The sequence below is a fragment of the Dermacentor silvarum genome, chromosome 9, assembly GCF_013339745.2.
Source record: "Dermacentor silvarum isolate Dsil-2018 chromosome 9, BIME_Dsil_1.4, whole genome shotgun sequence".
Taxonomy (NCBI): domain Eukaryota; kingdom Metazoa; phylum Arthropoda; class Arachnida; order Ixodida; family Ixodidae; genus Dermacentor; species Dermacentor silvarum.
The window spans coordinates 82101537-82173625 of NC_051162.1; the positions used below are offsets into that span (position 1 = coordinate 82101537).

At 44.8% G+C, this 72089-nt stretch overlaps 1 long non-coding RNA gene across 1 annotated transcript; it reads right to left on the reverse strand.

Annotated features, from left to right (window-relative positions):
• Positions 1 to 29989: 29989 nt before the first annotated feature.
• LOC125940222 (uncharacterized) lies at positions 29990 to 42918 on the reverse strand. Its single transcript, XR_007463448.1, has 3 exons — positions 42836 to 42918; positions 42431 to 42490; positions 29990 to 30333 (listed from the first exon to the last, which is right to left on the reverse strand). It is a non-coding gene; the product is annotated as an uncharacterized LOC125940222 (long non-coding RNA).
• Positions 42919 to 72089: the final 29171 nt, after the last annotated feature.

A 72089-nucleotide genomic window follows, 5' to 3' on the forward strand; every position in this document is an offset into this window, starting at 1 on the left:
ATACAAGATTTTCAGAAAGGCCGAAACGACAACATGATATACGGAAATTAGAGAGGACTTCCAGTGAAGCAGATGTGTCTACAATAGCGAAAGTAGCGTCCGTCTGCGAGTTCTTCCAGTCATACAATCGTTCAAGGGCAATCTGACGTGTCGCATGAGCCTGCGCTGACAAGCATAATTTGTACGCGTAGAAGGTTTTACGCTAGGAGGTAGCAAGGTATGTAACTGTATATGTAACCGTGGGTGAATCAGTAGGTAAAATGGCAACAAACAAGCGGTGTTATGAGCGGAAGTGTTGTTGGGTAAGGTGACCTAACGCAGGATTCTCTCAAGGCCGCATTGATTGGCGGAGACGTACATCGACAGTACTTCCGTCAATATGCTGTTCAGCCATTCACTGAGCCAAAGTGTCGATTGCAGTGGGCAATGACAACTGTGAACACTTTTGCAGGAGTTTTTATTATATTTTTATAGAGTAGCAGGCCAGAGCAAGTTACAGCTCAGGCCTGCCTCTCTGCCTTTCTGTAAGTATTTTTTTCTCTCTATTATCGACGGGAAGATGCGTACGGGAGGCAAGTGGAATCTTCTCAAACACTTGCTCGACGACTCCGGCACGAAGTCAAACCAGAGAAGAGTCCTCGCTTACGCGCTCCACGAAGCCAAGAAGTCATCTTCGGAAGAGGAAGTGCTAGAGAGGCTAGCTAAGAAGTACCTGCCGCTCAAAACTGTGGCAGATGAGGCGGCATACCCGGTATACAAAGGGAAGCCGAACTCCGCGCTGGACGAGCCTTTCCAGGTCAGTGAAATCCGCCGCGCCCTACACGACCTCAATGGTAGGTCGGCACCCGGCCCGGATCACATTAGCAACAAGGCTCTCAGAAACCTAGAGAACGAATCGGTTGAGTTTTTCACAAATGAGATAAATCGCATGTGGGAGGAGGGAATTGTACCGGTACAATGGAAGGTGGCGAAGGTCATACTCATCCCAAAGCCAGGTAAACCGCCGAGCTTGGACAACCTCCGCCCCATCTCACTGACGTCATGTGTAGGGATGGTGGCCGAGCACGCCATCCATATCAGAATTGCCGAGTGTATCGAGACCCACGAACCTTTCCCTCACAACATGACAGGTTTCAGGCCAGGCTTTTCCATCCAGGACGCCATGAAGCTTATCAAGATCAAAATACTGGAACGTTGCACTCGGGACCCGAGAGCCATCCTTCGTTTGGAGCTGGAGAAGGCCTTTCATAACATCCGTCACGAGTTCGTTCTCGACGCCATCTACAAACTCGACCTGGGCTCGTCCTTCCATGCCTTCGTCAGGTCTTTCTTGAGCAGTCGATGCGCCATCGTCGAGGCTGGAGATTTGGAATCAGAGAAAATGGAGCTGAGCGGAAGAGGCACCCACCAGGGGTCAGTCATCTCACCGCTCCTCTTCAACATCGCAATGGTCGACCTATCGAGATACCTAGGCAAGATTCAGGGCATCGGTCACACTATCTGCGCGCACGACATCACTGTCTGGTGCGCGGGAGGCAGTGACGGACAAGTCGAAGCCGCTCTCCAGGAAGCGATCGACACTACAGAGCGCTTTCAAACGGACACGCGAGTCCGGTGCTCCCCAAAGAAATCAGAACTCCTTGTCTACAGCCCAACTAGAAAGGGCCGCAAGCCACAGAACTGAAGACCCCCCACCGAAATCGACATTAATCTCCACATCAAGTGCGGAGATCCGATTCCTAAAGTCGCGTTCATTCGAATCTTGGGAATGAGACTCGAAGGGGCGGGCACAAATAGCATCACCATTCACAAACTAGCAAAGAAGACGGATAGCGTCATCGGTCTAATCAAGCGAGTAGCTAACAGAAGGAGAGGCCTGAGCGAAGAGAATCTGATAAGGCTACTTCACGCTTTCTTGTTACGCCATTTCTCGTACATAGCGGCCATGCACGTCTGGAAGAGGGCCGAGCGAGACAAGCTAAATGCCATGATATGGAAGGGGGTCAAGAGCGCGCTCGGACTACCAAACTACACATGCACCGACCGACTTCTGCAGTTGGGCATTCATAATACACTGGAAGAAATTTCAGAAGCACAAGAAAGGGCACAGATTCTCAGACTATCTTGCAGCACGGCGGGCAGACGGCTTCTAACAGAGATGGGCGTCCCCCCGGCTAAGGTCGAAGACTCCTACCAGGGCCTTCCGAAAGAGCAGAAAGACCGCATCACCATATCCCCCGCCCCGCGCAATATGCATCCCGAGTGCAACGTGGATAGAAGGAAGGCCAGAACCGTGGCGTTCCTACGCCGGGCGACAGAACTCCCTGGCGGCAGCTGCTTCGTTGATGCGGCGCAATATGGCCACAGCGAAAATTTCACAGCAGTGTCGATCAACCCCAGAGGTTCGACCGTTAACGCAGCTTCGGTTCGAAACACGTCGTCATGTGCGGCCGAGCAAGTGGCCATAGCCTTGGCCCTCCCTGACGACAAACATGCCAAGATCTTCAGTGACTCCAGGGCAGCCATCCGCGCCTTCAGGGTTGGCGCCGTGTGTAAGGAAGCCTGTCGCATCCTCGACGGCAAAAGCATCGCCACCCTCACTCTCACGTGGTTCCCCGCTCACATGGGATCCATCATGAGAGGCCCCACAAACCTCAACGAGCTGGCCCACAGCAAGTTGCGAGGTCTCGCTTTCCGCGACCATGGAGAACTCCCCGGCCGGCCCGCAGTGGGGCAGAACAGATATCAACCGACCACATATAACGAAATTACGCAGCACTTTGATCTCGGGAGGAGTGACTTTCCCCTTCCTCACAAGAAATTAAATAGAGCACAGGAATTGACCCTCAGATTATTGCAAACAGGCTCTTATCCCAGCCCGGCTTTATTAAAGGAGCTTTATCCCCAAACGTATGCCAGTAGGTCTTGCAGGCACTGCAATGACTTCGCTAGCCTAGACCATATAGATCAGGCGTTGCCCCTCGTTGCGGGGCACGGAACAAATCAATGAGGACAAGTGGCTCTCCGCAATCAAGAGCCCCGATGCCGGTGCGCTACTATGGGCTGTCCAGAGGGCCTACGATGCGGTGGTCGGGCATGGCCTGACTGTCCCACCGTGGGAGCGGCCCGCTGCGCGCTGATTCGCGTACCTCAGGACTTTCATTAAAGTTTTACATCCATCCATCCATCTCTCTTATTATGTTCAGCTTTCACGTAATATCTTCGCTTCCTTTGGCCTTGAAGGCTTCCGGGACCATGAAGATTAACTTTAGGGTTAAAAGACAACAGTGAAGCTGTGCTTGCCTACGCTACTCGGAGTGTAGGATCTTGCAGACCCTAGCTCTTTTCATGCCCTGCGGACGGGGTAAGACCGCTAAAAAAATTCGTGGGCCCTTCCTTTACCGGGAAGAGGGCGGCACGCGAAGCTTGTCGTACCATCAAAATTGGGTGTCATTTTCCTTGGCCTCGGGGTTCGCTGCCCTTCGTTGACGCTGGGCTTCGGTAAGACGTGATTTTAGCGTGGTATCCGCTGCTTGCCGCTGTAACCGAGCCTGGGCTTGGGCTGCCTCGAACGCAGGACCCGCACGGTGAGCGCGAGCCTGCTCCTGGCGACGTTGACGGCATTTCTGGTCGAAAGCAGCCTGTTCCACCACTGACCGAACAACTCAAGGCCTTCCCATCCGTTTCCCGAGCGCGCACTGTAAAGGAAGCCCGATGCAGCGCGCGCGATGATCTTCCCTTGCCCTTCCCCCGGCGTGCGCCCGCTCCTGATTTGGTGCTCCCGTCACGTGTTACGGGCGCGCGCCTTACGTGTTTCACCAGCGGTCTATTCTTAGCCTTTCCCGTCGTTTTCTTTGACTTGCGCGAGACGGATATTTTGCGGTCACATCTACAACGGCACCGGCACTTGTGAGGTAATACAAGCTTCGCTTGAAAAAAGATTGAACCAGTTCCACGCTTGTGAAATCTGATGAAGCAGTGAAGCTTTGCAAGCGAGGGTGTATAGCGTACTGGGCATGATGCTCGCTTTCGGAGCGTGAGTACCCGGCTTCTAATCCCGGCTTGCCAAGGAAGTTTAGGCTGTTTTTTTTCTTCCTTTTCTCTCTCTTTCTTTCTCTCTCTCCTGCTTTCTCTCCCTTTCTGTGTCTCTCTTTCTCTCTCTCTCTCTCGCACCCATTTTCTCTTTTTCTCGCCAAAAGCAAGTTGTGTTACAATCATCGTTAGAATGCAACCATATGGTTCCATTAAATGCATGTTCTGCAATTGCGCAGGGTCCCATACAACCGCGAATCAAATGTCCCAGGCTTGCATGGCCCGTATCAATACAGCCATTGGATGTCTTGTATGAGCACATTTGCCTGAGTGAATTCAAGGCAAGGATTATGCTCTATACCAATAAATGAAAGATAATGCCAATTTCACCGCGCCAATTAAGAATGCCAAGCGTATACGTAACAGTATCCTCGCTTTCCCTCGTATCCAGCGCCGTTTCTCCCCCTCACGCTGCCCCGCGGAGTCACGCTTCAGGGAGTACCAGAACGAGCCACAACACGGGAGGGGTGCACGGCGATAGTCGCTATTATTATGTTTACCCGCCCTTTCTGGATTAAGAGGGATGGGCGCTTTGTCCCCCCCCCCCCCCTTAACTGTGGCCGGATGAAATTGATTGCAGTGGTTATGACACTGGCCTTCGGACCGTAAGTACCCGGGTTCGAATCCCGCCTCGCCAAGAAAGTTCGTTTTATTTTATTTATTTATTTCTCTCGCTCTCTGTCTGTCTCTCTTTCTTCCTCTCCTCCTATGCTCTGCTTTCACTCTCTTCCAGCTCCGCGATGCTGCGCACGACACCGAGATAAACCTAGCGAGGCTTTAACAGCTACGCTGTAAAAGTAACCAGGTTCGCAAAAAAAAAAAGCGTGAAGGCGAAAGCCTGCCAGCTGTGGAAGAAGGCGACGACGAACGCGCGAGCAGTGGCACGAGCTGGAGGGGCAGTATGGGAAAGCTGGCATGACCAGAGGCATCAGAGCCAGCCGTAGAAGAAAACGACGACGATGAACGCTCGAGCAGTGGCACGTGCGCGTCTCTGTGACAACGTGACATGGCCAATCCGGCACGCACTAGACACATCTTTAGTAAGCCACAACTGTGGAGCAACCGTGGCTCCAGGGAAGCGTGCTCGGCTAGCACCGCAGAGGCACGGGTCGATTCCCATCCAGACCAAAATTTACCGCATCCTTTAACGCGCAAGTCATTAAGGCCCTTGCCGCCGAAAATCTGGCGTCGGTGTCGGCGTGGGCGCGGGATCGCCGGTGTCGGTGGAAATGATAACCCTCCCCCTCCCCCCCCCCCCCCCGCGCGCAGGCTCTCCGCGTGGCGCAAGACGTTAGTGAACAAAATCGAATTTCTCAAAGTAAAATACGTGGGAAGAATCGTAAAATACGGCTTAACCACAACCTACAGACGTGATAGCATCGCATTGTAATTCCACTTTAGGAGAATAAACAATTCTCCTGCGCCGAAACTCAAACATAAGCCCATTTTCCACCATTTATACAATTCATGCAGTGGCGTGCCGCGGTTTCTTCCTTGCTAAAACACCATCGAGATGGAGCTCGCCTCCTCGAGAGCCGCGCGACGACTCGAAGTTGGAGAAAAAAAACTACATTTGCGGGGAAGCCTGATAAGCAGCCAGGGATCTTTGAATGCTAGCGCGTTCCACTCTTAAAGGCGAAGCTTACGCGTCCTCCAACTTTCTTTGAAAGCCCCTCTTTGCAGCGTGGGCCATTTTTTCGTCAAGACACTGTTTCGCCAAGGTCTCTGCCAGGTCGTCCCTACAAGGTAAGGGAAATTTCACTGAAAAGGTGATGAAAACTTCACCGCAAGGTCACCGCCAAGGGCACCGCCAACAAAACAACAAGGGCGTTCGCCCTAAAATTCTGCGCTGTGTTCTCGCCGCTTACTTAGCGTTGGAGAGAAACGCGCCTGCCTGTATCTTGAAAGCGATCTGCGAAACAGGCAGAGTGCGGCGTGTGCTGAGAGCTCCGTGAGTGCTGTGTTCTAGCCGCTTAGTTCTCGTTCAAGCGACAGGCACCAAACAGGTTAAGTCACTCGCTGCAGCGAGGTCTATCTTGAAAGCGACCGTCTTACATGACGGACGGACGGACGGAACGTTTTCTCGTTGGGTAAGCATAGAAACGCTTCAGTGTAGGAACCAGAAAATTCGTACACTCCGCATGGCTCAGGCAAGCACGGCTTTACCGGTAGTCTTTTCATGTTCAGCATCATTGCGGTCCCGCAATTATTCAAGCCCAAACGAGAACGAGAGGTGATCGGGGCTAATGGGTGAGTCTCCCTGTTACACGGATGTATCGCAGAACTTCCAAGAGAGAAGGCAAGGTGTTGCTTTGAGACGAAAGTATTTGATGGATATAAGCAAGGTAGTGGTGTAGAAAAATAGTTTGTCATTGCAAATAGATGTTAACGTTAGAATGTGATAAGAAAGCGGAAGGAAAAAAAAAGAAGCGTATAACGACCCTGGATGGGTAAATACGTACAAGCCAGAAAGAAGAAACTACGCGAGCTGGTACAAGTGGCACAAACACACTAATTTGGTATTAGTGTGTTTTGTGACGGATTTCTTTAGCCTCACAGAAGAACATTTTAGGACGTTAGCAATCACTGTGTTATAAAATGTACTATAGATTGTTCCTAGTGCATATTATGAGATGGTAGGTCTACGCGTCCTTTTTTCGGAAGGAAGGTACATCAAAGATTATTCGCAGTTCAAATGTTTTATGAATATAAAAATAGGATGACGATAAGAAAGTTATGTATCCGGTTTCCCGTTTTTGAACATATTGTTCAGCAAGCATCCATTGCTTTAAATAATAAACCAAGCAGACGCGCCATGGACACCATGACAGTAAAGGCGTTCACCCGTGCCCAGCGCATGCGCTGTGCAGCTATGTCGAACACTTCCTCCACGTGTACCGCAATTTCTGGCCTTAGGACAGATTTAAAAGGCACCCAGCGTCGGGCCTTCATTAACCTTGCAGCAGTTGTTGGGTTGACTACTTGGTCTGCGCATTGCACTTGGTCTCACCAGGTAGGTTCCTCATATCTTTGCGGGCCGGCAAAGAATTCTCTCCTGCATTCGCCATTATTAGCTCCACAGCAGCCACAACGGGGGGGGGGGGGGGGGGGTGGAATGGGAAGCCACCCTGAAACCGTGCATTGGGCGCCTCAGATAGCCGAAATTAATTTGGATTCTGCCACTATGGAGTGTCTGATCATCGTATTGTGGTTTCACCACGTAAAACCTGATCCTTTGTTGAATAATGAAGGATTGTTCGCTACTGCGCACGCCCCTAAAGTACATCATAGTGTTTATACTGTGAATTTTCAGTTCGCTGCAAGGATTTGATTACATAAGCGCCACAAGTTGACATAGCTTGAAAACGAATATGAGGTAACATTTGAAAAGAAAGTTCTCATTTTCAAAATTGCATAGGTTTCGTGCTTATGCTACTTTAAGTGGGTCTATTCATCAGCTTAGCACGAAATGTGCGAAAAAGTCCTCCTCCAAAACAATAATCAGACCGAACTGCTTCTTAAGTTACAAACGTTTTCCTTTAGGGATAGGAGGATTCTTACATGCCATCTTAAGCCAGAACTGCAATATAAATGTTTTATATATGCAGCCAAATGCATAAAAGTAATCACCATTCGGTGCACTTGAATTCGTGTTGTAGGCCTCTCTTCACTCATTGTCGTGAGCAACACAAGATGTATGTTTCCTTTTGCCCTTGCAGGCAAGGAACTCAGACTCATTGCAAAGATGAAGTTCACCTCTGCCATCTTGCCCCTTGCATTACTTTCAGGTAAGCGAGTCTTCTCAAACGCCATGGTATTTTATATTACACAGCGATAGTACAGAAAACCGAACCCTTTTGCAAATGCGCCTGAAGGTCTTCCCTGAGCCCGCAACAGTGGACACATACTACAGCAGCCGCGCAGAATTTTATGCGGTACATTGCATATACAAACATTGCAGATGTGTGATTGCATCAATGTCGACACGAAAGGATACGCTCTCGTCTTCACTCACTGAAAGCGATGTTGCTGGCTGCGAATTCTATGTTAGTAATCGATGAAGCTACGGTTTTGTAAAAAAACGTTCATCTTCGCTTGGATTTTCTCTTGTTGATATGTTTTCTGCCCATGTGTGTGCAGCCTTGATGGCGATCACCACTGCAACGGAAGAGACAAACGAAGAGGCACGTTTTGGAGGCGGTACGTATAACTACGTGCCGTGTACATGTTGCCTTGACATGGGACGTTAAGGAGAGGGAAGGACATGGCCACTGGATAAAAAGCCTTTTTTATATATGAGCCTTTTTTATCCAGCGGCGGTGGGATGGAGAGTATGCGCACGGAGCGCTATGCTCGGTAGAAAGAAATTGGCGGTAGAAAGTGGCGTTTCTGTTTTCGTTGTAACATATTTGCTAATAAATTTATTCCTGCAGAGAACGAAGCCGGCTTCGTTCTTCGTAACATACAGCATTAAATATGCAGCAGTAAAGGCGTGTCATTGCTCCCATTTCGAGCTTTATTTGACTGTTTGTGTTTAATTTATATGAATGCATTTAAACGCGCACACACACACGCACACACACACACACACACAAACACACACACACACACATATATATATATACATATATATATATATATATATATGTCTGTGGGCGTGGGCGTATATATATATATATATATGGACATTCAGTATCATAATAAGCATTTTCACAACATAAAATATTTGTATTTGACGCTTAAAAGACAGCAACTGAACGCTTTATGTTAGACACAGCTGTAGGCGCCCTTCAGATTGTTCTTACTGTACGGATGACTTGTCAAGTTATCCATTCCCGAACGAATTCTCCAGGAGAACGTAAGTTCTACTCGCCGTAACTAGCCGTCGCTGATGTCATTGGAGACACGACAACATTCTAAATATCCTAAAAGTTATTTTCTTGCTCAATTATATGCTGTATATTCGCAACTTCATAGATTCTGTAGTAAGATGTCGAACACTAGCGCGAAAGACTTCTTGACACTTACAGTGAGTTCCGCTCATTGTGTCACGTCCTCACACCGCCTTAAAATTGGAACTGACTTTGAAGTATATGGAGGCATCTATATGTGAAGAAATGTGCAGGCATACATGTGGCTCTGCTTATCTTCTTTATGGAATATAATAAATGGTGTAAATTTGTAAGCTTGGTATAACATATGAGCTGACAGCTAGAGCAATCGTGAATACTCTGATTTTATTTAATGCGTTAAGTGTGTCGCAGCATTGCATTTTTCATATTAGCAAATTGTATATACCAAGATCTTGTGAACCCAGTTGCTTTACCAAACAGCAATATAATCTCCGAGGGTGTTAGTTTATGCGCCTACAAACCGTATCATCTCTGTGTTGCAGTTTTTGGAACCGGATGCCCCGACGCCGCTGCCTGCACCACAAGTTGCATAGGCCGGGGTTTACGCGTAGGCGTATGCGTTACAATTCTTTTGAATGTATGTTTGTGCCTGTAATTTTTGTTGTAGTCCGCCAACAGCTGGAAATAAACATCGCATTCAAGCGCGCTTGTTAAATGTGTCCTGTTACTGTCTCAGAATCAGACCTGGGGTGCTATGCAGGATGCGCCGAGTTTCTCGTTCGGACGAGTTTTACCCTAGTTTGCTCGATGGTAGTCAGTGAACGGAGATAGCAAGGAACGTGCAAAAACAGGAGGCAAAAAGAAATGTCGAGATAAAGCCGCGTATGACAACATCAGCGCACCCTGTGCGGCACAGCGCTTCCGCGCTTCAAGCACAGAAGACTGCGCAACAAAATGTGCCAGCGCCGCGTATTGTTATCAACGTATTATCGCAACTTAGCAATACCGTCACTGTCCCGCTGTCCATCTGCACACTTGCTGTGAGCCGCTTGCCACGCCTTTCTCGGGGGCGTAAAGGGCGTGCCTCCTCTTTCGGGCATTATCTTACTATCCTCCGTCGAATGCGAACAGGGCATGTGCGGTGCATTCTTGCACCTACACTTTCCCTCAATCCGATACTTTAAAATATAACAAATAAAATAACGAGCATTTGATTTCTTAAAGTATTCGTTTTTCGTTTTGAATGCTATAAATTTGTGATGACAAACAGAGATCGAGCGAATGATTAAATTTTGCGCTTTTTTGCCTCGAGTGGCGACAGTGAGGTGAAAGCTTACAAGGGGATACATTCTAGAGGGTTGCACGCACGAGGGAGTTCATACGGTGGGAAGTCGCCAGGGGCGCTGCAGCGCTATGTTCGATTAAGTCAGTCATGACAATGATCGGTCCATTCCCTGTCTATTAGGGGAATGGCAACGCAGCGCTGCGGCATGACTGTTCACCGCTGCTGCTTCACTGAGGCGGCTATTAAGGCCGCCGCTTCTCCAACTGAAACGACACTCTAGCCATAGAGACGGGAGCAATGGCTGTAGCCTGACGCTTCAAAATGGCTGTGCGGTATTCTAGGGTCCGTACTGACGCAGCACAGTGAAAATGCGGCAGTTTATCTGCGTGCGCGTACCCCAGTAACACAATTCAACGCTTGTCATCACTTGCCCAGTGAAGGTGCCTGCGTGCGCATGCACGCAGAATTTGAGTGTGTTGTTCACTCCAATGTGCTTGCCGATTGCATCTGCTGCTGAGCTAACAGCGATTGCAGATGCATATCGTAACAACAGCGCGGCAATCGCATTTTGGCGAGTGAGGGCTCTTGTGTGCAGTTAGAAAATTAGACTTTGAATGCAGGAAGGTGTTGCAACTGTTTAGTGTGCTGTGCATGTGATGGAAAAATTCCGTCGCACTAGGTCTAGAAAAGCGAGCGTATCTCGACGCTGACCGTCTTTGCGACACTGCGGCTCTGATACATCACCGAAGAGAGATCAGCCATCCCAAACGACAGCTGCGATACGTTGCCGTTGGAAAACACTACACATTGCTCAGCATCGTCGTCGACCACGGCGCATCGACGCCTTGCAAGCAGTGACAGTGGCGGGCCGATAATTATTTCCTATGCGCTACATCGCCACAATGCAAGCGATGAAACAATGTTGTGGGGCCATGACAGCGCAAGAAGATATATGCATAAGCCAGCGAAATTCGACTCTTTGTTTTTGATAGTGGTGCTGAGTACATCACCGATAACAGTGCGTTTTGCGTGTTTTATTTCGGCGGTCAAGATTGATGATGCCTCTCAGTTCCGCACCACGTCGCTGTTGCCGAAAAATAAGTTGGACGTGGCCCAAACGTGGGGGGCGAGCGCACAAGTTACATGCCTCGCGTGGGGCGTGACCTGTGGTTTTTGATTGACAGGCGAACTCGTGCGAAACTCGTACATCGCGAAACCCCCCTCAAGTTCACACTAAGAAAAAAAGGAGTATCCCTTACTCTTTTCGAAGAGTCTGGACTCGCCACATATATGACACACTTTGGGGGGAGACACCCGAACTCCCTTTTGCCAGAGAGTCCGAAGACTATCTGTGATGTATACAAGGTGGTTACTTAACTCCTCACGCAGTAGTCTTGCACACTCTTTTCTAGTAGTCTCTTGGACCCTCTCAAGAGGGTTACAAGACTACTGCTGAGGGAGTCTGTTAACTCTTCTAGATGAGTGAGACGACTCAAGATAGAGGGTCACATGACTACTGCTAAGGGAGTCTGTTAACTATTCTAGGTGAGTCAGACGACTCAAGATAAAGGGTCACATGACCACTGTTGAAGGAATCAGGTAACTATTCTTGCCGAGTCTGATGACTCCATTTGCATGTGTCGCGATACCCCTAGTGCTTGGTGCAGGACTCTTGCAAATAGAGTAATCTAACCAATCCATGTAAGTCATTCGACTCTCTGCTGGCAGTGTCGAGCCGCTTTTCAAAATGAGTCACAAATTTTTGCCGACAGTGCAAAGTGACTATCGTGAAAAGACAACATAGAATAATAATGAATCCATAGCTAAGCACAAGGGAGGTTAGCAACAAAAAGTGATTATTCCGTCATTTTGTTATTGTCTTCTGGAAGTGTCTTCTTTTTTGTGTTTTATGTGCCAAAACCAGTTCTGATTATGAGGCACGCCGTAGTGGAGGGCTCCGGATTAATTTTGACCACCTGGGGTTCTTTAACGTGCACTACGACGCAAGCACATGGGCGTTTTTGCATTTCGCCTCCATCGAAATGCTGCCACCGTGGCCCGGGATTTGATCCCGCCTTCTGGAAGTGTCAAATGTATCAGTCAGCAGAGAATAACCATGAACACCAGACAGTTCTCTTTACTATTAAACTGGAATCAATGGCCAACCAAGGAAACAGTTTTAAAGAAACACCCAATATGCACCTTGCAGCTGTATGTGGATGACACTGCAATGTCACTCTGAACCATAATGACACCATAAAATTGTATGTCACTCATGCAAAAGTTCGATTCACCCCAACACAAGTCATAATTTTATATTGTCCAAAGGTTCTTAAGCTAAACCTATTTCACTGTTCCCTCAGACATATTTTTATTTAGAACTTAGGATGTAACCTCCTATGCAAATAATGTACACATGAAATATAACAAAGGGCTACACTGGTGCAAAAAGGAGAACCAGATAATGAAGTGCAATAAAAACAATATTCCCACTTAGATTACATAATCTATGCAGTACAAAATTCAAGACAGCAACTGGTTGGCAATCGATAATCCAATTTAACAGTAAAAACAGCTGTCTTACCTTATGGTACTCTTGTTGGCACTTTTCCCACACAACTCATGCATGTTTCTTAGCTTGAGTTGAAAATTGATCTGAAAAACACCATATTAAAAAGTTGTGCATCAATTTTATTCTTTCATACAATCTGCAACAGTGGATACAAACTTTAAAACTGACAATATTACAAAAAACATACAGCAATATTTAAGCTAAACATTTTATTGAAGTTGACCTAAACATGGTTTTTTAGGACTAAGTTTTTTAAGACACCAACAATTTCACTGATTGCAATACGCACTAATACAAGACTTGCCATAAATCAATCATGCTGGCAAAATATCTAGCACAGGTAGCTGCATTTTGCATGACAAAGATAGCGCATGAATCATGAGGACAAGGAAGGAAGCAGACCAGGTGGTAACTAAACTGAACTCAGCTGCACACATGCAGCTGTAAAAGACACATACAGAAAAGGCTGAAAGACACATGCAGAAAGTAGAGACATGAGGAAGGCTTCTTTTACTCATCCCAAGTCATCCTAAGAGCAGATTACATAACGAATGTAATTTACTCTCAGTAAATGCATTTGCACGTCACTCATATAAAGTTCTTGTGATCTAAAGCGCTTCATGTGATTATATAGAAGTTGTGTCACTATGTTAAAGGCGACTATAGCAAGGGACACGTTTTGTTTATTAAATCATGTGTTCAAGGGAAATGCTACTCAAAATAATTTTCTTTTATTTTTTTGTACTAGAGGTTTGAAAATTAAGCCAATTAGAGGGTTCTTCAAGCTGATTTCATATATGTTATTTTTGTTTATCTGCTACATTTCTTCAGTTATGTCTTAAACAATGGCACAATGTATATGATCTTTGCGGGCAGTTTCTTCTGTATTAAATTTTCACAAAAACCATTGTGCTAACTTAGCTCTTTGTAGATGACAAAGTGCCGATATCTATCGAAACATGTAAACTTAGTGGGACTATGCAAGTAAAGCTCCGTACACTTTAATAATTTTTTCACAATCCCATGCAAATAACTTTGTGCACTTACATTTGTCCGATACTAACGAGATTCGGCTTACATACTCTTCAAGGTATGTAGAATGCTAATATCTACTTGAAATTGCAATATCTTTCAAAGTTATTTCAAGTGTCCTATTTTTGCATAGTTTCAGTAATTTTACATGCTGTTTGGGTAGATATCGGCACTTTGCGGTCTACGAGCTGAATAAGATACAGCACGATCATTCTTGTGAAACTGTTATATACATTAAAGTGCCCGCAGATACTTTGCCACTGTGTAGGACATAACTAAAAAAAATATAGCAGCTACACAAAAACCACTGACATACTTAAAATCTGCATATAAAACTATATGCAGCAGGATTTTTTTCAAATCTCTCACTGAAATAATTTTAAAAAGTTGTTTCGAGAAGCATTTCACCTGAATAAGTGGCTGCCAATGTATTCTACCAAAGCGTTATACAATGCATTCAGGCAGAGCGCAGGGAGTTTTAGAAATAGCACACCAAAGCATCTGCCCCAAAGCCCCATGTCCTACTTGCATTTTTTTGTTCTTTCGTGCATTCTGTTGTATGCCACCATTTGCATCCCTTAACACTGAGTGCGCAAAACCTTAAACACCCCATTATTACATTGAATTTTTAGCCTGTTAAGGAATGCTGTGCAAATGGGCAACATCAACTATGTTGACAATAAACAAATATTTGTTCTCACATTAATGAAACGAGTCATAAAATATAACACAAATTTGGAAATGAATGCAGAAAGAACCTTGCTGATTGTCAAATTAGTGCCACGAACAAGATATTTTGAAGTTTATCATTCTTAGTTTAATTCACTTCCCTCTAGTGCATGGGCTCTCAATGTAGTAGACTAACCCAGGCCTGGAAGGCAATATTTAAATCTGAAATAAAGACATACATCCCGCCACCACATGTCGGTGCTGTGTCATCAGAAGCGTGTATCTATAGGCATATAGCCTGTAAAATAATTTTTACATGATCTGTACCATTACTCTTGCATTCATAAATATTGAAAATTAGGAAATAAAGTGGTGATTCAAAGCACTGCTGTAAACCTTCATGTTCGAGACATGCAATTCTCATAAGGTGTAACACAACCAATGTGTGCATGAAACCTACAGTACCGTTGGCAATCGTAAGTGTGGCAAGCCTATTTGCCATACTGACGAATGCCAAGCGTATCATGGGTTTCATGTCTCAAACGTTGTCCACCAGTGCCACTGGTATCATTGCACTGAAAGGAAGTCACATTATTAAGACACTTATGACGGGCAGCCAGGTGTTCCTACTATAATACTGTTTTTTTACATGCTCCTACGTTCTTTCCTTTTTAAAAAATAACAGGTGCTTGAAATAGGTGCTCAATTTTGCTCTTGAATTTATCCTGCTATGGGGCACTAGTTGAGTTCAAATTCTTGAACGTTTTACAGCGCTGCAGATCAATAAATGAACAAAACATGATGTAAGTCAGTGTTTTAGCCTTACGCATTACAACAGTTAAGAACCTATCAATTACATACACAAGTACAAAATAACTACGAGAAACTGGGCATACATACAGATATAATAGCAGGAGATGTTAAGAATTCCAAGAGAAAGGAAATATTAAAAAGTCGGTACTAAAAACATGTAACTTATAACAGGAGTATTTGCCAAGAATCCTGAAGAGCAAATAGAACATGAAGCCCAGGGAACACTCCATGCCACCATGCCAATATTTGCCCATGGTTCAACAAGTCGGCACAGCTGGCGATGCTGTTTGGATAGATGGCAGCCGAGGTACAGCTGCGAAATAGGTGAAACACATAGAAGGGTCACCAAACATTGAATAGTGGGGCACAACAGGTTGCCTTGATCCCTGGGCATCCTCTGACATCGACGCGTGGAGTCTGATTATGGCATCCTTTCCAAGAGGCCTGGCTCAAGTGTGTGGCCCAGCTCGGGTAAAATTTCGCAGCAACCTGAAAAACAGAAGCCCACATCTATAAACACCAAAATATTCTTCACCATAGGACAAATCTGAATCTTACCATCTACACATAGCAGATAATGAAAACAGACACAGGCCACCTGACTGAAGGTAAATAAATGTGCAGAAAGTATAAATAAATGTAAGGAACTACTTATAGGATGGGATACTTGTCATTTTGTCTTGTGTGAATCAATAACTTCACCTTAACGTAATGTCAGGTGTATGTTACTTGGCCCTCCGTATGCCCCATTTCTGTAAGAAGGCTATTGCATGCAAACTGTCCCCCCCCAACCTAGCCCTCGACCATTTCGGATTTCCTTTTGAAAAATTGGAGGCCCTTCAATATCAGACAAATTATGATTTTGTGAAATATTTCCAGGTGAAACATTTTTTTACTGGTGTAAGTTCGATGTGAATTTTGTTCTAAGGCACCGAAAGGCCTAGCCAAGATACCGGTTTCTTCAATGTGAGAGCAGAACAAATTTTTCTCTGGAGAATGAAGCCTTACACCTAAAATTGTTTTCCTTGATCATCAGTTTATTATGGGCCGTTAAAAATGGGCAAAATGACCTATTTTTATTTCCAGAGAAATGGCTTCTAGCAAAAGCTGTAAACTAACGTGATCCAAGTGCTCAGGACATGTAGTGTACGCACAATGGTTTCAGAAATATATATCTCATGCAGAAACGCACAAAGATGAGGATGAACTCGCAGAAAACTCTGTTTTGGCGTATGTTTATCCGCAGGTTTAACAATGAGGCGGTCCTAGTAAAAATATGCCAAATATCACTTCTGAGAGCACACTGTATTGCTTTCAAATCAAAGTGGTTTCCACTAGTATCAAAATGTGCATCGTGGTTCGTCTAATCCACATAGCTTTTTGGCGGCTAAAACAAATTGCGTGGACTTGAGCATTGCTGCACCAATAGAGGGACGTGGAATAGTGGAACTACTTCAAGGTTAATTCATTGCTGAGTGGCTACAGGCTGCTTCAGTCAAGACACTGCTGGATTGCATGTATTTACCTGCATCTTGCCGTCTGCCATCGGACTGCTTGGCATCATCACTAAGGTTGCCAACTCTCTAGTGGAAGCAGTCGGGACAGGGTGGTGGTGGAAGGCAGGAGCAGGAGCCGCCAAGTTCTACCTGCAACAAATTTGCGGAAATGTTTCAAGTCCTACCATGTCGTAATTTACAAAAATGCAGCAGTTGTCCATGCAACGTGGTTACTAATACAAAAAAGGTAAACAGTTAGCTCCTACAACACTAGAACCCCAACAATAACGAAGCCAAAGTTATGTTTATGAAAATGCCAGCAAAGACGAAAAAGAGTGTGCAACCCGAACCTGAGCTCATGCCACCAAGTGGTGTGCTAATCAACTGCAAGCCTGCCATCTTAAAATGTCATTGTATATTTTTTAACCTGCCTTAATCCAAGTTGAGCATCTCTTGACAAAAGTAAATCAAGCTAATTTATTTACTAATTTCTATGGTTATTAATGCAATAAAGTGCAAGCTGCAAATGAAGCTGGCCAACTGGGTAGTGCTAACAAAGTGCTTCTCTAAATCTTATTCTTGTTTCTCTGCCTGTCTTGGATCTAGCATTAGACTACAGAAAAACTTTCACATTCTTGAGCTTTCACCCTGCCAATTTTTATTACATAATGCATAATACTTCAGCAAGAGCAATAATGGTTCCTTTTAACGGTAAATAGTGATAGAACGAGAAATGTCACTGGAGCCAACACGCTGACAAGAGGACTTGTATTATTCTCCTTGTCGAAACATTGGCTCCAGCAATGCTCTTTGTTCTATGACTCTTCATCATTTGAAGTCTCTTGTGCTACTGTGTGTGTACATATGTCCTTTCATTGTTGCGTTGATGAAATTGTAATAACAGAGAATTAGTAATCGTACCTGACGAGAAATTTTGGCTTGTTGGTAGATGAGGACAGAGTAACCGCGCAACATTCATACATGGACAAAGGAGGCTTATGTGTCCTGTCTCCTCCAGCCATGTCTCACCCTTGAGTGATTACTCTGTCTCTATGTTAACGTATTACCATTTGCACAATACTAAAATGAATAAGGCAGGAACGAGGCCAAAAAATTACAACAAATCGCATCATACTGCTAAGAAGATATGCCAAAGTGCCTGCTACGATTTCTCACCCATAACGTGCTGGATATGATGGCTACTTTCTGTGGCTGTTGCCGCTTCATCAATACCTAAAATAAAATACATTTCAAAATTACAAAACATGCAGGACAACAGCAGTAGCGTAAGAGATCACACAACATTGTTTCTACAAGGTAAACTAATCTCTGATACATGACAGACAAAATTTTTTAAAATTAAATTAGTAGAATACACCACACCACATTAAATTTCATTCAACGCTGTCAGTGTTCCTTGGTACAAGAAAAAAAGTATTTCTGCATGGCAGCAGTAAAATAGTACACAGAATTCTACTTTTACAACAAAATATCCTACAGCGATTAAGCCAACTACAGCTGTATGTACTTGCTATGTATGTCATCATCATCATCAGCCTATTTTATGTCCACTGCAGGACGAAGGCCTCTCCCTGCGATCTACAATTACCCCTGCCTTGCGCTAGCGTATTCCAACTTGCGCCTGCAAATTTCCTAACTTCATCATCCCATCTGGTTTTCTGCCGACCTCGACTGCGCTTCCCTTCTCTTGGTATCCATTCTGTAACCCTAATGGTCCACCGGTTATCCATCCTACGCATTACATGGCCTGCCCAGCTCCATTTCTTCCGCTTAATGTCAACTAGAATATCGGCTATCTCCGTTTGTTCTCTGATCCACACCGCTCTCTTCCTGTCTCTTAACGTTAGTCCTAAGATTTTTCGTTCCATCGCTCTTTGTGCGGTCCTTAACTTGATCTCCGAGCTTCTTTGTTAAGCCCGTTTCACATGGTGCGATCTTGCAGTGCGTTTTTCGCACCTACAATTTCCGCAGATGCGAAATTCGCAATCCCGTTTAACATGGATCTACGGCAGCTGCGTTTTTCGCATACTCGTTAAGCATTCTGACTGGCGATAACGTATGAGCGAGCCGCCTCTTATTGGTCGTCTGTTTCCACCGCTACAGTGGATACCAACGCATCTGCGTTTTTCGCAGAGAAGTTCACGCCGAACATCGAAAAAACGCACGCACGAAGGGTCCGGCGGCCTATTTTCCGCAGCTGCGAATTCGCACGTGCGAATTCGCAGACAAAATCGCATCATGTGAAACGGGCTTTAACCTCCAAGTTTCTGCCCCATATGTTAGCACCGGTGCTATGTATGTACTATAGCTGTATTGTTATACGTACAATAGCCAAGACAGGATTAACTTATTTGGGTTCATATGCAGCTCACTGGGAGGTACAACTTTGCAATGAACTCAGTTCTGCTTGCCAAATATACAAATACCAATATGCTCACATAAAGATACAAATGAAAGAACCATTTCTTTCATAAAACACAAAATACAAAATCGAGTAATAATAGTCTCCGCGCGCATTCCTAGGAAACGTCTGTAACTACCAAGAGAAACGTCGTGCCAAGAGAAACGTCGCGCAAAATGTAGCCAAACCGGAAGGGCCGAGTACGCGCCGTTTGAAAACTCGAACAAAAGCTGATACACTCACCTGAGACGGTAATAGAAAAATGGCACTGTCACTCCCTGCTGGTAGGCTTTCGTATGCATCCGGCAGTCTCTGTGCGTTACGATCTCTCACATCACAATGAAAGACGACGCAGTGCACACGGCAACACTTCGGGTGCTAGCCACGGTCCGGCGAGCTATACTTGTTCGATGTCGGCCAAGACGAAATCGGCGACACGCTACTGCTGGCCGTTCTTGTCGTCGCAATCACGTAGCACGGAAAGAAGTTCCCATCGTAACTTGCCGTAATGTTCGGTTGCACTCGCCCCTAACGCAGCGCTTTCAGGGCCGTTCAACAACGACAGCGAGCACGCGCATTCATGTTGCAACACAACTACAAAATGGCGCCGGGCTTTGGATGGCTCCGACTTTGGATCACTTTGGGGCCGCAAAAATCATAAACTAGTTTCGGTTTTCTTCCCTCGCGCTGAAAAAAAAAATGTTCTGCTCACTGATAATTTTGCTTCACGTAAATAATGTTCACGAATGTAAGAGCCATGAATTTAAACAAGGTAGAACTATTCCCGTTTATTTGTGATAGTGATTATATGGACACAACCGGTGAAATTTATCTGATGGCGTTGCTGTGAGCTTACGTATGAAGTCCAAGTGCGATAAGATGCTACCCCGCGCCGTTGACTGCGCGCGTGAGTGCAAGTGTTCGAGGGTGAGCCGCGCCGTTGACTGCGTGCGTGAGAGCAAGTGTTCGAGGGTGAGACGCGATGGATAGTGGCTTGATGGGCGCGCAATGAAACGTGATAACACGCGCGAAAGCCGGGGGAAGGGAGGCGTTGGTTTAGCGCGCGTCTCCTCTTTCCGTTGCTCTGAAACCGGTATTGCGCCACACTCGCCTTGTTAGAGGTAATCTCCGAGGGGTCCAAAAGCGGGGTGAGCCGAGATAGCGTAATTTAAAGTTTCGGAAACGCGTTGAAGGAAAGAGGCAGAACAAGTGTTCGGTCCCCTCTCTTTGAGCTCATCACGCCATCGCTGTGACAGCAAGCGTTCGCCATCAATTGAGTGAGATCTGTTTATGTTAGCACGTGCGCGTGTGACCTCATGCTTGCTAATGTAATTAGTAAACGAATGTTTACTGCAATTTATACAGCCGCTGAAACTACGAACCTTGCTTCGTGCAGTTGTCTAATACATTGCTATATATCTATCAAAGTTACGTCTTTCGGGGAAACTGCGACTTTTTGTTATTATATTTCTAAGGGGGCTCAAAAGCTGTGTAGTGTACGCTGATGTTTCTTTCTGGTCGCGGAACGCAACGAACCGCGGTAGCCCAGTGGCTGTGGCATTGTGCTTCTGAACTCGAGGTCACGGGTACGATTACAACCGCGGCGGCCGCATTCCAATGGGGGCAGAATGCAAAACCACTCGGGCACCGTGAATTCCGGGCACGTTAAACAACCCGAGCTGCTGAAAATTAAACTGCAGTTTCCCATTAGCGTGTATCTCACAATAAGATCTCGGCTTAGGTACATAAACCCTCAAAATAAAATTTTACGTCACAGAACTACATTTACAATCGGCACTGTTGAGTGCATCCACTGAACTTGTTAACTCGTTGATATGCTCTGTTTAGTAGCCAATCTTTTTTTTTTTGAGATTTGCTAATGGTCATAATCCAGTGTGACAAATCCTGGTATTTCTTAACACAAAAAACCAGCTATCGCTTAAACATGCGAGCTGTCAACAGACATGGTCAAGGAAAATCCACATTGCAGAACATGAGACGAAAAAAAGTCGAGGTTTTGACGGAAGCCCGTCGGGTCGGGAGGCATCATGAAGAAGGGTAAAAAAAGGACACCGACCACTGAAAGAATGCAAGAAAAGACGTTGCGGCTCCCGTGACGGGAGCCTTGTTCACAATCTGTAGCCTTGTTCACAATCTGAACAACAGATTGTGAACAAGGCGAGCCGAAACGTCTTTTCTTGCATTCTTTCAGTGGTCGGTGTCCTTTTTTTTACCCTTCTTCATGGGACGAAAGAGTGAGACATTATGACAACCAGGAGATAAACCCTGAGGGTCTGCCTAAACCACAAGCAAGCATAAAGCCAGAAGAAATTATCTGGTATTTCTTTCCTGCATTAAAATCTTTCGTCAATTGCTGCACACAAAGAAGTCGCGATCTTTCACGACGACTCTTCGCAAGCCATTGGGAGTCAATTGACTCATGCAGAAAGGTTGACTCTTATTTTGTGACTCTACTCACGAAAAAGGGGGTCTTAGCCCAGAAAAAGAGAGTCACGTTGCTGTGACTCACTTTTGACCTTTTTTTTTCTTAGAGTGTTGAACTCGGGAACATGGCGGCGGCAGCAGCAGCCTGTGTTATCGCATCCAGCGGCAGCAAGCGTCAATAGACCGTCTGGACCACGTTCACCTACATGACCAACGTAGAGTTTCAGCGTCATTTTTGCCTTTCTAAAACGTCAGTGTGCTGGCTGTGTGACGAGTTAGGCGAAGACGAGTGCTTTCCGAGCACATACTGGTGTGACTAGGCTGTGGAGGAAAAGTTCGTGCGATCGCTTCGGCTCTCTCCGGCTTCAAGCGCTCTTCATCTACCGCGCCCCAACACCAGGCCAGGTCCGGCGGCGTCATCGGAGTACTGGGGCACCTGCGAGCTCCTGGGGTTCAACCCGGACCAACCAACCTGCGAAGGCGAAGTGGTCACATTATATAGGAAGACTCAGAATGGACGCCGGGCTGCCTTCCGGTGAAACAGGTGCTGAAAGCAGTTGTCGCGGTTACACGGTGCCGCTGCCCTGCACGGGCAGAGAGGTGAAGGAAGTTACTTCGCCAACACGGATCGCCTCGGCCATCAGAACGACCACCTCTCCAGGCGGCTAACGATTTGGCTCGCGTACTACGTGAGCAAAAGCTTAGACATATGGCTGTTGAAGGAGATGACCGGCGGCTTGTTTCCTCTATCAGAGCAAGCCATCGCCGACTGGAGGAACTACACCCATGAGGTCGCGAGGGATGAGCTGCTGGCGTGACCTCCACTCAGTGTTCCCGGGAAGATAGCGCATATTGACGAGTGCCTTCTTCGCTGCGAGCACCGACGCTGGAGTCTCACCTGGGATGGATGTGGTGGCACTCAACGGCCACGTGCGCTGCAAAGGCCCTCTCTTGCGTTTGTTAGAAACCAGTGATCGCTCGGGCTACCCAGTATAAAGAGCCTTTCCTGCGGTTGTTAGAAGCCATCGCTTGGCGCTATCCGGTATGAAGGTGCATCATAAAGTAAAAGAAAATAAAGCGTATTTTCCTCACCCTTGTATGAGTTCTTTCCGGCATTCCTTAGTGCTTACACGGTAAGCGGGCGGCCAACCACTTCTGCGCTATATATCCGATGCTCACTTCGTCTCGCAGCCTTATATTGGCGCGAGCACCAAGCGATCTGTTTAAAGCCTACTGTGTAAACCAGGCGCAGTGCAATATGTCCTCGGAACTGCTAGCGCAAGCACGTAGCGAGCCGCGCCAATCCAATCCAGAGGAAAAAAAATAGGGCAAGCGTCCCCTCGTGGTATAACAGGAAACGAATTAAACTACGAATTAGTCTAATACACATTCAGTGTACCCTTTGTAATCTTTAAATGCTTATAACCCACGTTAATGTGACTAATAATATTGTACTGAAAGCATCTACTTCATAACTTCCATGTGCCTGTAATGCACTCGGTGGAACGACAAACAAGTGAAAGAAGGCACGACCATGCACCGACCGTATCATCACGTGAGCCCCAGTTTGTCGACCGCCCATATGGCAACGCCCGAGGGATGATAGCCACCCAGAGGGAATCTTGATAAACCAATGAAACTGTAGGCGTGCCGACGCACATACTTTGTCTTGTTATCGTTAGTTCTTTCATCTTAGGGCGTCGCCAGTGCTCGTGAAGATACCGAGTTTCGCCAAACTCGGTGCATCCTGCATAGCACCCCTGTACAAGTTACAGTACAAATCAGTTACAATAACCGATTGCAACTACAATTACTTGAATCAAAAATGCAATTGGTAACAGTTACAAAGTACTGCTTCATAAAGGTAAGTGATGGATTACTATTACGTTACCATACATGCAATTCTAATTGTCAATCAATTCTTTTCCTACCCACACCAAAATATTGATTCGGGCATGGCCTGTGGTCAAATAGAACTGATCACGCTTAGAAAAATCCCGCTGTCTCGCAGAGCCGTGGAACAAGCATGGGACCTCGCGCCCAACAGCCGAGCCTATTAACTATGACAATAGGTGTGTTGGTATGAAAACAATCACTAAACTTCAATAACCTGCATGGGGCACTCGTATATGGAGACAATAGCGCAGTTGCAGTTACGTAGAGCATCGTATGGGTTTCTCGCAAAACGCGCAGGCAAACTTACTTAGCGTCAGAGGTTACTTGCAGCAAACAAAGACATACATAGCAAGTGAAGTTTGCGTAACATAGGTTCCCGTTGCGCTTTTTCTCACCAGAAAGAGTGCAGCGGGGGTGACGTAACGTGTCTTCGCTTGCTTTGCCCTGCAGTGGTGGATATAGAGCTCGGCGCATCACCGGACATGCATAAATGGATGAAAAGATTACATGTTAGATTTGCGTCATCATAGTACCTGGAAATGCTTCGCAACAACTTACAAAATCAACGTACATGGTTTCTGCGTTCAAGTTCTTTAATATATTGCATGAATACACTAAATTTAATAAACGAGCTCACGTCGCCGTTTCAGTGCGTATTCTTCAGCCCTTGACACGGTGTTCGACTTCACTAACAAATGTTTTTGAAAATTTTAATCGCTCATCTTACCTCTTGAGAAAACAGCTTGTTTAAGGTTAAACCAGAAGATAAAAGCAGCGTAAGACTTACGTAAGGATGTGTAGGGCAGTTCTGATTCAACGTTGTCTTCCCCGTTTCTCCATCCTTCCCTTTGTCGTGGTACCTGAACATGCTGGTGAATATCAGGTGCCTTTGTAATATTGCGCTGCAGCTTGCTTTCAGCCGTAGGGCTGAAGTGAAAAAAAAAATGCTGGTGGTGACTACACTAGCGCACGTCACTATCTATCTATCTATCTATCTATCTATCTATCTATCTATCTATCTATCTATCTATCTATCTATCTATCTATCTATCTATCTATCTATCTATCTATCTATCTATCTATCTATCTATCTATCTATCTATCTATCTATCTATCTATCTATCTATCTATCCGTTTTCCTGCCTGCCTGGCAGACCCAGCAATCTGTGGTCGAATGGATAGCGCATCAGGCTGCTCTGCTGAGGGACAGGGTCCAAACCAACGCTGTGATCAACTTGTGTCACTGGGTATGTAGCAATAAGTACAGCCTCCCGCATTTTTAGCTATATCGTGCGAGAACACTATAATGAGGTCGCACGTAGTCCTGAAGAGAACATAGAATTAGACGACTCTTACACAGAAGAGTGCTTAGTGCACTTAAACGTACTTCTGCCGGTTTCGCCAATTATCGCCGCCTAAATGCGCTAAAATGCCGCATGATGTACGCTCCCGTGATATAGCTAAAAATGCCGGAGGCTGTACATGCACCGCTCTTCATTTGAATCTCTTTCATACGGACATAGGTCACTCGTAAAGCGTGTAGGCACGGCTGTTGAGCGCTAGGGGCTTCATGCAGCGAAAAAAATACATGGCAATTGCAGTCGGGATACATAGGGTACGTTGCGCTTTCTGGCACCAGACTGAATGCAGTGAGAGATTACGTAAAGTGGATTGCTTATTTGCGCTGCAGTGAGTGGAATATAGAGCACGGAGCGCCACCGGACAAGCACAAATGAATAAAAAGATTACACATTACATTTGCGTCTTTATAGTTTCCAGAAATGCTTTGCATCAACTTAGATAAGCATTTATACGGTTTCTGCCGTCTAGTCCTTTAATGTAATGCATGAATGCAGGAAATATACAGGGTGCTTCAGCGAACACTCTCAAAAATTCTTAAAGGTTGCCTGTGGCAGATTGAACAATTGTAGTTCATGAGCTGGTCTACTCGAAGAGGCGGACATTACTTGCACAAAAAATTGAAATGCATAATCGACTAATCAACAAAAATTAACTAATTAAGTTCTTAACTGATTACCTGTTGGCCCATATTGCAATTTACAAATTGTAGCCATGGTATTCGCAAGGCGGATCCACTTGGAACGTATTCTCGAGATTGCACCAATTTCGAGATATTAATAACCGAACTTTGCGAAGAAATGCATTGGCGTTCCTGTAAGTTTCATGACAAAACGTCGCTTTGTGCATTGAAGCACAAAATTAACTGGAATGCCAATGCATTTCTCCGCAAAGTTCGGGAATTAATATCTCGAAACTAGTGTCAGCCTGAGAATTGATTCCAAGTGGATCCGCCTTACAAACTCCACGGCTACAATTTGTAAATTGCAATATGGGCCTTCAGGTAATCAGTTAAAAACTTAATTAGTGAACTTTTGTTGATTAGTCGATTATGCATTTGAATTTTCTGTGCAAGTAATGTCCGCCTCTTCGAGTAGACCAACTCATTAACTAAAATTGGGCTCTTTGCTACAGGCAACCTTAAAAAAGTTGTGAAAGTGTTCGCTGAAACACCCTGTATAAATCGAGTTGACCTGGCCCTTTCAGTGCGTAGTCTTCAGCCCGTTGTTCAACTTCACTAACAATCGTTCTTCAAAATTTGCGTCGATCATCATCCCTTTTGTTTCTAGCGTAGACATCAACGGCGACACTAACAACGCACTCCATGTGCGTTCTGGAAGTTGATGGTGGTGTTGTAGTGTATATATGAACACCTTTCGAATGAGATCGTGGTTGCTCAGTGCGGCGATACTCGCGTCTAGGTGCTCTATGAAACTTCATTGCTTGAATGTTTCTGGAGCTTTGAGAAAGCGCGCCTGGCAGAGAAAAGCTGAAATGGTCATCTGTAGGTAAAGCCATGGCGATGCCGGTCCAATTCGTCGACCAACATCTGGTGAAGATCTTATCTGCGCGCTTCACTGAGTAGCCATTTGGACTTAAACCGAGTAATTGTCATGAACGCCAGCAGAAGTTCCCATTCTTCGAAAACGGGCCTAAATGCAGAATTTGTTTTAAAATGGAGCTATTTATTATTCAGTCCTGAAAATGCTGCTTGTGCGTTATAATAGCTGAATCAGTTGAATATCACTCATGTTAAACAAAACAAGTACGGTAAAGAAAATTATAAACGTTAGACAGCAAACATGTCAATATCATAGAGGTCTTAGACTGCGCTAATTGAAGAAAAGAAAAGGAACTCCTACCGCTTGTCGATGCGGCTTAGAAGCGCCTCCAAGACAGGCGCGCCAAACTCCATCTTGGATGCTCGGGGGGGCACTAGAGGACACTGATTGTGGGCAGGAGCTAACCGATGTATACGTTTTCATCCATTTGGATAGTGTCAATTGCAGACGACAGGGGCCTCGTTACCTTAGTAAATGAGATGCACAACATGTAGATGAAATTTGTCTTTGACTCGCATTAGCACGTACGCGTATGAAGGTGTGAACATGTGATGCACATCAAATCAGCATCATTCACGGCTCGCGCGCAAACCAGAAACGGAGCGTGCACCGCATATTCTTTTGCATTTAGACTTTATCCGAAACAGCAACGCGGCTGCATAGTCCGTATAATTTATATCAAAATATACGAGCATGAGTATATAGTGGGACGGGCGAATTACTTAACCCGCAGTCTACCCACCGGTGGCTAACGTTAATATTACTGAGTTCCGCCTATCCTCATATGTCTTTATCCCATCATATCTCACTGGCCTTATACGACCTCGCTGGCCTTAGATCTCGCTGGCCAGTATACTATATACTGCCTGGTGGTAGTGATGGTCAAGAACACAGTAGAAAAAGTGATAGGCAAAACTAACTCTTTATTGGGCGAATCTGGTCCCAGAAAAACAGGCTAGACTCAAAGCAAAGCGATAGCGGCGAACACAGTCGGCGATCGTCGAAAGTTTGATCTGCCGGTACAGCGCCTCTGCTTTTATACATGAATCGTAGAAGGCAGGATGCTGACTTAATCTTCGAGCACACTCAATGCATGGTGACTGATGGTGCTCTCCGGCGGTATCGTTTGATCTTAGGATATATTTGTGGACATCGACACGAAGTCGATGATTGCGCAGTGTTGGTTGAGGCAGTCCATGCCGAGAATGACGTCTCGGGAACACTTCTGCAAGATAACGTAGCTGAGAGGGTAGGTCTAAAGTCCCTATATAAGAAAAGTACCGCCATCTACTCTTTCCTCCGCCGCCTCCTCTCCTAAAGCGCTTGCTTTTTCTTTACTTTTTGCTTGCGAAAGCCAAGTCGACGGTGGCGCACCTAGAAAGTCCACGTTGAAGCTTTCAGGCCGGGCGCGCGCCGCCGCCGCCGGCGACTGCGGCTGCGCAGAGGACTTTCAACATGGCTCTGAGGCGAAAAAAAAATATATAAAGAAGTGAAAAGCGCGCGCTATCATCGTCCAATCGGAGATACAGGATAAAACAGGAGAGAGGGAAGCGGCATTTGTCAAAGGATGGCGGTACTTTTCTTATATAGGGACTTTAGGTAGGTCTGGTTATGAACGGTAATTCTTGCCATGCACATTCTAGTTGGCGATTTTAGGTGTCCTCCAGTGATCCGAATTTGGGGGCCTTACAACGCACTCTTAGCTTTCCTCAACTATTCGGCGAAGGGTCCACTCAAGACGGTGTAGTTCGCTCCTGTGTCAACTAATGCGGTGACTGCATGGTCGTCGAGCATCACGTCGAGGTCAGTGGCTCTTTGACTTGCGATGCAGTTAGGTCTTGGCGTCACATCACGGCTGCGTCGCGTTGACGTGTGGCAGGGACGCCACGTCGTCAGGGCTTTTGGTCGGTGCATTATTTGTTCCAGGCTTCCGCGGGATGGTAGCTTGTCGTCGTTATATCGCCGTGATGGTCCCTTTTGTGTCTTGCATGGTGGCAGAGGATCTTCGTTATTTCTACGAACAGCAACCGCTCCTGCATCGGGTGCTGCTTTTAGTTTTCCGGATTTTGGATTACGCACGGGCTCTGGGCTGGGCCAGGGTATTGTCGTTGTTGCGGTGACAGGCAGTGCCCTGGTGACGGCGACCGTCGGGACGGTGGTCGAGGGCTCCATTGAGTGGCGGCGAGGTAGTCGACGACATCACCAGGCCGTTACCCTTGCTGTGGGCGCGGCGCGTTTACGGCCAACCCTCGCAGACCTAAGTCGCGGTATGGACACCGGTGGTAGACGTGACCAGCTTCTCCGCAGTGAATTCGGAGCGGGCGGAGGTCTAGAGCGCGCCTTACGTCTGTCTTCCTTGGGTAGTTGCACTCGACGACGGATGAGCGAGCGAGCGGGCGGCGGCGGCTGCGTGCGACAGAATAGCGGCATTACTGGGCCCTGACGCGGACGCGGAGGGCTACTTTGACGGCGAGCGACTGCAGCGTAGGTCATTGCTTCCGGCTGGGGCTTCGGCGACTGTGGCTGCACCTCGGCAACTCTCCGTGAGTGCTGGATCTCCTCTCGGATGATGTCAGCAATAGAGGCTACTTGAGCTTGCATGGAAGAGGAACATCCTCCGCAGTTCTTCATGCACAACGGCTCTGATTGTCTCCGGAGCTCAGTCAGAGCCTAGTGCTTGGATTTCGCTTTTCGGCGAAAGCGCTTGACGGTTGTACTGTCGGTTGCGCACTTACAGAGTCATTTCGATGGCAGTGGCTTCCGATGACAATTCCGCGACTGTCTGTGATGGGTTCCGAATTAGTCCGGTGAACAGGCCTTGCTTTATTCCCCGCATCCGGAAACAAATTTTCTTCTCCTCGTACATATTCGGGTCAAAGTGGCGGAACAAACGGGTCATTTATTCCCTGTAGTTTGCGAGGTTTTCGTTCTGGAGCTGCATTCGGGTTTCAAGCAGAGCTTCTGCACTTTCCTTACGCACGACGCCTGTAAAGGTGTGCGGAATTCCGTCTCGGAACAGCTACCATGTCGTCACGGTTCGACTCCGGGTTCTCAAACCACGCCCTTGGCGGCGTCTTCTAAGGCGAAGTACACATGCCACAGCTTGTCATCGGAGTTCCAGTTGCTGAAAGCAGCGACCCTTTCCTATGTTTCCATACAGTTTACCTGGTCTTCAAACGATGATCCGCTGAAGGTTGGTGGCTCCCTGGGCTGTTGCAGAACGGTGGGGGACACTTGGGCTACCATTGGGGTAGTTTACATGGCCTTGATCCTGTGGTCTTCTCTGGAAGAGATCGGTACTCCAGCAGAAGTCCTTGGAGCTTACGCCTAGGTTGCTGGTCTTTAGCGATGTTGGTGCTGTCCTCGGATTTGTGGCTTGGGTCGCGGCTTTGCGGTGGCGTTCGGTGCATGCACGCACTAGCACCTCCACCAGATGGCATGTAGAAGTGACATCACGTAGCAGTTCAAGGCAAATTCAAGGTGAAATAACGTGAAAGCAATTAATTACATTCTTGTAACTGATCAGTTACTTTTATGCAGCAGTTGTTAGTAACTGCTAGCAATTACATTTTTGCTCGAAATAATTGTAACTGCAATCGGGTACTTCCAACTGAATTGCGCACTGACGTGTATAAGTCTGATTAAGAGACAGTAACAGGACAAATTTAACAAGTGCGCTTGCAGGCGATGTTTATTGCTACGTGATTGTCGTCTGGATTAAAAATGATGAGCACAAACAGATTTGCAGTAGAGGTTCAAGGCATACGCCTAGGCGGAAACCCTGACTTTTACAGCTTGTGGTGCAGGCCGTGGCGACTGGGCATCCGGTTCCGTAACCTGCAGTGCAGAGATAAAGCGATTTGTAGGCCTATCAATTAACACTCTCCTATATATTATTGCTCATCAAGCAATGGTGCGACACACCTAAAGTGTTAAAGACAAATAGGAGTTATCAGCACTTGCTCTAGCTCTGATCTTATTTAGTATGCCATTATTATAATTATTATGCCCTTTATTATGTTCCGTAAACAAGACCAAAAGAGCCACACGCATCTTTGCACATACGTTCATATCACAAAGCCCTCGATATTCTTGAACAGACTATTTTTATTTTACGATGGTGTGAGGATGTGACACAGCAAGCGCCACGGATTGTTAGTGTTAAAAGTTCAGCACATGCGCGAAACATACATTAACTACCCAATCAGTAATTTTGCAACTATATAGATTATAATTGAGCCAGAAAATTATTTTTTGGTTTCCCAGAATGTTGCCATTTCCCAAAAGACATAGCGACGGCTGGTTACCGCTTATACACGTTAGCTTGTTCTTGGGAACTCGTTCGTGAATAAATAACTTGATAAGTGTTGAGCACAGTCAGTACGATCAGTATGGCTTCAACAGCCACCTATCAAATGTACTGCATTCTGTTGCTATCTTTCGGGCGTAAAACCTAAATGTATTTCGCTGTTCATATGCTTATCATGGACTGACTGTCTATACATACTTCAAGCCTGTTACATACTTTTAGCCTGTTACTGAAACAGGCTAAAAGAACCTACTACCAAAATAAAGTGCTCGAAAATGGGAATGACTGCAGAAAGAATTGGAACGTAATAAAAGAATTTTTAAATCTAAATCAACAGGAGGCGCTTGTAACAGAATTTACGGACGGCACGAGCACTATAACTAATCCTATAGCTGTCGCCAATTCTTTTAATGAATCATTTTTCAAGAGCCCTGCATCTGTTGTCACTAACTTACCCAGGTTGTCTCGCTCGCCTCACTCTTTTTTCCTAAAACCCACTTCACCAGATGAAGTTCTTCGCACTATAATAAGTCTGAAGACCACAGGCTGTGGCCTAGATTCGATTTATCCATCTAAAATCAAACTTGTTGCTCGCGAGTTATCTTTTGTTCTTTCTGATATTATTAACACTGCCTTTCGTAACGGCGTTTTTCCAACGAGTCTCAAACAAGGAAAAGTAACACCTGTATTTAAAAAGGGAGATCGACATGTTTTTTCTAATTATCGCCCTATTACCATCCTCCCATTTTTCAGCAAAGTAATTGAGAAGCTCATTGTTAATCGCCTAACAAACTACCTAACAAAATTTAGCCTTTTGACACCTAAGCAGTTTGGTTTTCGTGCTAACTTCTCAACCGAGTTAGCGTTGATAAAACTAACTGACAGCATAAAGCAGTTTATCGATAGTGGGCTATGGGCCGGGGCGGTATTTGTTGATTTAACTAAAGCTTTCGACACTATTAACCATCCCATTTTGTATGCTAAACTTGAATCCCTCGGAATTTGTGGGCCTGCTTTAGCCCTTTTGAAAAGCTACCTTACTAACAGAACCCAGGTTGTTAGTTACGGAAGTGTTTTATCAACTCCAATAACAACTAACCAGGGCGTTCCACAAGGATCAATTCTGGGTCCTCTATTATTCCTTATCTACATCAATGATTTACCATCATCACTTAATTCTTCTGACTGCATCCTCTATGCTGATGATACAACCATATTCATTAGTGATAAAGACATTAACAGTCTACTAAGAAAGTTAAACGCCGATGTCAGGAATCTTGTTTCTTGGTGTAAGGATAACTTGCTAAATGTAAACCCTGTTAAAACAAAGTTCATGTTATTTCACTCGTCCCAAAAAACGCTTACAATAACCCCTGAACTATACATCGACAACTGCGTCATTCCTCCCTCTAATTGTATTACTTTTCTAGGTGTTACATTAGATTCTCAACTTAAATACAACATTCACATTAATTCTCTTATTAAGAAGATTGCTTTTGGCATCCGCGTGCTGATTCGAACACGACATTTTTTTCGACAACATATTCTAAAATCGCTTTACTATGCTTTCATTAACAGTCACCTTACTTACTGTATTTCATCATGGGGCAACACATACCCCACACACCTGACATCCCTCAATCACCTTCAGAACCGGGCAGTTCGAATAATTGCCCATAGTTCATTCACCGCATCAGCGCCACACATTTTTCGCACTCTTGAAATTCTACCATTAACCTGCACATTTCAACTCAAACTAGGTCTTTTATTGTTTAGAAGTAGAAACTGTGACATTCCTACTGAGCTACTTCCCCCAACGCTACTTTACAATACAAATAACACACGGTTTTCTGAAAATAATAACCTCTTGCTTCCAAAAGTAAACACTAACTACGGTAAAATGACAGCCTTCTTTTCTGCAATTTCGTTTAGGAATTCTCTGCCGTCAAATATTAAATCAAGCCCTTCGCTACACTGTTTCCGTCGGCTTCTAAAACAGTTTTTACTAACAACATACGTTAACTAATACATATATGTGTATGTGTGTGAGTATGTGAGTATGTATATATATATATATATATATATATATATATATATATATATAAATGTATATATATGTATGTATATATGTGTGTGTGTGTGTGTGTACATATGCGCATACATTATGGTTTATCAACTTTTTATTGTTTTTCTCGGTTTGTGTTCCTGTATCTGGCAATTGGCTGTATATACTGGAATATTATTGGCAATTGGCTGTATATACATTAAGTTTGTTGCTGTGTTGAATTGCGCACTGTTGATGTTATGTAATCATTGTATTCCTATTCAATTATTCCTGTTTGAAATTACATATGTATTTCAAAGTAGAATTGTTGTTGCCCTTTTCTGAGTAATCTTCAACTACCGGATGATTGATTAATTACTTCTATTTTGTTTATTTGCATTTTTCCATAATCGCAAGCCTTAGGTGATGTGATATTTTTTTTATTCATTTACTTTGGTTATATTGATTTGTATTTTCCCGCTATTTTTACCTTAGTTGCTAATCGTATGCTCTACATTTTTATGCATGTACTAACAGGAGGTCCCCCTGACAGTTTTTACTTTGGGACCTCCTTCTGTATTACTATTACTTTGTAACTGTTTTAATGTATAATAATAAAATGATTGATTGATTGATTGATTGATTGAAACAGCATGGCAATCACGGAAGAGCGCCCAAGAACAAAGTTAATATTGGGAGCAGTAAGCACCAATAATAGCACCAATTGCCATTCCAATTGATGTAGGTAAAGCCAGCTTCGTCCTTCCTTAGATTAAATTTATTAAGAAGTATGTTACCACAGAAAAAGAGACGCCCCTGCTATACTTGCCGCCTCCACTGCGTGCCTCGATCGGCGCTTCTTTCTTCCGTTGCAGTGATCATAGTTACCAATTCTGCAACACATGGACAGACAAGATATCAACAACAGAAAAACCAAGCGATAACGAAGGCTTCTTTACGAATCTATAGCTTCTTCCATTACGAACAATATATCGTTGCAGCCAGTGAGAATGCCTTCAATAGAAGACGAGAAAGTAACATTTTGTGCTAATATTTCTGGAAGCACACCTTCGCAATGTTTACACGGGCAATGTGTTCCAGAAACTTCTGCACGGCAGCTGTAGCGCGTGTTTACTGTTGCATGTTCATGAAATACCTTCGTGTATATTTTCAAAAGGATTCTATTTTGTGTAAAATGGCTAAAATAATATGCGTTGGCATTTGACAATACTCGCTTATCTGTAAATATTGCAAAGAGCAACATGCCCGAGGTAACCTTCAGCTTAGCAATAGGTCTGCTTTTCTTGCCTGTAAGGACCAATGGAAACGTACATCTTGTGTTGGTTATGACACAGAGTGTGCAGAGACATAGAACAGAAAATCAAAGGCACTGAATGATTATTGTCTTTATGCATTTGTATGCAGAATTAAAACATTTATACGACAGTTCCGGCATCAGTTGGCCCTTGAGAGTCCTGCTACCTTGACAACAATACCATTCGTAACTTACGATGCAATTGTGCCTAAATACCAAGAATATCTTGCACATTTCGCGGTAAGCTGATGAAGGGACCCATTTAGACTATCATAAAGAAGAAAACTATATAATTGTAAAAATAACATCTTTCTTTTTTAATATTGCAGAATATTTCTTCTAAATCTATGTCAATACGTAGCGCTTATGCGATAAAAGCCTTACAGGGAACTTATACACACGTACAGTTGTCTTTAATCCTAAATTATTAAAAGTTACATTGATTTATGTGTTAAACAACAATGTGATGATGAGATACACCATAGTGGCGGACTCCCGATTCATTCTGGATATCTGAGGTTCTTCACGTGCTCCCAATGCACTATTCATATGTGGTTTCTCATTTCGGCCCCAGCCAAATGCGACCGCTATGGAGCAAATCATACAGCACCCGCCGTGGTTGCTCAGTGGCTATGGTGTTGGGCTGCTGAGCACGAGGTCGCGGGCCACGGCGGTCGCATTTCAATGGGGGCGAAATGCGAAAACACCCATGTAATTAGATTTAGGTGCACGTTAAAGAACCCCAGGTGGTCCAAATTTCCAGAGTCCCCCACTAGGGCGTGCCTCACAATCAGATCGTGGTTTTGGCACGTAAAACCCCATATTGTTGTTAAATCATACAACGAATGCAGTAGAGCATCCTGTGACTGCCCGGACAGAGACGAATAAGTTACCTGATGGGACTAAATGCAAGGTCAAAACCGAGTATACGATCGAAGGACTGCGACAAGCTTGACCATGGCCCGACGCTGGGTGTCTTTTAAGTATTTTATTGCGATAGCAATTATATGGACACTGAAAAGCAGATTTCTGCCGTCGGCGTCGCCGTCGCCGTCGCCGTGAGGTTCCGTATGACGTCATTTGGAGAAGAAATCGTCGCCGCGCGCCGAACGCTGTATGTGCGAGTGAAAGGGAGCGAGGGGCGCGTCTTTCACGGGGAGTGAACGCACGGCGGAGAACAAACGCGCGTTCTGCGCCGTGCTCGCTTAAGGGCTGCAGAAGTAGGCGTCTCTGTTCTCCTTCACAATCACCATGTATGTAGAGCAAACGCGCCTTCTTCCGACGAGCGAGAGGCCGTGGGGGAGGGGGAGGGAAGGGAGGCGACGTTTAGCTGCGGCACGCAGTGCCTATTTATATCAGAGGCTCCGGCAACAGTCACCAACGCCGCACGCATTTTGAGCGAACGCGGGCAAAACGCCGATGGCGTCGACAACAGTTCTGCGTGTTGCCGATGCTGCTGCATGTCCAAGTTTATACAGCTGATAAAGCTAATATCATTACTCCGTATAGCTCTCTACAAGTTTGCTATCGCAATTGATGCTTCGCCTTTCAGGTGAAACTGCGACAACTTTTTTTTCTAGGGCCAGAAATTGTGGTACCACGTGGAGGAATAGTGTGACGTAGCTGTTCAGCGTATGCGTTGGGCACGGGGAACGCCTTTGATGTCGTGCGTTCCAGGTGTTTCCGGTTGATTTATATTTTAGAGAAATGAATGCTTGCTGAACAATCTCTTTAGAAACAGGAAACCGGATACAAAATTTTCTTATCGGCAACCTATTTTTAAATTCATGACACATTTGAAGCACGCTTTAGGTTTTGTGTACCTTCCTTCAGAAAAAAACGACTAGGCCTATGTTCTTATTAGGTGCACTACGCACAATGTTTTGTAAATTTCGTGCCAAAATGATTGCAAATGTCTTCAATTGAAACTGATTGAAAATGTCTTCTGGAATTATATATAGGCGATATGTTATAAATTGAGTTAGGTGATGAGATAGATAGCTCACTCACGCTGGCTGCAGCAGCAGCCGCAACCATGCAAAATGCTTTCCCTATCTCTCTCATTACTTTGCGCGCTTGCTTCTGAACAGCATTTTCGTACTTTCAAAACGCGGTGTGTAACCACATCTGGTACAGTGCACAGCTAAGTTGACTGGGGCATTTACTAGGCTGAAAGTATATCTCTGCTCCCCCGAGACTCTGATTAAAGCACCAGCACATTTATCCTACGTAAGCATGGTTGCATGTGAGCGGTATCTTATAAACAACTACCTCTTCGCACGTGAAAAATTGGGGACATGTTGCGTGCGAAGAGGGAGTCATTTACAAAGTACCGCTCACATGCAACTGCGCTTACGTTGTGCACCGGTGCTCGAATCAGAAGCTCTTGGATCGCAGATATGCTCCCGTGAGCTTATTGATCGATTATCGATTATATATTGATCGAATATCGGTTGGCTATCGATGACTGACTAAGCCTAAGTAGTCTGAATCATGCTTAGCTAGACTTATCCAGGCTGATCTTTGCCAGTTCACAGGGGTATGTGGCATTGCGCTTGGACCCTTTCTGCACTACCGCCAGGGTGTGTACCGCCATTTTCTGCATCCGACCCACGAACTAACGGCCGGCTTAAACAGCTTCGCTGTTAAAACCGCACCTCCTCTCGCTTTCTTTCTTCCTATAGGCTTGAATAATTTCAGGACCACCGATTAACTTTAATGTGAAAACAGTCCTAGTGATGCCATGCTTACCATACGGAGCGTAGTGACAGACTTCTTTTCGACGGTCTTAACCCGACCGCCGGACATGTAAAGAGGGCCTGCATGATCCTATGCTCCGAGTGGCTGAGAAAATCACAGCTTTAGCCTAATTCCTTCACCTGAAAACTGATCTTCACGATTCCGGAAGTCTTCATGACAAAAGGAAGGTAATATGTTACGTGAAAATTGAAAAATATTAAGTCAGCACTACCCCTCGTAAATAGACACTGTGCTAAGTTAACGGCTGAACGGCACATTGAAAGATTTACCGGCAATGTATCTCTCTGACAATCATGTCCTCGACGTCACTTTGCCTTAGATGACCTTACTGGCGAGCACATGCGCTCGCCACACCTCCGGCTCCTCGTCATTTCATCTACTGGTATGCCGCCAGCAAGATTTATAGTTGCGCATCCTGCTACCTCCTAGCGTACACCTGTGTAAAAAGCAATCTGGTCCGCTTGATCTCAGGCGGCGCGTCAGATTGCGCTACCAAGATTGTGGGAGTTGCAGTCCTCGCTTAAGGAGGCTGCCGCTGCTGCTGCAATAGACACGTGCTTTTCGGGAAGCTCTCTCGATCTTGCGTATACTCCGCCGTCGTCTCCGCCTTTTTGAAAATCTTGCATCCTGCTACATGGTACCCTACAAAGTTACCTAGAGACAAACCAACGTAAATATTACATATTTTACTGATATACTGTAATAAATCCGTGCAGACCACCAGGACGTTCTGCGGGGCCATCGTGAAAAGAAAACGCGCAAAATGCAAACAAGCGTTTTAGTTGCTCACATGCTTACACGGAATTTCATCCTTTTCCAGCCAAGCCACATTACAGTGAAAATGAGGCAGAACATGCGTGAAATGTGTATGTGTTTTCCAGACAGCGCCATCCGAATTAAAAAAAACAACAACGTTGTGTTGTATTTTTCTAATGATTTTTTACTAGACAGTAGAACAGCCATTTCTGTATTTCGATGATATATGGGGTTTTATGGGTCAAGGGTCAAGTATGACCAAAGAGCGCCCAGCGATACCTGTGTTCATTAGGTGCACGCGGACCTTCTCTATTATAAAATTTAGTATAAATCGTTCCTAGTGCATTTCGTGAGACGGTTGGCCTAGTCGTTTTTTTTCAGGTAGGCAGGAAGATCAAACCTAAATGCCCGGTGCATCGCAGTGTTGAATAGAAGGTGGGAAATTACCGCAGCCTGAAGGGTACCTCTGCGTCCGAGCTCAAATTCTTCTGATTTCGATTGTCCTTTTATGATACACGCCTTCCTGCCCCTGAGCATTGATTCCACAAAGGTAAAGAAGCTACCCCCCATGTTTAGCCCAGAGATTTTCTTGATAATGAAGCCGTGAGCCTCTATCTCGACCGCCTTAGACAAATCTAAGGGCAATATACCTCTCATGTCCCTGCTTCAATTGTCAATAACCTGATTCTTGAGCAGAAGCATTACATTCTGAGCGGCGTGCGAAGGCCTAAATCCAACCATCTTGCACGGGAACAAAGCCTCCTGCTCTACGTGCCTGGAGATTATGTTATGTATAGCGTGTTCTGCCGCTTTGTTTATGCATGAGGTGAGTGATATTAGGCCGAGTTTATCCCGGCTATACGGTTTTCCGGGTCTGGGGATGAGAATTACCGTCGTCTGCTTCCATGATTCCGGGACAAGGCCGCCTTCCCAAACTCTATTTAGTGGCCTGGCGAGAACGCTGATAGACTTATCATCCGATTCCTCACGAGCCTGTTGATAACGCCGTCTGGGCCGAGAGATGATCTCCCATTCAATCTGTATAGGACCTCCCTCACTTCCGCCTCCGAGAAACGGGCATCGAGATCCGAAGCGATCGAGCCTTCTTACTGTGTAGAGCTAATGCTTTCGCTTGGACCCACCGGAATGTATTTAATGGCCAGTTCTTGGAGAAGGGACACTTCGGTATGACCCTCCTTTTTCTGTTTGTCGATCCTCACTCACATCACTCCGTTTATTCAATTTCGTCTATAAATTTACGCAGTTAGTTCTCTAGGAAGAAGCGCACTTATAGAAACAGATCCGAACACCCTTCTTGACTGATGTCAGCAATTAGCCAACAGCAGACATGTTCTACGAACGCTTTATGACGAAATAAAGCGTCAAGAAAAGAGTGACGAGCAAGGTTTCTATTGAAAAAGAATAGTTTGAAATTAAGTGACTTCGCGCTCCGCTTACAAGTTCCATGAGCCGCGCAGGACTGTAAAACTTGGCTGAGATGTTCCCAGTAGCGTATACTATCCGCGGACAATGTTCACTAAGCCCGAAGGGTAGTTCAACAGGCTTTGAACGTAGATGCTTCGTTATACCTACTTTCGCGATAATAACACACAAACAGAATCTTCAGGCCTGAATAATGAACAGTTACATGCTTAATTATACTTCTAATTTAACCGGCTTCTCGACGAACGTGAACTTCTGCTGGCGTCCCTTACAATTCGGTCAAAGTCGAAAAGACTACGAAGTTAAGGGAGCCGGCAGGAGTTCCATAAGATGTTCATCGACGAATTGGACCGGCGCTGCTATGGCTCCACAGCGATGTCCATTTCAGTTGTTGCAGCAAATCTCCTACAGATGACTTTCCGAGCTTATCTCTACCAGGATCGTCTTCTCAAAGCTTAAGGAACAATGAAGTAGTCCGATTCATAGAGGATCTGGACGCGAGTATTGCTTATTGACCAAGCACGATCCCGCGCGAAAGATTTCATAGGCTACAACAAGGTCATTCCTTGCAGCTCTCGCGTGAAGCGCGTTTGCTGCCTGTATACTACAAAAAGCGCGAATATGCGCAGTTGAAATTTTGAAAAACATTTGCTAGTGAACTTGAACAACGTATGAAGGCTGAAGACTACGCACTGAAAGGGCCAGGTCAGCTATTTGCTTTTTATATATTTACGGTAGCAATGTATTCTATTGAAGAAGTGAAACGTAAACGACCTACAATAGTTATCTAAGTTATGTTGCTAGGGGATTATTGTAACTTATTTCGGTTCTGTTGAGGCAAACTGGTCGCACAGGGTGCTGTGATGCAGTTAACGAGAACCAACTCGGCCGTGGTGCGTAGTATAGAGCATCTTGCTAGGAGAAGTTCATGCCGCCTTCTCTGACGCCAGACATTGCTGAAAAGTAATTTCGTTACTTTTTTGGGTACTAGCTTTTGAGGCACGCTGGCTGCACAGCGCGCTGTGGCGCAGTTACTGATAAGCAGCTCGGCCGCGGTGACAAAGTTATTTTGGCGTGTAATGAATCTTAGAAGGACAAGTTCGTGATGTTTTTTGTGGCGCCGCACCAAGATATACCTTCTTTCGGTACTCACGTCTGCAGAAAACGCGATGGGCGATTGCCAAGAGTGATAACATGGGAGAGTGTTGCTGGCGCCGGCAGAACGCGCGAAAGATAACGCCGAGGAACATATCAGAAAGGAAACTTGCAATTCGAAAATTCCGTCTTCTAAAGGACTGCAAACAGGCTTTGCACTCACGCATTTGTCTTGAGTGCGAGTAGAAGGCATTCTGCGAACGTGTAGCATGGTCCGGCTGGGAGCCTCTGTTGCGTCCGTCTCTGTGTATGTAGCGTACCGTCGCGTCGCCCGAAGCGACGCTTTGGAAACGCGAAGTCGCGCGTGTAGTTGTGCTACTAAAGTGCAGGGAATAATGCCCGGAAATTGGGGAATGCTTGGAAATCAGATGTTTTCATATTTTATGGTATTGTTTGGGATGAGTCGGGTATTTTCTACGCCATATATGTGAAAGCGAATTGCTTTTGTTTGTAAAGCCGCCCATTCACCGCTTTCGCACGTTTCACCTCTACGCGCAGTATTCCTATACCTAAATACCAAATGAGACATGCTTGTAACATGCTTGTAAATATAGCATTCTTGTAATTTACTTTTTTTTTCAGATGATGCCGTCCAGTGGAGCTTCATACGGGAACTACTGCTTACCTGGGATCACAACGTTGGATGCACGCACAAAAAGCGCTGAACGAGCTTTTATATAGAGCAAAATAAACGTTTCCGTATTTCACAAGGAGTCTTGCGTCTACTTTGTGAAATTGCACATGGCAGGGATTCGATGGGACTTGACAAGGATCGTTCGCACTCATTTTTACCAAATAATAAACCGACTCCGAACGAAGACCGTGCGCGTTCGGGCAAAAGAAGAAGAAAAAAAAAGCGCAGCCGGCGTGTTAGCTAGCGTTCAAAATGCGCGCGCCCAAAACCGAAAACTGAAATGATAGATGCCGACCGCTTGGCGCGCTGCCGTCAATTCGGCCGCTGGGCTCTACGGGAGTGTCCGCTGTTGTTGAACTCCTTTCTCTATGCCTGAGGGCTCTCCACTCCGTGGGGGAGGGGGGGGGCACCTTTCACGAGTGTTAACACGACACATTTATGATACATGACACAGTTAACACACGAGTGTTAACATGACACATGACTCATTCAACGAGTGTTGAACATGACACATTTAACGATTGCGCTTGCAAGCGACGTTTATTGCTGGCTCATGGCGGGCTCGATTATACATTATGAGCACAAACAGACTTGCAGTAGAGGTGCAAGGCACACGCCTAGTAGGAAACCACGGCTTTTGCAGCTTGCTGTGCAGGCAGCGGCGTCGGGGCATCCCGTTCCATAACCTGCAGCACAGAGATAATGCTGTGTTATTTCACATCACCTAACATCCTGAGGCGTATTACTCCTGCTTAAGCAATTGGGTTCAGATTGTCTCATTGCATACACTTTCCTGCTCAGAAAATTGCATAGTTTTGATACACTTAGAGCGTGAAAAAAAATTGGTATAGCTCACAGGTGATTTATTATACCAATAAAAGCAATAATTATATCAATTATTATATTCTGTAAGCAAGCCGAATTGAACCACACGCATGTTTGCATAAAAATTCATATGATAAAAGCTTCCATATTCTTTACCAGGCTATTTCTATATTACGACACTTTGAGGATGTGACAGAGCAAGCGCAACTCATCGCGAGGGTTAAGTGTCTGGCAAGTGTTCCACGTCTTACATCAGAAGGATAAAACTAGCGAATATATGAATAATATTTGAGCAAGAAAAAGAATTCATCGTGGTCGAAAAGCTATTCGTGTCCACGAAGATAAAGCGACTGCAAGTTACCGCAATACAGCTGAAGATGTTCTAGGAAACTCGTTCATGAATGGATAACAGGACAAGTCATCAGTGCAGTAAGATTTATCTATAACTGCAGCTAACCGACAGCGGCATCTTAGCATGGGACTAAGTGTGCATATATACATATTCATGACAATCACATAACAGCGCCCATGAAAAAACTTATAAATGCAAGCAATGACACCCCTTTTACTACAGTACAATTTTTCTCCAATTACAAATACAATGGATGTAGATAAAGGCGGCTTCGTTCTTGGTAAAAATAAACTTATTAGCACATATGTTACAATATAAGCGGAGATGCCACTTATACTTACCGCCTCCACTGCGTGCTGCATCGTTTCTTTCTTCCGTTGCAGTGACCATGGCAGCCAATGCTGCACACACATGGGAAGATAAGATATCAACAAGAGAAAAACCAAGCGATACTGAACGTTTCATGGCAAATGTATAGCTTGTTTAATATTTGAAAAAGGCCGTGCCACCAATAAGATTGCCTTGAAAAGCAGAAGACGAGCCTCTATCATTTAGGGCGAATAATATTCGACTCAGCCAATTACAATGTTTGTGTAAACAATGTATTCCAGAAAATTCTGCGGAGCTGCTGTAGGTTGTTTACATTGTTCCATGTTCAAGAAACGAATTCAGGTGTATCTTCAAAAGGATTGCATTTACTGTAATATCGGTATGGAAAACAAAACATGTTTGCATGATTCCCTTACCTGTAAGTATTACAAGGAGCAAGATGCCAGAGATAACCTTCATCTTTGAAGTAGGTCTGCTTTTCTTGCCTAAAAGGACCAATGGTTGAAGAGAAATTGAGACACTGATCCTACACGCGCCCAGAACAGTAATTCTAGGGGACCGAATGCTGGTTGTCCTTATGCATTTGTATGCAGATCTAAAACATTAACAAACCAGTTCCGGCATCAATTGGCACTGGAGGATCCTACTACCGTGGCAACAAAAAAAGGTCGTTACTAAAGAAGCAGTTATGTGTAAGTATCATTTTGGCAACAGTAATTTCTAGCACATTTTGCGGTAAGCTGATGAATGGGCTTATTTAAACTATCATAAATAGGAAAGCTATGTAAGTTCGAAAATAAGAGTTTTCCTTTCGATTCTTTCAGGACACGTACTTGAAAGCTATATCAATACATGTCGCTTAGGCATTAAAGATTTTCAGGGAACTGATATAGCAGAACGTAAAGCACTACAATGTAGATAACGGGCGCGCTTACACAATAACCTAAATTATTAAATAAATAATCTTGTTCTACGTGCGAAAATCACAATGTGATTATGAGGCATGGTGTTCTATACATGCACCCATTGCATAGTAAAAGGGATGTTTCGCATTTCGCCCAAGCCAAATGCGGCCGCTCTGCAGCAAATAATAGAGCGAATCCAGGAGAGAATGTGTCGCATTCCCGCAGAGATATGAATAACCCACCTTATGGGACTTAATGCCAGGCGGAGACCAAGTAATCGATCCGACAACTGCTGAGAAGCTTAACGAAGGCCTGACGCTGCGTCTCTTTTAAATCTCTCCTACGGCAATATATTGTCGTGCACGTGGAGGAAATTCTGGAGGCAGATGTGTAGCGGACTGTGCTGTGCATGGGTGAACGGACGTGATGTCGTGTTTCCATGGTTTTCCTTTTTGGTTTAACATTTAAAACAATGAATGCTTGCTGAACAATATAGTCAACTACAGGAAACCGGATACATAATTTTCTTATCGACAACCTATGCATGAAACATCAGAAGCTTGTAAAGGTTTTATTTACCTTCCTTACAAAAGAATACAAAAAAAAAACAGACGGCTAGGCCTACAGTCTCATAAAATGCACTATATGAACGATTTATAGCAAATTTTATAATACTGTGATTCAAAGCATCCTGAATTTCTCTTCTGTGACGCTAAATAAATCTGACACAAGGCCCACGTGTACGTATGCACACAAGTATCGCTCGGCGCTCTTTGACCATACTTGGTGCTCTTTGACCATACTTGGCCCTTGAGCCTCAAAGCCCTATATACGTGTATCATCACGCAGTAATCGCTGCTCTACTGTATAGACAAAAATGTTTTCTTTAGTGCCACAGGAGTACATAATTTTTTAAATGGGCATGGCGATGTCTTGAAAACATATGCGCATTTCACCCATGTTCTGCCTCTTTTTCACTGTAATGTGGCTAGGCTCGAAAAGGATTAATGTCCATGTAACTATGTGAGCAACTAAACGCTTGTTTACATTTTGCTCGTTTTCTCTAAACGATGGCCCCGGAAAACGTCTTAGGGAGCCTCAATAATTTATTACTCTGCACAGGTAAAATACATTATATTTACGTTGGTTTGTCGCTGGATAACTTAGTAGGGTACCGTGTAGCACGATACCAGATTTCGACAAATGCCGACGCGCCTGCATATTATACGGGAATTCGAGAGAGCTTCCGGAAACGCACATGTGTCTATGGCAACGGCAGCCACCTCCTTAAGCGAGGACTTTGAGTTGCACAGGCATGGTAGCGCATTCTGACGCGCCTGCTGAACCTAAGCTGACAAGCTTGCTTTTCGCAGAGATGTAAGCTAGGAGGCAGCTTGGTGTGAAATTTTCAATCTTGCTGGCGGCTTAGCAGTAGTTAAAACGGCGAGGAACAAGAGATGTCGCGAGCGCATGTGCTGTTGGCTAAGGTCCTCTAAGGCAAGGTGGTGTCGACGACATTGCCAGAGATACAGCGCCAGCACATTTGTCATAGTGCCGCTGAGCCGTTTACTGAGCACTGTGTCTACGTTACGTAGGATAGTGCTGACTGCCAGCATATAGAATCAGTTTTTAATATTTTTCTGTTTTCAGGTTACATATTTCTTTCCCTTTGTCTTGAGTTTTTTCGGAAGCATGGAGATCTGCTTTGAGGCGAAGGTATAACGCTAAAGCTCTGGTTTTCTCTGCAACTCGGAGCGTATAGGATCGTGAAGACACTCTTTCCCTTTCCGGTGGTCGGGTTAAGACCGTCGAAAAAAGAAAACGCTTATCCTTGCACTCCGCCGCGCAGCGCTTGAAACAGCGCAGCTGGGCGATCGTAGCCCAGCATTTTCCGGAATTGCTCGCGAACTTTCCATCTACTCATGATTTTAATTTTTAACTCATGATGATGATCATTTCTTTTCGCGCGTCTCAGAATTACGGCCGTCACTGCGCGTTGCGTAGCGCAGCTTGAAACACCGACACCGGGTTCCAATGCCGACACCAGTACTTGCAAGAGGAAAGGCAAGGTGTTAGGGCAGATGAAAGTATTTCAGGACTATAAGGAACGTGTACTTGTGGAGGAAAACAGTGGGCCATTGTAGAGAATAAACAGATGGTAGAATGTGGATAGGAAAGCGGAAGCAGGAAAAGGAATGGTATAACAGATTCGGACAGGCGATCTTAAAGATGTTTAACAATACACGCCAAAAAGAACAATCGATGCGAGATGGCGAAAGGGCCGACAAGATTTACATTTCCTTTGGTCTTCTGGACCACTGAAGAATGTAGGCAATTCAAGACCAGTCCACGCTGAAGATGACGTCACATTACCCATCTTCAACTTACCCGGTTGAATCTCACGAGTGCTGAATCAGCAGGAAACAAAGGCAGATTTCCCTTGCATATAAATTTCTCATCCAAAACACATGAGACTGCATCCGTATTTTGTGGCATTGATTGTGAACTGAGACAGTGGCAGAAATTTCACAAAGTCTAGCTAAGCTATCAAATTGTTTTGCAGGCGGCATGTACCCAACCATGGTTTCGCCGCGTAATATGTATTTGGGGTAGAAAACTTTATTCTTCGTTTTGTGATGAAGTCCTAGATGGTCGAGGCCTCCGCCTAGGGCCACATTTGCTGCTACTATCCGACGGGCCCGGTCGATCAGGTATTGCTAGTCATCCAAGGCTGTGCTAGAAAGAGCGGCTTCCCACTTGGATGGCGACGCATTGAGCATTCTTATTAGGCCCTGTGGTTTGGAGCATTCCCACGTCGAATGGTAGAGGCTTGGGTGTCCTCTCTAGAAAGTACATTTGTCGGGGTACTGGATAGGCTAAATGAATGCGGCTCCTATCAACGCTGTGATCGTGGTTGGACAGCGAAGCTGTAAGCGACCGGCGCCTGGAGGTTGAGGCCTCGGGCTGTCGCATGAACGCGCTCATTCCCAGGGACGGACGCCTGCCCAGCTCGCTAGACTAAGTCAACTAGGCGAATATATTGCTTCTTGGGTAGAATTTTATGATTCAGCGATGAAATCCGTCCTTGTGCGTCGTTTCGACAGGTTTGCTGGGGATACATAAGAATACATATGATCTTACCTAGGAGGTTGAGCGCTGATGGCGAGTGCTATGGCAGGTTCTTCCGCTTCGTGCAGTTGTCAGCGCGTATTGAGGCTGATACGTACTGTGGCTGATCGCCCTTCCAGTCGGCCACCGTTACTACTTTAGCTGTAATGTCAGGGTAGCACGCGGCGTCTGCATAGAAGGTGTCGAGGTCGTTGCCGTATGGTTGGTGCAGTGCCATTACACGTGCAGCGCGCCTACATTTATGGTGTTCGGGGTGCATATTCCGAGGTATGGAGGCTACTATAATGTTTTCTTTGACGTTTGGTGCGATCGACAGGAACTTCCGCGGGGCAGATTCTGCTGTTGGGTATCCTACTTGCCTGAGTACGTGCTTTCCAGTCAGTGTACGTTTAAATCCTAGATGTGATTGATTTTCTGAGCTTCAATGATTCAGCTTGATGTTGTGCCAACCAATCTGTAATTGTCGGACTGTTGAGGTGTGGATAGGAGACATGTTTATTTTGTCTGGCTGAGCATCTGTATTGCCGCATAACAGTGGCAACTGTTTCTGGCCCATTTAGATGTCATGTTGCAGGCCGTTCAACCAAAGCAAGTAAGACCGGATCTTTCCGTTTGCCGGTGAGTAGTTGATCCTGTTTAAACGTGATGACTGAGCGTTTCTGTCCTTAATTAAGCACACGCTGGTTCTGTTTTATAAAGCCTGGATCCATTGAAAACTGGAATTTAACGAGGCTGTAGGAAAGAGCGCGTAATACTCAAGGCACATATTACTATGAAGACGCAAGTTCACAGGGAAAGGAATCTGCTTTTTCGTAGTCGGATACCGCCTACGCATAGCACCGACCGGGCGCGTAGGTACAGCGCATTCCACAAAAGCCGATTTACAGGCAATCGCAGCAGCTATCCAACACCTTCCTCACCCACCGACACACAAACACAGCTATCATACTCACCGACTGAACCACCACACAGATACGCTGGTTAAGTATATGCATGGTGGGATACATGGCGTAATCTTCAGTGTGGGCCCGTTTAAATGCCTTCCATTGTTCAGTGAGCTAGAAGACCAAAGAAAAGTAATCTTGTTGGCACTTGCGCCAGCTCACGTTACCTCTTCATTCTGGTCGGTACTTTTTTTTAAATCAACTATCCGTGAACGTTATAACCTTCTTTTTCCTCCTTCCGCTTTCTGATCACATTTAACATTTATGTATTTTACAAAGTTAAACTACTCTTCTCCACAGCTGCCTTCTGTATATTCATGAAAGACAGTCGTCTCCAGCAGCACCTTGCCTTCTCTCTTGTAACTCCTGCGATACATCATTGAAAATGTGCGGCTCACCCATTATCACCTTCACCTCTCGCTCTATTTCTTTTCTGGCTTGAATAGTTACAGGAGAGCGGTCATCCTGAATTAGAAGAGACTCGCGCTGAAGCCGTGCTTGCCTCAGCGATACGATGCGGAGGAACTGACAAACCATTTTTTGTTTTTTGATTGGGCTTACCCCGTCCGCAGGATATGGATATAAGCCTAAAATTACGTTCACGGTCCCAGCCGTCTTGCAGACAAAAATGATCAACGATGCTGAATGAAAATGGAAAATTAATAAAACTGCTAGGAACGTGTTAACAGTCAGCACTGCGTATTAGCGCAGACACACACATTGGCTCAGCAAACGGCTGAACTGAAGGAAGGAAGTGCTGGCGATGTACGTCTCTGCCAATCTGTGAGGTCTTGACACCACCCTTCTATAGACCACTACAGCTATCAAAACATGCCGTCACAAAACCACTTCTTTGTCGTCGTTTTACCTAGTGTTTAGCCGCTAGCCAGATGTTCAGTTAACACATCCTCCTAGAGTACAACCTTGAACAAAGAACTCCTGTCAGCTTTGAGTCATCCTTCGCATCGCATTGCCCTTGAACATTTGTATGATTTGCAGTCGTCGAAGAAGGAAGCAACTGCCGCTCACGTACACACATCTGCTATTCTGGAAGGTCCCTTGAATTTCTGTATGGTATGTCTTCGTTTTGGCCCTTCTGGAAATCTGGTAGCGTACTACACGGTAGCGCATCTAATTTGCTACGACAAAGCTGCGTAAATTATAATATATTTATCCAAGAGTGTGTTTATCTTTTATGCTTGCGAAATCTCCCAATGGTCGGCGTCTTCTAAATCAACTAACGCTTTTAGACCAGCTCCTATACTGATTTGTGCTTGCAGAGACGCATTGGTCTGCAGATGTGGGTCAAAATTTACTAGCGGCTTCTCAGGATTATAATTAGATAGTGGCGATCGCCAGGATGTTGCGTGAGCACATCATGAAATGTCAAAGAATAAAAACCAATCAAGGGTCGCTTGGGTATTTCTGCCTTGCTGAATCTGCTGCTCATTCGTACATTAACATTTCCCATATTTCGTTGTTCTCATAATTGCATAATGTATTTTTCTTCGCTGCCTAGCCAGGTTACAAAGCCAGGGTGGCAGAACATTTGTGACAGGTGTTTGCGTTCTCAACACAGCGCAGTTTCCCTTTTGGGATTGAACAGAAAAATTGATTAAGAAATAAAGCCACGATTCGTTTGTGCATTTCTTAACAGTGGGTATTGCTGCGGAGACATGACGTTTCGCAGAAGAGCAATTGAAGACATTTTTAATCATTTTGGCGCAAAATTTACCAAAAATTGTGCCTAGTGCACTTTGTGAGATAGGCCTAGTTGTTTTTCAGAAGGAAGGCACTAAAACCAAAAGCGTTGTTCAAATGCGTCATGAAGATAGAAATAGGACCTATAAAACATTATGTATCCGGATTCCTGTTTCTAAAGATATTCTTCAGCAAGCATTCATTGCTTTAAAACATAAATCAACCGGAAACACCAGAAACGCACGAAATCAAAGGCGTTCATCCGTGGACAGCGCGTGCGCTGAACAGATACGTCAAAATATCTCTCCACGTGGTACTGCAATTCCTGGCCCTGAGAAACATTTAAAAGTCACCCAGCGTAGGCCATCGTCAACCTTGTAGCAGTTAGGTGGATCGAATACTTCGTCTCTGCCTCCCATTTAGTCCCATCAGGTAAGTTATTCGTATCTGTCCGGGCAGTCATAGAATTCTGTCCTGAATTCGCTCTATCAATATGCTCCACGGCGGCCGCATTTTGGTTGCGGCCGAATGGCGAAACACCACTTGAATCATGCATTGAAGGCACGTGATGAACCTCAGATGGCCAAAAATATTCGGGAGCCCGCCATTACGGTGTGTCTCATAATCACATTGTTGTTAACCACGTAAAACTGGGTAATGTTAAGTAATTTTGGATTATAGACCACTACAAGTCCGGTTTTGACATTATTACGTTTTATGTTCCGCTTTATCATTTCCCTGTAAGGCTCTGATCGCTTAAGTGCTACGTGTTGACATAGATTGAAACCAAATATTGTGAAACATTCAAAAAGAAAGATCTTATTTTAAAAATAATATAATTTTGTTTATGATAAGTTAAATGCGCCACTTCATCAGCTGACCACGAAATGTGCAAGATATTGCTGTTGCAAAACTAATATTTAGGCGCAATTGCTTCATATGTTACGAACTGTTTTTGTTGTCAAGGTAGCAATATTCGCAAGGGTAAATTGTTTTATATCTGCATACAAATGCACAAACATAATCATCATTTAGTGCCCTTGAATTCCTATTCTGGGTCTCTGAACACACCGTGTCGTAATCAAGTACGTTTCCATGTATATTTCCATTGGTCCTTACAGGCAAGAAAAGGAGACCCATTGCTGAGATGAAGGTTACCTCGGGGATCTTGCTCCTTGCAATATTTACTGGTAAGCGAGTATTGTCGAATGCCAACGTATATAATACACCCATATTACACAAAAGAGAATGCTTTTGAGAATACCTCCGAAAGTCTGTCATAAACACACGACAGTGGACACGGTATACAGCTGCCGCGCCGAAGTTTCCGGAATACATTGCATGTACAAACATTGTGCTGACGTGCTTCCAGAGATACTAGCACAAAGTGTTGCTCTCTCGTTTTCTATTGAAGGCATTCTCATTGCCTTCAACCATATTTTTTTCGTAATGGAAGAAGTTGTAAATTCGTAAAGAAGCGTTTGTTATCTCTTGATTTTTCTCCTGTTGATATCTTGTCTGCCCACGTGTGTGCAGCATTAGTGGCCATGATCACTGCAATGGAGGAGAGAAACGCCGAGGCACGCAGTGAAGGCGGTAAGTATAGCAGGGGCGTCTCTTTTTCTGTGGTAACATAGTTGTTAATAAATTTAATATATGGAAGGACGAAGCTGGCTTTACCTACATCAATTTAAATGGCAATTGGTGCTAGTATTGGTGCTTTCTGCTCCCACTATTAACTTTGTTCTTTGGCGCTATTCCGTGACTGTCATGGTGTTTGAAGTATGCATAGAGATTCAGTGCTATGATAAGCATATGACCAACGAGATATATTCAGGTTTTACGCCCGAAAGATAGCAACAGAACCCAGTAAACTTGAGAGGCAGCAGTTGACGCCTTACAGATCGTTCTTACTGTGCTCAGGACATGTCAAGTTATCCATTCACGAACCAGTTTCCTAGAACAACAGAAGGTGTATAACCGGTAACCAGCCGTCGCTATGTCCATGGTTCCCGGAAACGAGAACATTCTGGGAAACCAAAAATTAATTTTCTTGCTCAATTATTATCTACATAGGTGAAAGACAATTGATTGTGTAGTTAATGTATGTTCCGCGTAAGAGATGAACATTTAACACGCACAATCCGCTTCGCTTGCTGTTTCACGTCATCACACCATCGTAAACTAGAAATAATCTGTTAAAGAATGTGGAGGCCTTCTTGATGTCAACTTCTGTGCAAAGATATGCGCGGATGTCTTGGTCTTGCGCACGGAGTATAACAAATGGGATAATAATGGCATACTAAATGAGCTCAGAGCTACAGCAATTGCTGATAACTCCGGTTTATCTTTAACGCATTAGGTGCGTCGCACGATTCCTTGAGCAGCAATTATCTATCGAAGAGTGCAGTTGATATGCCTACAAATCGCTTTATCTCTCTTCTGCAGGATACGGAACCGGATGTCCAGACGCCACTGCCTGCACTACAAGCTGTAAAAGTCAGGGTTTCCGCCTTGGCGTATGCCTTGAACCTCTACTGGAAGTCTGTTTGTGCTCATAATTTTTATTCCAGACAACAATCACCTAGCAATAAACGTCGCCTGCAAGCGCACTTGTTAAATTTGTCCTGTTACTGTCTCAGTGTCAACCTTGTACACGTTGCAGTACAAGTCAGTTACAAGTAACCGATTGCAGTTACAACTACTTCAAGCAAGAAAGTAGTTGATAACAATAAGTAACTATACTGCTTCTCAATTGTAACTGATCATAAAGTAGAATGTAATCAAATACTTTTACTTTATTTTACCTCGAACTTGAAGTGCGAATTATTTGTTTGCTTAGCCCCGCCAAAAAAAAGCAAATTGTTTCTAGCATGGTCGGGCGTGGAATGCAACGCCTCACGCTGAAAAAATATTAATGCAGTTTGGTATTCCCACAGTTTGCATCAAGCGCTTGTATTACGAGACAAAAGCGCCGGTGCAGTTACGTAGGGCCTCGTCGCGGTTTCTAGTAAACTACGAAAGTACGCTAATACAACCTCAAGGGTTGCATGCATCAAACAAACCCTTAGGAACTGCATTTGGATCAGCATAGGTTACCGTTGCACTTTATTGCATTGGAGAGAATTCAGCGGAGGTAACGCAACGCGGCTTCGCTTGATTTTCCCCACAGGTGGCAGAGTATAGAGCTCAGGCTGTCACCCGACAAGCCCAATTCAATATAAATATTACACATTACATCGGCATCATCATGATACCCTGAAATGCTTCGCAGCAAATTTTTCATCTTAGATGGCTACTGCCACTAACTTCGTTAATATATTGCATGAATACACTTTATATTTGTAAAACGGGCTGACGTGGCCCTTTCAGTGTATAGTGTTGAGCCCTTCACACGTTGTTTAACCTCACTAACGATACTCTTTCAATCTTTTCATCGCTCGATCATTCTCCCTCTAGAGAAAGCCGCTACTTTCTCGTTTAACCACCAACGGAAAATTGCGTAAAACTTACCGTGAGAGTGCGTCGGGTACTCTTGGTGCAACTTGGTGAATATCAGGCCCCTTTCATAACTCACGCTACGGCTTCCTTTCAGCTATTTGATTAAAATTTAAAAATAATTAATTTTTAAATAAATAAAGCCACAGATGACTATATTTGTTGAAGTCAATTGTCTCTCACTGTACACCAAGACATGAAAATAACCAAAATAAGACGACACCGTGGCATCAGTGATGACATTGAGGATCCGATAGTGGCACCTGAAAAAATCGTTACATTGGGCCAAGGATGCCTAATATGATGGCAAGTTTTATCAACGATAGTAGGCCATGCTCGTCCAGCATTGTTTTATGCTTTATCACCGTTTAGCAAGAAACACGCACATTTGTGGTTTCCTTATTTTCGAGTTCACATTCCTGTGATATTTACCGAGCAGTCCAGGGTCCATCTGTCAAACTACCTATCTATCGATCCATCTGCCTTTCTATCTATCCATGTGGCTATTTTTATTGTATGACCTTGCTGTTGAGTCCGGGAGTTGTCCAACATTGTGGAGAGCTTAGAGAAGTGAAGATTTGTTTAGAGTAGGTACAAGAATTGAATAAGAAAAACAACAGTAAAAGAGTCATCGTTATCGCGGTATCAAATCAGACAATTCGGCACGCGTCAAGAAGAATGCCTCTCTCTGCTCCATCTGTATCTGGCTTATAACCCCTTTAGTTCGTCGGTGTCACATCAGAATGGAAAAGAAGGTGTAATGAAATCACAGTGAAGCAAACAAATAACTAATTCACTCAAAAAATGCCAGATGACGTCATGGGAACATCGGGCGCAATGCGAAGTGGCACAGGTAGTGCAGCGCGCAGCGGATGGCTTGAGGGCCGAATATAACTCGCCGCGCAGAAGCACGTAATCAGTTCTGTATCGGCGTTTGGAAAGGATAGTTAGGTGGTAAATGGCTGTGAAGAAGTAGTGATCTTGCAGTTGAACGGCTAGCTATAAAAAACCAGATGCAACGGAAGCGCCATCTAGAACAACGCGAGTCCACCGAACCCGGAGTCGTCGCTCTGGTCGGCAGATAACTAAAAAAAGGAAGATAACACATCAGCGGATCCTATTGAATGAGATGGGAAATGAAATTGTAATTTATTATTGCGCTTAGCTGTGCTGTCTTGAAATCGGCTAAAACATGATTGAAATCATTAGACAAAGAATAAGAGAAACAAATAGATAAACAATAAGAGAATATTCACAAAAACAATGACGGCAGAAATGAGACAAAGTATGCTCATGCGAAGTACGGTTTAACTTCGGGGTACGATGGTCCTTTTTATAATCAACGCCTTTCATGGCAAAACTTTAGCGAGCTGGGCCATAAACGCAGTGGCTATGTGACGATTATCCAGCTAGAGTCCCTTTGTATGTGTCGCTGGATGTCGGGTATGCATGCACAACGCTGATTGGGTCAGCATGTGAATATGCTTCTATAATATAGCATGCAAATAGCGTTGACGTTTCAAGCCAGCTTGAATCTGTGCAGAACAATGCAGCCAGGTTCATTTTATCTTCATATTCATCTTATCAAAGTGTAACGGTGTTGAAACCAAGACTTAATCTCCATAATCTTGACACACGCTGCTGGATATCTCGTTTGTCATTTTTCCACTCCATGCATCACAGCAATACAGTTTTTGCAACTACGAATATTCTTCCAGCGCTTTATATCTCATCACGCAGAGATCATTGTCTTGAAGTTGAACCAATTTTCGCAAGAACGTTCAAATATCAGGACTTGCCATTTCTATTGTCAGTAAAGGAGTGAAACGATCTGCCGGAACAAATAGTTATCCTTAATGATATATCGTCCTTTAAGACAGAATTGCGGATGTATCTGCTAGAATTGACACGCAGCAACTCTAACCTCGTCAATGTGCATGAAGTCGATATTTTATATAGTATACCTCTTGAGTGTAAGATGACATCTCTTGTACAGATAGAATCACACTTGTCTAGAGCAGTCGAGCGGCCGGCTGCGGACTGCAGAAACGCTGCTTACCGGCAGTCGCTGGGTTCGAGATATATTGGATGCAAGCGCCAAAAGCCTGCATGCGGCATGGCTTCTCGCGGCCATTTCTGTTATCGGCCTGTAGATTTTTTCACGAACGTGGGTGGGCGGGATCTGCGCTTATTCGCTGCCTGCTTCGTCGCATGCAGCCGGCGCCGCAGCTGATAACAGAGCAAAAATGAAACACGGTTCCCCTAATAGATTCGTATCTTTTTGAAGCTTAAGCTATTTATTTTTGCTTTATAGCTTACGAAAAAGCACAGCAACTTGCGAGGACTCTTAACGCAACATATAGAATAAATGGTAAAACGCCAGAAACAGTAAGGAGAAGCTTAACTTTATGGGACACACATTAAAAGCATGAAGTTGTTTATCTTTTAAGGGTGTTTATCGAACGACGCCGGGTAGCAGGCAGATAGCAGGCACAAGGAAGAACAGTCCTGGGGCCGTATTCTGTAACGCTTCGGTTTTCGAAGAATTCGGTTTGCGTGCAGCGATTGGTCGCGGCCTGGGTGACGCCATCGCCTGAGGGCGCGAACACATTTTTTGATGAGGTCACGCACATGTCAATCACGCGGAAACCGAATTTGTCGACTGCTACGCGCGCTGCTTCGGTTTGATCCGAAGCGCGGTGTGCCGTGTGCAGAGCCTGTGCGTGCCGTGTGCACAGGCGAGATCGCGGCACTCGGAGCAAAATGACGGCGTGTGCGGTGCCTGTGGCGCCTGTTATCGTGGTTTTGCGAGCCTCCGTGATAGACAGCGACGACCTCAACGTCGAGAAGACGCCTTTGAGATGACAGACGAGGAATTCAGGCAAAAATTCAGATTCTCAAAAGAGACAGCTCTCCGACTGTGCGAGGAGCTTGAGCGTGTATTGGGGCCGCAACGCGAACTTAGCGTACGACACATCACCTAGCGGCATAAATGGGGCAACCGAAGTAAACAAAATTCGTTAAGTCACTCACCGCCAGTACAACTCGCACACGTTTCTTAATGAAAAATACAAACCTCATCAATACCATGAACCAATAATTTTTTATTTACCAAGACACATGGTGCTATTTATCTTCACACGGTGCTGGATATCCAGTTTGTCATTTTTTCACTCCATGTATCACAGCATTACAGTTTTTGCAACTACGAATATTCTTCCGGCGCATCATACCTCCTCACGCAAAGATCATTGTCTTAAAGTTGAACCAACTTTCGCATGAACATTGAAATATCAGAACTCGCCATTTGTATGAATGAATGAATGTGTGTGGTTTAGTGGCGCAAGGGCCAGGTATGGCCAAAGAGCGCCATGCCAGTCTTTGTTAGTTCGCAGTGAAGTGATGAATTCTGAGAAGTAGATGTGACGGGGCTGTAAAGGGGCCTAAAAATAATCGCTGTAAAGTGCGTAAAATATACATGTACTAAAATCATGGCAATGACTAATGAGGTGTACTATGCAATGAAGAATGCATTGAGAAAGAATGACACGATATTTAAAATATTTAAGATGCAGTGATTATTAAGAAGCACTACTGCCTAGACAGAGCCCTTGAGCCACAAGGGCCTGGAGGCATGTGCTATAAGAAACTATCACAGCGGCATCCTCTGGAGAGAGGATGCGCTACGAACTAGTTGGGCTAATAACATGCAGGACCACATCATTAAAAAAATCGACGACTGCTTTGGCATTAAAAATCGGTTCTTCGCCAAGAAACATAATGGGGTGAAGCGGGACATGATATCGGTACGCTTGTGAAAAATATTTCTTCCTTTCTGTTTCGGATTCCCGGCACTCCACGAGGACATGGAGGACAGTCAGCCTCTCACCACATCTACCACAGGTTGGTGGTTCACTACCAGTAAGCAAAAAATTGTGGGTGCCATATGTATGTCCTATTCTGAGACGACAGAATAGGACATCAGTTCGTCGTGTTTTCGTTACGGGAGGCCAGAAACCTAACTGTGGTTTAATGAAGTGAAGCTTATTATTTATTTCAGCGTCCCACAAGCGTTGCCAGTGGCTTCGCAGTTTCTTTCGCAGGAAAGGCTTCAAATCTGTTGCAGGAACAGCAGTTGTAGGGTTAATAGCCTGAGATATAACAGATGTGGCCATTTGGTCTGCTCGAACATTACCTTCAATGCCTCTATGGCTTGGCACCCAGCATATAATCACATGCTGGTTAGATATATACGCTTTACACAGAATGGAATAGAGCTCATTAAGTACAGGGTTTTTGTGTTTACGGAGTGATTGCAATGTTTTCACAGCACTTTGCGAGTCTGTAAATATGATAGTCTTTTTAAGTTTTGATTTCATTATATACTTTACAGCCGATAATATAGCATAGGCCTCAGCCGTGAAGATACTTGTCTCCGGGTGCAGCACACCGGATACCGAAAACGATGGACCGATGGCTGCATAAGTTACCCCGGCATGTGACTTGGAAGCGTCTGTGTAAAACTCTGTACACGAGTATTTAGATTGGAGTTCTAAGAAATGCATTCTAATGTGTGCCTCTGGCGCGTGTTTAGTGACCTCTACGATGTGTCACACTCTATGAGCTGCCACTGCCACGGCGGCAACAGTTTCGCTGGAGCCATAGGACATATTCCTCACACGCAAAGCGAACGGCTTTCTCGCTGCAGGTCGATTATGGAAGAGTGTGGCAGCGGTCACGTCATTTATAGTTGAATAAGAAGGATGTTCAATGTTTGCTTGTATTTCCAGAAAATATGTAAAACTGCTGTATGACCGCTGCAGATGAAGTGACCACTGATTCGAATCTACGTAGAGGCTCTAGATTGGACTTGTCCTGAAAGCACCGGTCGCGAGACGGATACCCACGTGGTGGACGGGGTCTAGGATTTTTACCGCACTTGGCGTTGCAGAATTGTAAATTATTGACCCGTAATCAAGGCGTGAGAGGACAAGATTTTATACAAGTTAAGCAAACACTTTCGATCACTACCCCAAGTCGTACGCGACAGAAGCTTTAAAAGGTTCATTGTCTTCAGGCATTTTGCCCTCAGATGCTTAAGATGGGGAATAAATGTGAGTTTACAATCTAAAATGATTCCTAAAAACTTGTGCTCGCTGCTCACAGAGAGTGCATCTCCTTTGATTGCAATACTTGGGACTGGCGTCACGCCTCTCTTGTTAGTAAAGAGTACGCACGTGCTCTTTTGGGCATTTACTTTGAAACCATTTTCGTCTGCCCATTCGGACAATTTGTTTATTCCAAGCTGCACTTGTCGTTCGCAGATGGCAATATTGCATGACTTGAAGGCTATTTGCACATCGTCGACATAAATTGAATAAAACATTGTGCGTGGAATGACTTTGTGCAGGGAATTCATTTTTACAATAAATAGTGTGCAACTAAGCACGCCTCCCTGTGGCACACCGGTCTCTTGGGTGAATGACTTAGACAAAGCGTTGCCCACTCTTACGCGGAATGTGCGATTAGATAGGTAACTTTCGATTGTATTTAACATGTTGCCACGGACACCCATCGCCGAGAGATCTCGGAGAATGCCATAGCGCCATGTCGTGTCGTAAGCTTTTTCTAGGTCGAGAAACACTGAGAGGCAGAACTGCTTATGTATAAAAGCATCCCTGATATAAGACTCAATGCGAACAAGGTGGTCTGTTGTGGACATACCTTCCCTGAAACCACATTGCAAGGGGTCTAGTAGTTTGTTATATTCAAGGAAACAGATTAAGCGCCTGTTTATCATTTTTTCAAATAGTTTGCACAGGCAGCTTGTTAGCGCTATTGGCCTATAGCTGCTGGCTAGGGATGGGTCTTTGCCTTGTTTAAGCACGGGGATGACTATAGCTTCCTTCCGCGAAGACGGGATATACCCATCCGCCCACATGGCATTGAAAAGATACAGGAGTGTTTTCAGAGTTTCAGGATGTATGTACTTAATCATTTCATATATGACACGATCACCACCTGGCGCCGAGTTATTGCAGCAAGCGAGGGATGCCTTAAGTTCAGTTAAAGTAAATGGATAGTTGTAGGCCTCACTCGATGATTCTTTACGTTTAAGGGGCTGGCGCTCTTCGCGTTCTTTGATCCTCAGAAATGTTTTTGTGTAATGGGACGCACTGGATACATGTTCGAAGTGTTCGCCCAGACAGTCTGCCTGGTCTTCCAGGCTCTCACCTTGGGTACTGACTAAGGGGAGTGGGTGTACCTCCCGGCCTTTTAATTTATTTACTCTATTCCACACTTTTGTCTCATCAGTGTAAGAATTTATACCGGAGATGTACTTTTCCCAACTCTCCCTTTTAGCTCGTCGACGCGTTCTTCTACCCTGGGACTTTATTTGTTTGAAAGTAATCAAGTTTTCGGCAGTTGGTGAGTCGCGAAGTCGTACCCAAGCCTTGTTTTGATTTTTCCGGGCTTGTTTACATTCTTCATTCCACCACCGAATGCGACGTTTATTCGCAAGTCCGTTAGTTTGACGGATGCATTTCGTGGCAGCGTCAATTATAAAGGCTGTTATATAGGCCACAGCGTCTTCTATTAAAGGAGGAAATATCATCCGTGGTTAGATATGTAAGTTCCCGGAAAAGTTCCCAGTTACCCGTGTCAACCTTCCATCGGGGAATGTGTGGTGAGCATATATCTTGTTTTGTTAAGTTTATTATAATTGGGAAGTGGTCGCTCCCAAAGGGGTTCTTGAGAACGGACCACTCCAGGTACGGAATTATTGTACTCGACACGATACTTAAATCTATAGAGGAGTATGTATTATGCGCCACGCTGTAGTACGTTGGCTCTTTCTTTAAGCAAACATGCTCCTGAGGAAAAAAGAAAGTTTTCAATTAGGCGACCTCTCGCATCGCAACGCGAGTCTCCCCACAAAGTGTTATGTGCATTTAAATCTCCGACAACAATGTATGGAGCCGGAAGTTCATCTATATAGTTTTGAAATTCGGTTTTATTAAGTTGATAACTGGGAGGGATGTATATAGAACTGATAGTGATTAGCTTGTCAAAAAGCACCCCTTGGACAGCAACTGCCTCTAGGGGCGTACGAAGTTTTATTTCCCTACAGGCAACACCTCTGTCGACTATGATAGCTACACCACCGGATGACACAACAGTGTCCTCGTGGTCTTTGCGGAAAATAGCATATTGTCTGAGGAAATTTGTATCTGTACGTTCGAGGTGTGTTTCTTGAACACACAGCACCCTGGGACTAAATTTGCGGAGGAGTTCTTTAACGTCGTCAAGATTTTGAAGGAGACCTCTAACGTTCCAATGAACTATTTGAGTGCCCATATTAAAAAGAGTTTTGTGCTGTGTGTTTACGAAAAGAGAGTTAGCTTACAGAACCCTTTAGGGGCCCTGTAATGCGGGGTTTCTCTTTTTTGGAGCGGTCGAGAGATTCTCGCCGCTCCTTAGGCGCTGGCTGCGCCGTCTGGCTAGAAGATGTGTTCATCGGCTCTTGCGGCGCGCAGGACACCCGCTCTTGAGAGCGGTTTGTTCGCGTTGAAGGCCTCGTCTCAAGAGACGAGACCCTTGAGGCCACCAGCCCGGAGGTCGATGGCCCCTTCTTCTGAGATGGCGGAGCAGCACTAGCTGCAGCCGCCGAGGGGGCGGATGGCGTCACCGCTGGCTCACTACGCGTGTGCCAGACAGCCGCCGAAGGCCGTTGTGGCGCAGCCCCCTGACGCGTCACATCGGCAAAGCTGGTTTTTGGCACCTGCCTTCGTGCCTCTTTGAGCGAAATATTTTGTTTAACTTTAATCGTGACAATTTCCTTTTCTTTTTTCCAGGATGGGCAGGACCGCGAGTACGCGGCGTGCTCCCCTTCACAGTTTACACAATGTGGGTTCTTATTGCACGTATCAGACGTGTGTTCAGAAGCACTGCATTTGGCGCAAGTAGTTCGACCGCGACAGCTCTGTGAGCTATGGCCAAATCTCTGGCATTTGAAACGTCGCAGGGGGTTAGGAATATACGGCCTGACTCTGATTTTCACGTAGCCTGCCTCGATAGTCTCGGGCAGTACACTTGTACCGAAGGTTAGAATGAGATGCTTGGTCAGAATTTCTTTTCCGTCACGCCTCATCTTAATTCTTTTGACATTGATGACATTTTGGTCACTCCAGCCCTCTAATAGTTCTGCTTCACTTAGCTCCATCAAAATCATCATCCGAAACTACACCACGACTGGTGTTCATAGTGCGGTGCGGGGTCACAGTGATGGGAAAGTCTCCAATGGATACTAGGTTCTGTAGTTTCTCAAGTTGTTTCATATCTCGGAGTTCAAGAAGGAGGTCGCCGCTAGCCAATTTCGTAGCTTTGTCGCCGGCTCCTATTGTCTCTGTCAGGCATTTTGAAACGAGGAAGGGAGAGATCGCTCTCACTGCCTTTTCAGATTTTACGCTGTGTATGACGTGGTAGCGGGGAAAGTTTTCTTTGTGGTGCCCAAAAAATTGAAACACTTCTTCGGTGCGCCCCCTTTTCTGGGGGCGATCGGGTAACGCAGGGAAAGAGTAAGCCATAAAAATAATAGTCATTCGGCAGGAACGCCAGCCACCCACCATGGAGCCCAACAAGGGGACGATGTAGGACCTGTAAACACAAGTCCCACAAACGCCAGCTGTACGTTCCCGCTATAACCAAATACGTATAACCAAGGGTGGTTATCACACACAAGGTTAACCCTCGCCGCCAGGAAAGTTAGAAGTAAATGGAAGAGAAAAGAAGACAGGAAAGATTAAAAGTGAGGGAGAAAGACGAAGATTGAAGAGAAGGACAGGAAAGGCGACTACCGATTTCCTCTGGGTGGGTCAGTCCAGGGGTGCTGTCTACGTGAAGCGGAGGCCAAAGAGGTGTGTTGCCTCAGCCGAGGGGCCATGAAGGTCCGAGCACCCGGCATCGGCTCAACCCCCAGGATCCTCTTTTCTCCGGACACGGCTAAGCCACGCACGGCTACACGCGGGAGGGTCCAACCCTCGTGTGCTCGGGTACGTGGTGGCGCAACTCACCAAACGCCTGCTGACGCAGACGCCCCTGCGGGGCAGAACTCGCCATTTGTATTGTCAGTAAAGGAGTGGAACGATCTGCCGGAATAAATAGTTATCCTTACTGATACATTGTCCTTTAGGACAGAATTACTGATGTGTCTTGATAGAATTGACACGCGGCAACCCTAACTTCGTCAATGTGCATGAATTCGATATTTCATATAGTATACCTCCTGACTGTAAGATCAGGAGTACTTGTACTTTCCTCTTGTACTTTCTTGCTTTGATTTGTAAACGCTCCATTTCTATAGTTGTTTTTTTTTGTCTGTTGCTATTTTCTTTTGTATTTGCAACTTTGTTGTACATGATGATTGTATAACCCCCCCCCCCCTATTTAATCCCCCTAGGCCTTTAGGCTATTGAATAAATAAATGAATCAATCAATAAATAAATAAAACGAAGGGGAACAATTGGGAGCGTGAGCAAGTATTGGTGCCTCTCGCTTCTCATCTCAGACGTCTTGCGCGAACTTTTCGGTAGCACCCACTAGATGTCACAGCGTGTTATGAAAGAAGGGGAGAGAAGAGTCCAGCTGCCGCAAGGCGCCTTGCTGAGCGTTCGAACCAAACGGCCAGCCTTGCATTTCAGATCGCATGCGGAGGATTCCCGGTAGCGCCAATAGATGGAGCCGAGTGTCATTGAGGAAGCGCGAAAGACGAATCCACCGAAAATTCATCCAATGCTCAAAGCCTTGTAGTCAACAGTGACCGCGAAATAAATGGGTTATGCCGAATGGTTTGTCGCTGCAGTTGCGCATTTCAAAATTGAATGCCCAGTCACGGCAATATATTGGTAGGCCTTTCTAAACCATTCTAGGTCCAAAATATGTTGTCACCAGCCAATACCTTTTGCAATTTTTTAACTGCAAAATTTGGGCATACTTGAATGAAAAGAAGAAACAAAATTGTTACCGTGGACAGGTCTATAAATGAGTACAACATTCCTGAATGAATTTAGATATGTATTGTAGTCGTCCTGGCCACTAATCTTGGATGATCATTCTTGCCTTAACAAGCACCGTAGATCACCTTCCTCGCCGTGATGTCACTGTGTCGAAGTCTCATAGTTTACTACCGCCTAATTTTGGGCTTATGTTTCAGCGTAATTTGGAAAAGGTGCAGCAAATAAACAGATATACTGCATGGGAAAAAGCGAGTGAAAGCTGAGATGTACAAACATAAGCACTGCATGCGATTACATGCTGCATTTGGTCCATGATAACAAAACTGAAATCATTGCAATTAGATGTGTATAGCTTAATTACCTTCCTCAATCATGCTTCGCTTCAGGTAGATATAAATATTTCCGGTGGGTCTGCAGATTGTTCAATAAACTCGTATGAAAGAAAATAAACTACTGTTAGCTGCTCATCTTTTTTGTACTAAATTGAAGAAATAAGCCCCAGAAAATAATACGTTATTCTTTAGATGCCTTGAAGAAAGGCGGATGACAATAAATGGAGTAAGCAGTTGCGTGTATATGTTCCCTCTCATCTCTGAACGAAAGTAAAGAAAAACGTTTTGGAAGAACATCTAGGAATCAACCAATCGAGCAACCCCATACCAGTCAATACATTAAAGACGGCCAACAGACCCCCACCTGACTGTAGGATGCCGGCACTGCGATTTATTGCATTGTTTGCACAAGGGGTACCCTTTCTGCTTGCGGGCGGGCGTTTCTTATACAAAGGATGTGTGTGTGCAAAATTAAATTTAATATAAAGGAAAAATGGAATAAAAACTGCAAGTAAGAAACAGCAGCGTAAATTCTAATGAATGCTGCCACCATATCCAGAGCACTTCGTAAACATGTCATATAGTAGCTTATATATATACATATATAGAGGCAACTAAGCAAGTTCATATTTCTATATACAAATGGAAATCTGGCAATGGGGTCATTCATTTGCCAGGGAGGTGAAGGAAACAATTTTATTTTGTTGACTTAGCTTAGTGAGGGGTGGCTACCGGGTGATGCCTTAAAGCCACCTCCTCGGGTGTATTGATGGCCCGAAGTTGAACCTTCCGGTTCTGGTTCACGAGTATCGCTTCCCACGCTGCAGGCGAAGGAGTGGCCATAAGGTCTGGTGTGGGGAGGGGATCTTCCCTGCAGTCCCAGAGAATACGATTTAAAGAGGCTATGAACCCAAATAATGAGTACTGTGGGTCTGTCAATTCAGGGTAAAAGTGTGCGTATATTATGGGTTGGTAAAGGAGTGCGTTTGGAGTCGGCGGCAGCTGACTTAATTGTCCCTTGGTGTGCTTGGGATGGAGATGTTGGTTGTGACAATGATTTGTGTACGCTTCGTGGTTATTGGTTCAGGCGTGGTGTAGCTCTAGGTACGGCGTTACATCAGCACTTACTGTCCTTAATTTCTCAGCATTCTTGTTCTTCAGAAAATGCCAACGGAATAAGATTGCGTGCATGTACGATCATTGTGAAGTGTTGCACATATTGACAAACTCACATGATACACAAGTAATATAACGCAGTGTATTGTTGCATGAGGAGAATTTGTAGTCACAAAGTGTTTTAAAGTCAAAACAACAAGTGCAGGCAAATCCGTGCTATGCACTAGTTTTCCATGTCGGCTGTATCTTCATAGTACCACTTGAGTGTACGCTTGTGCCAGATTTCTTACTCGCAACTACTGTAGGACATTGTTTTTTACGGGCTGTGCCTCCATGCCGTGTTTACCAAGTCAAAGTCGCGCTTTATTGAACAGGCCGAAACCCTTACCTGTGCCACTTCCAGTTTTATTCAAGCGTTATCGAGGCCATCGCACATTTCCTGTACGTCTCTCGAAGCTATGACACAGATGGTAAGATGGCACCTACCTTGTGATAAACACTGCATCCGGAGACTAGTTTAGACCAAATTTGCAGGGGTCACAAAGGGCGTTTGCGCTGTAAGCAGCCATAGCGCTCGTTCACTTCATGCGCTCTATGAACCTAGGAGTTCACTTTTTAACGTGACCTGTACCGACTTAGAGAGGTACGCAAGAATTTGCGCTTAACCACTCCGTTTTATATTTACACACCCTCTCTCGTGAATGGTTCGAGGGCCCATTTTATTCTGCTTAACTATGTCGTAGACGAGTGGCCCGCGCTAAGTGCTCCCCTGAACTATTCCTCTACAAAAAGATCCAGCTTCGTTATATTCACCTGGGCGAGATACGTGCTCAAACATGGCACACGCGCTTGGGCGCAGAACGCGCTGTGTGGGAATTTATTGCTAAAACGCGAGCGCGGTCAACAAGTCAATAAAGCATTTATCACAAGTGATAGTGCGCATAAAAACGTTACAAAAGAAATGAATGCCCATGGAAGTTGTCGTTTCAGCCATGCCGGCTGGAGTAGATTTATATGATTTAGAAAAACTTAGATCGAACGGAACCAATTACTATTTGATCTATTCGACGTACGTAATTCTGAAAACTTGCGCAACTCTCGCCAAGTCCATGAAATCTTGACACGGTAAGCGCATTCCACATTCAATTTTCCCACGAGGATTTCAAACAGTTGTGCTGATACTAGTTGTACTGATATCGCATTGAAAACAGGGTAACTCTGCTGAAAGTGAGAAAGCACTGCAGCACAGTACTTTGTCAGTGAGGTAGCAAACAATCGCTACTATATGTAGTCTCCGCTGACGGGATGTGCATATGTTCATTACTCGCAATTTATTTCTGTCGCGCAATAAGTCAAATGACATAATATTATTCGATTAAACCCTACTTGAGAATTTTTTTATCGTGTAAAGATTGACCTGTGTAAGGACATCTATTCTCCAGGTAGTTTTTATCGGTATTTTCTCTCTGACTGCTATGAATGGCTGGTCATCACTGTTCCAGTCATCTTCCGGTTAAGGTTGAGCTCCAGTAGTTGGGTACACATTATCGTTCTAGTTCAGTTCCGACAAAAATATGCGGTTCGCTGGTTGACGGTTTGAAACTGTTGTTTGCGCTGACTTAACCGGTGGTAGTTCGCTCAAAGTATCAGAAACGCATATCCTTAGAGCAAACAGCTGTGTATGCAATGATTTTTTGCAGCACGCTGCTGAATCGGGTGTATGAAAATCTCCGTCACTATTCAAGCGATGAACAGACGTTCATGCTGGAAATTAGAATTGAATATCTGAAAACGTAACAGAGATTAGTGCAGTATAGCCTTCACGTGCTTTGTGTGAGATGATTTACGGCAATCCACTTCTGAACAGGCAAAACAAGCGTTCGTGCTAAATTGGGACACTTGCTACACTACTACATCGCTCAGTGCGTCGACGCAGATAAGTTAATGTGCGTTGGGCTAAGTGAACTAGATTCACAGAAGCAGATGTTTTATGCTGTGCAGACCACGATGTCCTCTGGCTTGGGCTGCCTCCTTGTCCCGTGCGACTCAGGAAAATTTATTTCGGGAATTTTCCCAATTATTTGATTATGCAATTCATTTATTTGAGCATGTCCTCCTTCGTGAGTAGACCAGCTCATGAAATAGAATTATGGTGCCTGCCACAGGCAACCTTAAAAAATTTTGAAAGTGTTCACTGAGTGCGAAAGTGTTCACTGAGAGTGTTCACTGGTATACGATACCAATGATCGTATATTTTGATGCAAATTATGCGGACAATGTAGTGAACGTGCTATTTCGGCTCAAATCCAAACGGAAGTGCTACGCGCGGCGCGTGCTCATTTTCGTGTGTGCGCGTGAGACTTGTATGATGCTGACTTGATGCACATCGAAGCGTAAAACCTTCATACATGCCAATGCGAGTCAAAGCCGAAGTTTATGTCCATGTCATTGACTCTGGATATGAGGCCCCTTTCGTCTGCAATTCACATCATCTAAATGAATGAAAACGTGTACATAGGTTGCCACCTGCCAACCACCCTTTGTGTGAGCCATAACGTCCAGAATGTAAGAGACGTATTACTCGGAGGATGTCTGTACACGAGTCGCAAGCTCATTCCGCGCAGCAAGCTGCCGACCAGTGATGTCGCCGAAAAGGTCGCGGATCTTTTCTTTGAAAGAGTCCCAGCTTGTAATGTCCGCCTCGTGCGTCTCGAACCACACCTGCGGTGGGCCATCCAGGTAAAAAAGCACGTTGGCGAGCATAAGGGTCGGGTCCCACCTGCAGCTGGCGCTGATCCGTTCGAAAAGGTTGAGCCATTTGTCGACGTCAACCTCATCCTGGCCGGAAAAGACGCCCGGATCACGAGCAGGAGGCAGAACGATGTAGGTGGGAGCCACGGACACCCGACAGCATCCTCTTTCTCGTCTGCCAGGCAGAATGCCTCTCTCGTAGCAATATAGTATGTGTATATTCGCAGTCAGGATGTTTATAGCGTATTCAATTTCTTCACCTTTTCTGCTTTGAAAGTGAAGATCGCTTAACTTTATGGCACATTCTGTGTTAAAATACCTGATGTCGTGCTCAGATTCCACGTCCTCTGCACTTTAGACTTAGTATATTCTCACTGCCCCTAGCTGTTGTAGTCCTGTTGTTAAATGACTCTACTGGCTTCTTTCTTGGGCTGTATGTACGAACTCGTGAATTGTTTCTTAACCTATGCAACAGATTGTGTACTTCACTAAACTCATGTTTAAAATGTTCAAGTGCTTTGTACTTTATAGTATTTTTACTGTGACACACCCTTTTTTGTTTCGATATTACAGTGGGATCTTTGCTGTCTTTTTTTCGTGTTTTTATTTTTCTATGTACTCTTATAACTTGTGAATTATTCCTTGTTAACTTATGCAAAACTTTACATGTTACACTAACACAGGGGCAGGCAAGATATCAACAAGAAAAAATCAAAGTGATAACGAACGCTTCGTTACGAATCTATAGTCTCTTTCATATCTAAAAAGGGTTTGCAGCCATTAAGTTTGCCTTCAGTTTGAGAATACGAATGAGTAATATTTCGTGCCAATATTCAAGAAATCAGACATTTACATCGTTTGCACATGCAATGTAATCCAGACAATTCTGCAGGGTTGCTGTAGTGTATGTCCACTGTTGCGACTTCAAGAAAAAAACTCCTGCATTTGCAAGAGGATTCTGTTTTCTGTAATACTGGCGTGTAATATAAAATACGTTGGCTTTGACAACACTCGCTTTCTTGTGAGCACTGCAAGGAGCGAGATGCCTGGGGTGACCTTCATCTCAGAAATGACTGCCTTTAGTGTCTTTAAGGACCAAGGGAAACGTACATGATGTGTTGCTTACGGTACTGAGTGTACAGAGGCCCTGAACGTGGGATAAATGTTATAAACAGGGATATGGTGCTTCAGAAAGGCTGGTCTCGTTTCGATAGGAGGACCTACCTTCGTCAACGGCGGCCTCGTCATCCTCGGCAGGTTAGATTTAGCGGGTAATTAGAGTGACGTCACGCGCGGTCGATGTCTGTGGCTGCTGGCCGTAAAGGGTGAGACTGAAAAGAAAATTGCTGAATGAATGACTCGAGTAATGTGGAAGCAATGCGTGCGGTAATTTTGAAAGTGTTAAAATGGCGACATGGAGCCTGGGGGCAGTGGATGGGGTAGTTGGATGGCAGCGGCTTCGATGCACCATATTCCTTTTGATAACCTTCATTCGGGCTTCTGTTGGTGCATGAGGTACCTGCTGCCTTGAGAAAAAAAGTTCTTTAACTAACGAATGAAGTATGTCGAAATATCTGTTTTGCCCACCGTACTTTCTTAACATTCCTTGGTGAGCTGCTGAATGGACTTACTTAAACTATTACAAACAAGAAAGATATATAATTTGAAATAAAATATAGTTGTTTTCGAATGTTTCCGAATATTTGTTTTAAAGTTACGTCAACACGTGGCGCCTATGGAACAAAAGTGCTACGCGAATTGATAAAGCAGAAGATCAAACACTATAATCTAATTAACGGACGTGCAGTAGCCTATAATACAAAATTAATAAACATATTATCTGGTTTTACGTGCTAAACCACAATATAATTTTGAGATACGCTATAGCGCCAGACCCCATAGTATGTTTGGCCACTTGAGGTTGTTTACGTGCACCCAATGAACGGTACACTGCCGGCGTCGAGTTGCGACTCCAGCTGAATGTGACAGCTGGGGACAAAATAATAGAGCGAATGCAGGAGAGAATGTAGTGCATTCCCACACAGATATGAACAACGCAAATGATGAATCTAAAAGCAAGGCGGATACCACGTATTTCGTCAAGCAACTGCTGCAAGGCCCGATTCTGGGTCATTTAAATCTGTCGTAAGACGAGAAATCACGGTGCACGCGAAGGAAAAGTTCGACAGAGCTGCTTAGTACACGCGCTGTGCAAGGGTAAACGCCTTTCATGTCGTGTGTTCAAGTTGTTTGTAGTTGGTTTTTATTTTCAAACGATGAATGCTTGCTGCACAAATATGTTTAGAAACAGGAAACCGGACACATAATTTTTTATGGGCATCTTATTTTTACATATTCATGAAACATTTGAACTGTGCTGTCGCTTTTATTACCTTCCTTCCTTCCAAAAGAAAGGACTAGGCCATCCGTGTCATAATATGCACGAGGAAGAATTTTCTAGTAAATACATTACTAAAATGATTGAAAATGTCTTAAGTTACTCTTCTGCGACGCGAAATATCTCCAGAAAAATAACCATTCATGCAAAATACACACGAGAGTTGCTGCTGTATTGTTTATTCATTTTTATTACCAAACGGAAACTGCAATTGTCTCGCAAATGCACACGCATTTCGCGCATGTTCTGCCCCACTTGTACTATAACTTGGCTGGTATTTATCATAGGTGTGTTTGTGTATCGGTGGGGGGGTGGGAGGCGCTGGATGGCTGGTGTGATTTCCTGTAATTCGGCTTTAGTGAAATGGGCTGTAGCTACGAGCCCGGTCTGTACTTTGCGGATGCGGTATTCGACTACCGTAAGCGTAGATCCCTTTTCCTGTGAACTTGCGTCCTCATACTAATAAGTGCGTGGGGTGTTACGTGCCCTTTCCTACAGCCTCGTTGTATTCCTGGTTTCAATGGATCCAGGTTTATAAAACAGAACCAGCATGTGATTAATTACGGTTAAACGGCCTGCAACATGACTAGCTAAATGCTCCAGAAACAGCTGCAGCTGTTATCGGGCAATACAGATGCTCAGAGATACACCGCCCTTATAAATGAATATGCGTACTATATTCACCTCAACTGTCAGACTATTACGGATTGGCTTGCACAACACCATGGCGAATTAATCGAAACTGAGAAAGTCAATCAGATAGAACGACTGAAACCCTGCGCGAGCCCCTGTCAATCGCACGAAACGTCAGAGAAAACATTACAGTGGCCCCCATACCTCGCAATATGCACCCTGAACACCATGAAGGCAGGCGTGGTGCACGTGCAATGGCCCTGCACAGAGCATACGGCACCGACCTCGACACCTTCTATACAGACGCCGCGTTACACCTAAAGTGGTTGCGGTGGCCGACTGGAGAGGCGAAGCGGTATTATCAGCCACAATACGCTCTGACAACTGCACGGAAGCGGAAGAATATTCAATAACCTTCGCTATCAGCGCTCAATCCCCAGATAAGATCATATATATTCTTACAAATTACAAGCAAGCATGTCGAAACTACGCACAAGGGCGGATTTCCCTGATTCGTTACAAAATGCTGCACAAGAAGCAACACATTCCACCAGTTCGCCTAGCCGGGACGCCTGGGCATGCGTGCTTCCCTGGCAATGAGAGCGTTCATGCGACATCCCGAGGCCTAACCCTCCATCCCGAGGCCAGTTCTAACCCAGACAAGGTGGAACCGATACAACTAACATACACACATTTACTACAACACTGTAGACTATGCCGTACATTTCCTCCACCACACGTGAATTTAAACTGTGCAGATGCAGCGGCGTGGCGCCAGGTCCAAACTAATACGTTCCCCAGCCTTGCACTCTACCACACTTTTTGCCCTACCTAGTGTGCCGACAAATGTCCTTTCTGTGGAGGACACGGAAGCCTCTACCATTCTACACAGAAATGCTTCAAACCATCCGGCCTACGGAGAATACCCAACGCGTCCCCATCCCAGTGGGAAGCCGCTCTTTGCAGCACAGCCTTGGATGACCAGCGATACCAGATCGAGCGGGCTAGTCGGATAGCAGCAAAAAATGGGGCTTTAAACTCAGGGCTCCACTCACTGGAACCTCTTTACAAAGCAACGAACAAAGTTTTCTGCTAAAAGTACATATACGCGGCGAAACCGCGGTTAGGTACATGCCTAAGCGTTTAAGGAAACCAACAATCGTGACCCTACACTAGTCATGAAACGCTGCTGAAGGAATTTGATAGATTTTGTGTTTTCTAACAACTAAATATATATTGCGCTGCCGAGGGTAGTATCAATATTTAATGTCAGTAGACAAATTTGTATGGGGCGAGAATACGCAATGTAAGATGCACATCATACTTTGATGAAATGTTAAACAAAATGTGACATCAACCTTGAACAATTTGATAGTTTAGCTAGACCTTGAGAAATTTCTGCCACTTTCTATGTTCGTAATCAAATTTGGATTCAGTGTCGTGTCTTTTGGCGGGGAAGATTACGTCCAAAGGCAACGTTCCTTTGTTCCCTACTGATTCAGCACTTGTGAGATTCAACCGGGTTAGTTGAACATGGCTAATGTGGTGTCATTTTCAGCGTGGACTTGTCTTAAACGTCTTACATTCTTCAAAGGACTAGAAGACCAAAGTAACCGAAGTCTTGTTGGCCCTTGTGCTATCTCACATCGACTGTTCTTTCTGGCTTGTATTTTTAAATATTTTTAAGATCACCTATCCGGATTCTTTATAACATTCGATTTATACTTCCACGTCTTATCGACATTCTACCATATGTTTATGTCCTACAACGGCCCACTATTTTCCTCCACGAGTATACGTTTCTTATCGCCCTGAAATACCTTCACCGCCACCAACACCTTGCATTTTCTCTGTCAAGTAGCGCGACATACTAGTAGAATAATGACGCTTAGCCAAAAAACTCACCTCTCGCTCTCTTTCTCCTTTTAGCCTTGAATAATAACAGGACTGCGATTAACTTGAACGTGAAAACATTCCCATTGAAGCCATGCCTACCATATGAGTGTAGTAACTTAAAGACTTTTTTTTCGACGGTCTTAACGCGACCGCCGGACATGGAAAGAGGGTCTGCACGATCCTACGCTACGAGTGGCTCTCAAAATCACAGCTTTAGCGTTATCCCTTGACCCAAAGCAGATCTCCCCGGTTCCGGGTGACTTCAACACAAAAGGAGGAAAATATGTTACATGAAAACTGAAAAATACCAAAAACTGCAACAAAATGTTTACAGTCAGCACTGCCCCTCGT